The sequence below is a fragment of the Delphinus delphis genome, chromosome 2 (assembly GCF_949987515.2).
Source record: "Delphinus delphis chromosome 2, mDelDel1.2, whole genome shotgun sequence".
NCBI lineage: Eukaryota > Metazoa > Chordata > Mammalia > Artiodactyla > Delphinidae > Delphinus > Delphinus delphis.
The window spans coordinates 172,209,633-172,281,721 of NC_082684.1; positions in this window are offsets into that span (position 1 = coordinate 172,209,633).

Here is a 72,089-nt window from a genome sequence, read left to right on the forward strand (position 1 = left end):
ATTTTCTTCTCTGAGTTGCCTGTTATCAGCTTGATCCTGAATCTATTTATTCTTTGACTCAGACCATTTGGATTAAATAAGTGAGAACTGGAGAAGGTTCAACAGACTCACAGGATCCATTTGAGACCTTTTATTTCACATTAAAGATAGATTTTTTTCCCTCGCCCTCATTATCATTGAGGAAAGAGATGTGTGTCTAGTTTTCACTGAAAGAGAGGTATTGTCAAAGGTGTTTCACTAGCTGGAAAACTCTAGGATGAAAACCAAACAAAATAGAAAACCCCAGCCTTAAAAAGAAATGAAACTGAGTTATTTGTAGTGAGGTGGATGGACCTAGACTGTCATACAGGGTGAAGTAAGTCAGAAAGAGGAAAACAAATACCGTATGCTAACACGTATATATGGAACCTAAAAAAAAGAAAAAAAAAAATGGTACTGATGAACCTAGTTGCAGGGCAGGAATAAAGAGGTAGACATAGAAAATGGACTTGAGGACGTGGGGTGGGAGGGCAAAGCTGGGGCGAAGTGAGAGTAGCATGGACATATATACACTACAGAATGTAAAATGGTTAGCTGGTGGGAAGCAGCCGCATAGCACAGGGAGATTGGCTCAGTGCTTTGCGATGACCTAGAGGGGTGGGATAGGGAGGGTGGGAGGGAGACTCAAGAGGGAGGGGATATGGGGATATATGTATACATATGGCTGATTCGCTTTGTTGTACAAGAGAAACTAACACAGTATTGTGAAGCAATTATACTCCAATAAAGATCTATTAAAAAATAAATTAAAAAACAAAACAAAACAAGAAAACCCCTCTTTCAGCTTTGTCTGCTAACACTGAACAGTGAAACTGAGTCCAGGCGACACTAGTTCCAGGTGAAGAAGTCAGACAAGAAAAATTGGCACCGTGCAGCCTGTGAAAATTGTGGAGTGTGGGGAAGAGCAGTAGAATTTAACTGTCACATTGATAAGATCATCAACTTAAACGACATGAGACAGGAAGGAAGCAAGCTGTAGGTGGAAGTGACCCCTACAATGAAGGAAGTAAGAGAGGAAGGAAAGAGAAACTCTTAGAACATGACGGGAGATTCACCAGGGGGCAAGGGACGTGAAAACTGTATTGGTTTCATTTTTGCTAATGCAAGAAATTACCTGAACTTCGTGGCTTAAAATAACAGAAATGTATGATCTCACAGTTCTGGAGGTCAAAAGTCCAAAATCAATCTCAGTGAGCTACAGTCAAGGTATTGGTAGGGCTATGTTCCTTCTGGAAGCTCTAGAGTAGAACACATATCTTGCTTTTTCCAGCTTCTACGGAATGCTGTTATTCCTTGGCTCATGGGCCATCACTTAACCTCTGCTTCCATGGCCACGTTGTCTTCTTTGATTATAATCTTCCTACATCCCTCTTAAAAGGACACCCTGACTACATTGGACTCAGGTTCTTAATTTAATGCAGATAAATTAATTTATCTGCAGGTTCTTAATATAATCATACCCACAAAGTCCTTTTTACTATATAAGGCACGTATTAATGAGTTTCTGGGATTAGAAAGTGGACATCTCTGGAGGGCACGATCCAGCCTACTGCAGAAGGTGTTCACAAGAATATCGTCAGGAATATTTGTGATCCACCAGTCAGAATGACCATCATGAAAAAGTTACAAACAATAAATGCTGGAGAGGGTGTGTAGAAAAGGGAACCCTCCTACATTGTTGGTGGGAATGTAAATTGGTACAACCACTATGGAGGTTCCTTAAAAAACTAAAAATAGAGCTACTATATGATCCAGTAATCCCACTCCTGGGCATATATCCAGAGAAAACCTTGGTTTGAAAGGATACATTGCAGCACTGTTTACAATAGCCAAGACATGAAAGCAACCTAAATGTCCATCGATAGATGATTGGATAAAGAAGATGTGGTATACACACACACACACACACACACACACACACACACACACACACACTGGAATATTACTCAGCCATTAAAAAGAATGAAATAGTGCCATTTGCAGCAACATGGATGGACCTGGAGATTATCATACTAAGTGAAGTAAGTCAGACAAAGATACCATATAATATCATAAGATATTGCTTGTATGTGGAATCTAAAAAAAGAAATGATGCAAATGAACTTATTTACAAAATAGAAGCAGACTCACAGACTTAGAAAACAAACTTACGGTTACCAAAGGGGAAAGATGGGGGGGAGGGATAAATTGGGAGTTTGGAATTGACAAATACACACTATTATATGTAAAATAGATAACCAGCAAGGACCTACTGTATAGCACAGGGAACTCTGCTCAATATTCTGTAATAACCTAAATGGGGAAAGAATTTATAAAAGAATAGATACATGAATATGTATAACTGAATCACTGTGCTGTAGACCTGAAACTAACACAATATTGTTAATCAACTATACTCCAATATAAAATAAAAATTAAAAAAAAAAAAGAATTCACCAGTGGCTGGGGGGAGAATGTTTGTGATCGTAGTTGAGTGTGTGAATGAACATTTTAGTACCCAAACAACAGCCAGACTAATTATCCTGGAAACCTTCCTAGAGGGTGACTAGCTGATGTCAGTATACATGGTTAGGATGCCTGCTTGTGCCAGGGGCAGTGATAGGGATTTGGAGGGAGAGAGACTTTAGATCGAAGCTATGGGGTACATATGTTGTGCTTTCTCTCATCTCCTTGCCACTTAGCCATTCTCTTTCCTCTCCTGGGAAATGATTTAGGTTTCAGTTCTCTACTTAGTCATTCATTCCCTTCAGGAAGGTCTATATGAGCCACTGCATTCCCCTGTGTGATGGGGCATTCCCCGACCTCACTTCTTTCAGGGGGAGGGAAGAAGGATATCCCTTCCTGAAGCCAAGGGAGGTAGACTCCAGGAGATTCACTTGTAAAGTTGCTGAGTTTCTGAACCGTCCCCTATTCCACTTGGTTGAGTATAATGACTAATTCTGTTGAATTAGTTCAACTAATTCTCTTGAACTAATTCTGTTGTGCAGTAAGAGGGGAAAGAGACAGATGCCAAAGGTGACTACGGAGCAGCATTAAAACAGCCTGCTTTCCCTCTACATCACATGGTAACCTGTGCGATTTTCCAGGGGTCAAGTGGACACTGAGGAATGTGATTTGACCCAACTTGCTGGTACAGCGTTGCAGAGCAGGAAGAACCCAGCAGCTAAAAGCTGTAGGAAAATCCACCTGTGCTGTGAGCTGTGGAGCAGAGGGAGGATGGTGGTTCAACTGGAACTAGGCCTCCCCAGTCAGGAAACTGAGTAGTGGGGGAATTCCTGCAGGAGCGCTACATGGGTGTGGCCATTTACATAACCTGAACATTCCACCCAGAACCACGCCCACCACACAGTGGGCGTCAACAATGTGCCGGCCACACAGAGAACAACCACAATCAGTTTCAGGTGGAGCAGAAGCGGCAGTAAGCTGAGGTCAGTGCAGATTTAAGGGACCTTTTCTGTTTCTTCCCTCTCACAGATCCCCAACAGAGAAGGAACAGGGGTCTAGAAGAGGAAGGCGGGAAGGTGTTTGAGCGCCAGATCACGTGCTTTCTGCCTTCTCTATGGAGAAGAGACAAGGAGAACTTTGAGGCAGACCTGAAACTAAACATTTTTAATAGAACTGAATCTTAAATACTACAATGAGAAGGTTCAGATAACTGCACGTGTCTGAAAAAGTATAAAATTTGGCCATGTGATTAAGGAAGGCTTTCATTTATAATAAACCATCTCATTTTTATGCTCCAAGAAATTGGGTCCATAAACTGGTTACATAAGCTTTTAGATTACAGGATAAGAGCTAATTATTTACTTTCACTCTAAGCTCCTTGAGGGCAGGGGCTACTGCAACAGAGAGAATATTTCATTGCAAGGGGCTTAAACCTGCTCAAATTACTTTGCAAAGAATTTATTAGAAGCCTAGAGACTTCACTGAAATCAAGGAAGAGGGGAAAAAGCCAGCCTTGTCAACAATGTAATTTGGGGTATTTCAACAACTGGGAGTTCAGGGTCATGGACCTTCAAATTAATGCTTCACCAGTAAGGAAACTCAGCTAGCACTTGGCTCAGCCTCTGTACCTTTTACTTTAAATTTGACACAGAAGGAGGGAGGGGAAGCGAGAGAGACAGACAGACAGATAGACAGACTTAGCCAAACCCACGGATTTATCCAGTTGAGGTTGGATGAGGGAACTGCTATGGGTCTAAGTGGCCTGTTCAGGTTATATAGACGTTACTTAATCATTGAACAAATGGAGTTTGTTTGGCTTGAGAGCCTTACAGTTTATGGGCTCACGATCATCACAGTACCTCCATAGCTAGGATGTGAATGTCCCCCACCTCGCTCAAAGGGATGCATTTTGAGTAGAGAAAAATAAGGAAAGCTCCACATCTCATTACTTGTCTCGCTGAACGTTTTCATAATCGATACTTCCTTGGTTTCAGCCTTTTCCTATAACTACAGCAACCAGCTACATTGTCAGGGACTAGTCAGCTTGCCACTGCAATCTTTCCACTCATTCTGGAGATATTTATCCTGAGAAGTCTCTTCCTTTATGACATTTTAAGTACCTTGTGAAAACTCAGTTTGTTGACTTGGCACATCATGTAAAACATTAATAGATTAAGAAAACAGCCCAAGCTGGGTTAGCCGTAAGAGTCCGGGGTAGGAGTGGGAGGTGGAAAAGCCTGTGTCTGAAGAAGCTGCATCAGAAAATGTGAATTTTTCAAATTACCAATCTCCCTGACCCCAGATATTCTGATAAACCCTCAGTGCTATGTAATTCTCTATCACACCTGTTCCCCCTACCCTCACCTCCAGAACGCTTCTTTCATGAGTCATTGTCTATGGTATCGGGACCGAATGAAAGGGAGCACATCTGAGTTGGGTCAGTTATTACCTGTTGATGGTTAAGGGAATGCAAGATGATGGAGAATTGTAATTAGATGAGGAAAGAGACAAATTGAGAAGAGACGTTAATCAGGGTGCCTTTGATAGCAACTGAGAAGAATTCCAGATTCACTCTTACAAGGTTGTTCTTACACGGTTGTTCTAAAGTTAAGTGTTTTGTCTTTCAATCTTATTTCTGGAGGATTTCAAGTTCACATATATTATCTGTGTTTTTAAATCCCCAGAGTTCTACATAAACTTTGATAGAGATGGGAAGAGAGGAAGCTTATGGAAGTGTCCAGGGAAGGTTTTTTCCATCAAGAAGGCAGATACAAACATAGATGTCAGATGGTGATGGAAAAATACAGCCTGCTAAGCCCTTCCTTTTCTGGCAAAGTGTCAGCTTGTGACTCCTTGACTTGATGAGCAAACTCTGATCTTAGAACTTCTGAAAAGTTTCCTGCTTATTCTTTGCCATGCTCCAGATTCAAAATTACCTCATGTTCAGTTGTTCTTTCAAGTGAGCTACAGGAGGTTACTAATGGAACAAGATGCAGGAATGGAGAAGATCAGAAAGTACCATGAAAAAGTCATCAAATATGTATACGTGACATACAGGTTTATACAGAGATCACAGTTAAGTGATAATGATACAAAAGAGCACCTTCAGCTTCTAAGCATAGGGTAAGCAATAAAGCGCATCCCCTTTCCTATTACAGTCTAATGACTCTGCACTGTATGTAGTTCCCTGCACCATTTATGCTCATGCCACCCCAAAGCCTAATACTCACCCCCACTTGTTCCTCAAGGGACTCTTACTCAAGTTTAAACATTCAGTTTCAGTGAAACCCAAGGCACTGACATATAAATTATAAGCAAAGTATCTCTTGTCTTTTTTTGGTTATTGAAGAAGTAAAAGGATGAGATGACTCATGAGGAAATATGACTTTCCTAGAATTATCACCAATATGCCACAGATAAGTTCTCCTCTTATTTGGTGGGAAAGTGGAGTTCTACCATCGTTGTCTTATCTGATGAACTTCTTTGGCAGATAAAATCTTACGTGGAAACATGATGTGTAGCTCAGATCAATGGGGAACAGACCCCCACCCCCACCCCCCAGTATCCCTCTCAGTGTCAAGGCACTTCCTTGGAAACTTCATATTTTATTGAACACATTTGAAATCAAGGTAATTGGAGCATTAGAAGAAGAAAATCTCCTCAGTTCATTCATATATATATATACACACACACACACACACACACACACACACACACACACATCTTGTTTTAATTTATGAGGAAAATGGACTTATATAGGTGTGGATTATCCTGATCTGGCCTATAAAATCTGTATACAATATTGTCATCCTAGTGCATAGTAAAATTAGTAGTATTACATTTTCTCATCTGTGAAATGGGACTAATAGTGCATATCTTGCTGACTTCATAGAGATTACTGAAGGTCATTCAAGAAAATGAATATGAAAGCACATTGCAAACAATTATATATTGAATAAACTCTGTTCTATTTTTGACAATAAAAGCTAAAAAGTGGGGTCTGTGGATTTAATTAAAATGTGACTTTATTTAAATTAGTAAAATGTAACCACAGATACATTTTTCTTCTTTTTGGAAAATTTGGGACAGACTAAAAGAAAGTCTACAAAATTTCTGAAAAAGTCAGTTCAGTGCTTTTTCTCTTCTCCTAGAAGTCACCAAAATCCTAATGGAGACTGAACACAAAATGGTAAAATCCATCTTCAATAATCTTAGGAGACAAATCTAATCAACAGTTGCCAAAACATGTGTGAGAGTTGCCCCAAAACAGCTGAGCTTGGGCACAAGTTGTGCAGGAGAAAATGCTAATTAAACTCAGAGACTGGCAAGAGGGCATGACAGTTGCACCTCAGAAAAAGCACCAGGAAAATACACTTCTTAAAATTAAGGGGCTATCCTAAAGTATAGAAACTATATTCCTCACTTGCAAAAATAAGCGTGGGAATTTGAATGAGAAGAGCTGGTGGTAGAAACCTTCCAGAAGGTGGTTTGGTTCAGAAAAGCAGAGGCAGAGAGAGCTGCAGCAAGAGTCATACAGAGAAACCATTTTAGAAGTAGGCAGCTGCTGAGATGAAGAATCTTTGGAATGAGAACCCTGTCTAGTCGGGAAGACTATCCTGGGCCCTTTCCTTTGCCTATCCTTCTATTCCCTCTCCCAAACTTGTACAAATATCTTGTCCAGAAATATCCATCTCATGCTGGGGTGAGTAAAAAAAAGAGAACTAGACTAGTATCAATAGAAAGACACCATAGGAAAATCAAAGGGGCAAAAAGCCGTATTTTTATGAAAAGAAAATGCATAAAAACATAACCATAGTATAGAAGAAAATTGTGACAAGGTATCTTGCCATAAACTTTTAAAACTTTTATAACCAATTGCTTCTATAAAGGAACATCAAAAGCAGCAATACAAGAACTCAGGGAACCAATAGAAAATGGAATATGAGTCAGCAGAGTACAGGAAAGAAAGAAAAAAATGCCATTTCAAAAGGGAGGAAAATTGGAAGGAACATAAGGGGCAATAGATGCAAAGAAACACAATAAGGAAATAAATCATTAAAATAAAATGAAAATTAAACAAGCTTAGAAAAGGATTAGAGGAGAATGCCAAATAAAGGAGAAAGGCAAAGGAGGCTCAACAGAAGCATAATTGCAACCCCTGAGGAAAATCAAAGTAGTGACCCAAACAATATAATAGAAGAAAAGATTTAAAGGGATAATTTCAAAATCTGCACTAAATAAGAGTTGAGTCTACATTTTGGATGGACATTTTGTATTGTAAAATTGTCTCAGAACTCTCAGCATCACTATATACCATGAGAAAGTTAGTGAACTACAAAGCTAAAGGAAATGTTTTTTATTAAGTACACAAGGGATCAAGTCATTGTAAGCTAGGATGCCATTTAATTTATCACCCACACTAGGGCACTTTTGAAAGTAAAGGAGGACAAGAAAAATGCTAAATACAGTGAGATGCTGAGATATTCATATGGCAAGAAGTCTTGGACAAACTAGTACCTATAATCACCTTACTTTAAGAAAAAACATTAGGCTGATGTCAGGTTTCTGCATAGCAACATTCAATGACTGAAGATAGTAGAGAAACATTCAAGATTTTTAAAGAAAGAAAATTATCAATTTGATATCTAGAAAGTTCTTCCAGTAAATAGACAACATCAAACATGCCCGGAACTCAAAATGCTTCTTGAATAAAGTGCTAGTGGATGACTTCAGCCAAGCAAGGGGTGGTTTGGGAAAGTATGGTGAGAGTACTGTTGATGAGCACAGGAAATATTTAAGTGAAGAACTAGCACTCAACAGATGTGGAGACTGAAAAGAAAAGTAAGGAAATACTGTATGTCCTGAAAATGCAGAAACACCAGAAATGCCAAAAATTGGGAAAGGAAGAGAAAAAAGTGGGAGGTAGAGTGAGTTTACTTATTCCATCATCTTAATGATAGCTGGGAGTTAAAGGATAATATTTAAAGGCAACAAATCAAGTAATCAATTCTATTTAAATAAAAGTGTATTAAGAGTACAAAACTAGGCACTAAATAATGCTAGTGGCTGAAACTAAATTGTGGAAGAGAGAGCAGAGAAAGAGAAGAGAAGGGGTCAAAGATGAAATAATGTTTATGGCAGGAGACCAATGTATATAGTAATATATAAGGTATATAGTAGTGTATAAAATATATAGTAGTATATAAAAGTGTAACTAAATAGGAATCTTTAGAACAAAGTAAAAACCTTACATATAGGAGGAACTAAGCTTCAACAGAGCAAAGGAAAACATAGTGGAACTCTTTTAAAAAACCAAAAATGGATAAGAAAAAACCAACAACTCCATAGAAAAATGAACACAGGACATGAATGGAGTTCAGAGAAAAAGAACTTCTTTCATTCATAAGAGAAATGAAAATTATAACTATTCTGGGATACACTTTTTACCTAACCTATGAGCAAAAATCTAAAAGTTTCATTATATAGTCTATGGAAAGGCTTTGGGGAGACTTGAAAATAGACTTTTTTAGAAAAGTTATAGATTCACAGCAAAACTGAATAGACAGTACAGAGTTTCCACATACTTCCTGCCCGTACATACCCACAGCCTCCTCTACTACGGACCAGAGCGGCACATTTGTAACAATGGCTACACTTACACTGACACATTATTATCACCCAAAGTCCATAGTTTACATTAAGTTTCACTCTTGGTGCTGTACATTCTATGGGCTTTGACAAATGTATAACGACATGTATCTGCCATTATCAGACAGAATAGTTTCACAGCCCTAAAAATCCTCTGTTCTCTGCCTATTCATCCTGCCCTCCCTCCTCCAAACCCCTGGCAACCACTGATCTTTTCCCTGTCTCCATAGTTTTGCCTTTCCCAGAATGTCATGTAATTGAAATCAAACAGTATGTATTCTATTCAGATTGGCTTCTTTTACTTGCTAATATGTATTTAAAATCCCTCTATGTCTTTTTCATGGCTTGATAGTTCATTTCTTCTGGGGAGATATTTAGTGTTGTTACATCACTGAAAAAAAAATTGAGCATACCTGCTAAATTTATAAATGCATTAACCATTTGATCTAGCTTTAATGTTGAGTTCATACTGGGGTGGGAGCCCTGGAGATTTATCAGTATGGAAGTGACATAATTAAATTTGAGGTTTAAAAGAGAGTCAAGTGGTAACAATATGAAGGTTGTTTTGGAGCAAAGAGAAACAGAGTCAGAGCACCTTTATAGGAGATTATTTGGTCAGGCATAAAATAATGAAGGCAAGAGTTAAAAGTGTGATGATGGGAACTGAAAAGAGGTGATTGATAAAAAAAATTGCAAAGTAATAAAGGAATCTGGAAACATTCGGACATCTCAAAGGTTTTTTTATTCATTCATTTACTTAACAAAAATTTGTTAAATATCTACTATGTGCCATACTGTAAAATTCATGCTTGCATATTGGGCTTGGAATTAAAAAGAAAAAGTATAATATGTTGCAAATTTTTGGAGATAAAGGTCTAAAGTTAAGAAGAGAGGTTGTACTTAAGATAAATTTATTTTTGACAGCCATCTTTAAGGAGACAATGGTTGAAGCAATGAGGATGAAGTAGTTTTTTGTTTGTTTGTTTGTTTTACACCTAGGGACAGGATCAGAGGCAGTGGATAGCCAAGAACTGAACTGTGGGGATATTTTTTTACAATTATGGAGTGGAGAAAGCACCAGTTCAGCAAAACAGACACAAACAGGAAGAGACTCAGTTATGTGCATAGCCATGGAAACAAACTGTGGAGAATAGTCAAGAATGAGAAGATGATCAAAAATATCAAAATCCATAGAGAAGCTCCTAAGAAGAGGTCATGTAGTTTGACAAAAAAAAAAAAAAAAATGCCATTGATGAGTTTATAGAGAATAAAAGCAGAATTACAAATACCTGGTAAGCAATGGATGTTGAGAAGATGTAAGTAGTGAAAAGAAATTACGGATTTAAGAATTAAATGCAAGGAGAATCAGAAGAAGGTGAATAGAAGAAGAAAAACCTTCAAAATACTTTGAAGATAAGCAGATCATTGTTCAAGTGTGAAGACACAGTGGAAGGTATCAGTGAAGAGAGAGAGATTTAAGATTCAAAAGGGGGCAGGGTATAACCATGGCACAAACATCCTGGGAGATCAAGTGCATTGTGATGTAAAAATACGTGAGACATCAATACCAAACTCCTTAGGGACAGAATTGGCTTGGGAAATAACGAGAAGAAAAATTTTTAAGTGGACCAGAACTTTACTTATTCAAGAGATTCAGATAAAATGAGAAACAAAGTTGCTAAACAGAAAGTGGCTAGTGTAGGTTCTTTTTTCTTGTGTCCCAAAGGCTCTGGAACATCAAGCAATTTGAACTAAAAGGGACAATATTCATCTAGCTCTACCTGAAATCCTGGAGAAGCATCCCATCAAACCAATACCTCCTCTAATGTAGACATAGATGACTCAAGCAACATTGTGCATTTCACTGATGAGAATGTGAAAAATGTCTAGTATGTGCTACTCATTAGATGAACTACATTAAGAGATATTCCTACACAGAATGACATTATCCAGTCAAGTGTAAATGCTGTTCTATCTAATCACCTTGGTTAAAAACAAAGAAAAAAAGAGTGTCCTTTAATTGTTTCTCTTTTCACGTAAGAGTCAAGTCGTATTAAGGAACTACCTGTGCCTTAACATTCACTGTCAAAGCAATAGTGAACTCAGTCTGATCGTGACTGTGATGGCTGATAATTATTCACTAAGTGCAATCCATCTATTGGTGATAAGAACATGGGCAGTTAGACAGTTTGGAAGTAGGATGATTAGACTTTACATTCTGAAGTGAGCAAAGATAAGTCATGGAAAACTTCATCTCTAATGTCTCCTATTCTTCCAGTCTTGCAATGGGAAAAATGATCCTAAGCTTGAAGTCACTATCATAGTGAAGGGGTAACCTGGCCGGTCAAGAACTCATGAGAACAGAAGGCCTTTCTGGCAGGGTGGGTGGCTGATGGCTACCTATATAAATTCACCCCACTTGTCCAATAACCCACATAATGTCATATTCCATTAGTTTCTTTTTCAGGAGTCCCGAGTGCAAATTTCTATTTTAAATTAGATGCCAGTTCTTTATCCACCGAGTCTTTGATCCCATGGTATTAGGAATTTGTTTATGTTCTAGTGCTTCATTAATTAAAGGTGTTCTGATGTATTTCCAGAGCCTCAAATCAACTTATTTTGTAGGATTATAGTTTACTGTAATTGTAGGGTTAGAGTCTACTATAGTAGTAGGGTTAGAGTTTGTAGCATTATAATTATACTTATAAAGTAATTTTTAATCCCTAATGAATAACTTCAACAAGGTTAAAATATCAATTTTACTAAAAGTTGTCATTATGTATACTGTGAATAGCAACCTTCATAGATAGGGTAAAAATAAAATCAGATAACATTATAAGTTATCTTAAAGATTGCGTTAACACACTGAATTTTACTTCATTAATGCTCCTCCAGGCCTATCTCAAACTTATACACAGTTTCTCCTAGTTTCTACTTTTCACTATTTATAGTTCTATTTTTCAATAAGAAGTCTATGTTGATATAAACAGCTATGACATGTAACACTCCTTCCAACCTAGTTTTAGAGATCGTATGCTAAAACTCTGGAGGCCAGGTATAGTGGTTCTAGATCAGAAAAGTTTTGGACTTGATTTTGGCTATCATTATCATCAGCCAATATTTATTGAGCTCCTGTTATGAGGGGGACATCATGTCAGGCAGTGAGGCTATCATGAGGTATAAAACCCAGTCCTTGGCTTTCAGTATTTTCAATATAGGTGAGGAAACAGAATTAAAAAAAAAAAAAAAAGACAACAATAAAGGGATCATGTGTTATCACATTTTCATCAATAGAGGGGAAATAAATAAAGGGTCCTGAAGGAGGTAAATGCAGAATAAAATCACTTAAACACATGAAGGTGAAACAGCATGGATAAATTCATCTATTCACACTCCTAAATCATTACACATAATCATATGCCAAACCAATTAATTCAAGATCATTAGCAACCTGAAAACAACAAAACACAAAGGAGCATCATCCCTTAGGACAGTAGCATCAATTAAATACATGATTCTTTAAGGAAAGTTACATGTACTGAGTGCCTGATACTGTACACACGCTGTCTCATTCATTCAGTTCCCCGGATAAACCTATGCCGTGAACACAGAGAAGGTCAGCAACTTCTTCTAGGTCCTTCAGCTAGTAAACATCCAAGCCAAAATTCAAATCCGGATACGCTTGATCTCAAAGCCAATGTTCCTTTCACTATTTACTTTTGGCTCTTTTAAAACATAAATCACATAGGATCCCTTTACATCAAGGATTATTCCTTCGTTGAATATACCTGGTCTGCGTCAGATCAATGCTTTCTGAATGTTATTCATTACATTCAGTAAAAGCTGATATAAGTCGCAACTCTGTGAGAAATCTCTTAAAATCATCCATCTCTGACACCAGCATGACTATCTTATAGAGTCTGGGACAAGCTTTCCCTGTTCCTGGAGCTTCTGCCTCTCTTTCCTCAAATTAGCCCAACTTAGTCACACAACGTTCACCACTTTAATTAATCAATGCTTCCACGGGGAAGCCTTTCACAATCCCCCTAGACTAGCCACCTTTCCTCCTTAAACAGCCAGGCCTCTTAAACACTACTATGGTCCTATATCCCTCTTCATCACAGCACTTATTGCACTAATAGATTTACATCTTTTTGAGTGTGAGGATTTGAAGGATGTCTCTCCAAAAACTCCAAGAGGGTAGAGACTATGTTTTTGTTCAATATTGTATCCTTGGATCTTAGCACATCATACCTGGAAAGAGAGCTTAAAAACGTATGCTGAATAAATATATCCACTAACAGTCTTGTACGTAAGAGGTCAGTTAGTAAATGATGTTATCAGTGACCTTTTCTGCAGTCCGGAGTTTCCAGAAGGTGAGACTAAAGTTAACACACATGTGGGCCAGCACTTTACAGCACCGTATGAGATGACTCAGAGGGCGATCTTTGGAATCGCGCAGATGACAGAGGAGTTACAGTCTGTGAGTATATAAGATAGGGTCAACACTCCTTACATCTGTGGGTTTAAATTATCTTATTTACCTAAAGAGGAAGAATAAGAGAATGAAAATGAAGGAGTTACAGAAAAAGCTAAGTCCAACTTTAGACACTGTTGAAAAGTAGAAACTGTGTGTTGTATACACATATAATATATTTATGAAATACTCTGTGGAGCCACTCAATAGACAGTGAATGAATGGATGAATCATATTATCTCTGCCATGTGGAATAAATGAAGGGGCCAAACAAACATAAACTTATGAGGCTTGTGTTAGAAGTCACAGCACAACTGTGTCGATTTTGATAGGAGCTGCTTCTGTGTGAGCTTGTGCATAGAGAGTTCAACGTGCACAGTTTCTAATTTAGTTTTGGGAAGTGGAGAGCAGACATTTAAAAAATTTGAACCAAGACCCACTGGAAATGAGGTCTTTTAAGATGCTGCTGTAATATCTTCTTTCTGTCCTATCAAACCCAGGTAAATAAATGTGGACCAATCTCATGGGATTTTTCACACACAGAACTTATTGGGTTAAGGGGTAGGGTTTGGAACATATTTATTATTGTGGCTAAGTGAAAGAGTGCAAGAAGGGAAGTAGGAACTAAAAGCAAGTTAAGGAAATAGTTACGTACTTAACTTTTTGATGGAGCTAACATCTATAAATATACTTTTCAAAGATTCCCCCAAGGGACTTGAAAACAGGATGTAACCTATGTTGCTTAGAAAAATCCTTATCAAGTTATTTTTAATTAGATTATCTTTTCAATTTTATTTATTTATTTATTTTTTGGGGGGCATAGTTGTTTTACAATGTTGTGTTAGTTTCTACTGCACAGTGAAGTGGGAGCTCGATGTTTTTAAAAGATAAAGTCGCATTATACTTTGTGTATGTAACCCCAATAAATGAACCTTAGATGCCATTCTTATCTTCGTATCCACACTACATGCATGTGATAGGGGCTCAATAACATTTTAAATAAATAAATAAATAAAAGAATTAAGCTGTCTCTGCAATGCTAAGATAATCTAATTAGAAAAACAAATATCGTATATTAACACACACATGTGGAATCTAGAAAACTGGCACAGATGAACCAGTTTGCAAGGCAGAAATAGAGACACAGATGTAGAGAACAAGTGTGTGGACACCAAGGGGGGAAAGGGGGTGGGGTGGGATGAACTGGGAGATCGGGATTGACATATATGCACTAATATGTATAAAATAGATAACTAATGAGAACCTGTACAGGAAACTCCACTTCACTGGTGTGTAGAGTACTGGTAAGATAATGAGTTCAGTTTGGACGTGTCCAGCTTGGAGCATCTACAAGGTATCCAGGAGGAGAAAAATATATAGTTGGCAAGTGGAAATTTAAATGTGAAGTTTAGGGAATTCCCTGGTGGCACAGTGGTTAAGAATCTGGTTCGATCTCTGGTCCAGGAAGATCCCACATGCCATGGAGCAACTAAGCCCTTGTGCCACAACTATTGAGCCTGTGCTCTAGAGCCCGTGTGCCTCAACTACTGAAGCCGGCATGCTGCAACTACTGAAGCCTGCGTGCCTAGAGCCTGTGCTCCGCAACAAGAGAAGCCACTGCAGTGAGAAGCCCGCGCACCTCAGTGAAGAGTAGGCCCCGCTCGCCACAACTAGAGAAAGCCCGCGCGCAGCAACGAAGACACAGCACAGCCAAAAATAAATAAATAAATAAATAAAGGAAATTATTAAATAAATAAATATGAAGTTTAGGTTAAAAGACCATACAACATTAAAGTCATGGGATTGTAGGAGACTGTCGGTAAGAGGGTGGAATTAGACAAGAATAAGACCAAAGAATGAACAATGGAGTACGTTATATTTAACTCCAAGCCGTCAGGAACAGTGACTATTTTGTTCATTACTCTAACCCGACACCATGTGTGGCTCACAGTAAACAACATCTGTCTTAAAGGAATAGATGATGAACAATGAATGAATGAAAGGAAGAGGATAAGGCCGTAAGAAGTCTGAGGGAACAAAAGGACAAAGACGAAAGTAGCTGGAAGTGAGCTGATGAGTACAGTGTGTTGTTGGACCAGAGACAACAAAGTGTTAGGATGGGGGGGTCATCAGTCTATTGAAAGCTCATTTATTTTTTTACTAAATTAGCCACTCTCTGCACACTCATTAGATTAATCTTCCTCAACTTTATTTTTAAAATTATGCCATTACCCTTCTCAAACATCTTCGAGAAAGAAAAAATTCTAACTTCTCCATGTGACAATTAAGAGCCTCTACAATTTGGCACTGACTCCCTTTTTCAGCCATAGGACTCACCGTTTTGAATCCTTCCTCTTTTCACGTTCCTTTCTTCACTCTTTCCTGGACAGGTCAAGTTTCACCTGATTCCAAGACTTTGTCCATCTCCCCTCCTCTGCCCTTTATCATTTACCTTCCGTGGCCCAACTGGAGTCCCATTTCATTCATGAGAGCTCCTTGATGGTTTTATCACACACTCATGGATCCTTTCACCGAATTCATCCTTGCTAGATCATGCCCCACCCCCTCCAACATCAATGTTTTGAGCATTTATAAAGTCAACGAACAACTATGGAATTTATCTTGCTCTAAGTCACAGCCAGAGCCTCTTTCCCTGGGTTTTAGCTGTCTCTACAGGGATGTGTCACGTATGAGCTGCTCATCTGATTTCGAGGCTCCTTTCCACAGTGGTTACGGCTATATAGTGACAGTAGAAACAAAAACAAACAAAAAGAAGATAACTGCATGAAGACCATTATCCTCAAATCTTGTTATATTTGTACTTATCACTCTGGGGGCTAAGAAAACTTGCCATCTATTTTTAAAAAATCCTTCTGTTGACTTATCAGGGGTAGAGCCAGTTGTGCTGAATGATGGGAGAGTGTAGATAGGGGCTTCTGGATGGTGATACTCATCATGGGTGATGTAGATACGGATGCTGCATGGAGATGCTCACGGGAGAATGTAAATACAGGTGTAGAATGGTAATGCAGCAAAAGCTGACTTGGCTGCAGTTGAAATTTTCTCTTCCCATCTCTACGAAGCAGCCCTTTTGGAGCAATTTCTACTTCTTTATTCTTTCCCCCCAAAACTCAATTATTGAGTCCTCTGAGAAATCTTTTCTGATCTGCAGTATAACAATACCATTTAGGTGTTCCTGCCACATATTTTATTGTTCATAACACATTAAATTATAACTGTGTATTTAATTGTTGTTTACTCCACGTGATATTTTGAGGGAACAGGTCATATATATATTTTAAAATATTTTTTCCCAATGCCTAGCATGGAGCTTGAATAGTTGGTGTTGAGAAAATGTTTGCTGCATGAATAAAATGAATATATTTGCTACTTCCTCCATAATTACTGCAGTCATTAATTTAATGGTACAAGCATCCTAGTTTCTGAGAGTATCATACTTGGCTTTTAAGTCTCTAGAAGAATTTTTGTTCAGAAGTTTAAAAAAAATGAAGAGAGAAGACAATAGCAGTAAGGGTCTGAGGCGATGCTCCACATGTATTTAATAGGAAGGATTTGGGGGTAAAGTACAGAGCAGAAAATAGTGATTTTAATGGCCAACTCTTAGATTCCCATTGAAACAACTAACTGAATATAACACAAGGGTATATAAAAGACTAACTTAAAAATCCTTCTTAGGAGAAGGAGAAATCCTACTTATAAGAAAAGATCCAAAGAAAGTAAGTGAGAAGACAATGGCAAATCCCAAAATCACATTAGGCAGATGGATGACGTAAGGAAGAGCAAAGGTGGGTGTACTGGGGCCTCACAGGACTCACTGCAAACATTATGTCAGTTACCACCCTGAGAAGCCACCTACAACTGTGGGTGATGCTCGAATTTGTTCTTGGAGGGATGAGCTATCATAAACTGAATGACAGCACTGTTGGGCAAAGGGGCACTGCCTTTGCCAGGTACTGCTGCAGCTCATACCTGGCATTGGACTAACAGAAACTGGTTATCCTGAAAGCCGAAACCCAGCATGGCAGTTCACTACACAGAGAATAAATGACACCAAGACTCAGATCTCTGCGGGGACTGCCCAGGGTTTCAGCTTCTGCTATATTTCCCTTAGGCTGCTGTATTGTAAATTGGTAATGATAATTTACAGTAGATTTATATTTTCCCTTTCCCTATTGTCTAAATATAAAAGAATTGGGCAGAATTCCACATCCGTCTTTGACAGACCCTATTTCAATGCTGAATTCAGTCAGAAGCCAGTGGATCTCTTGCTGTAAGGATAAGCAAACAGAAACGTTACCAAACCTGCGAGAAAATATTCTAGCCCCGAAGAAGAAGATACTACAAAGAATCAGAACAGATGCCCTCTTCTGTTACAGATGTACCGAAAAAGACAAGAGGAAAATTCCTGATTTATGTTATTTATGTGATTCAAGAGAATATAGTATCCAGAACAAAAGAAAAAAAAATATTTAGATCAAGAGAGACTGTATGGGGTTAAAAATGACTGCAGAATAAAAATCAGACTGGGGGCAGTGTACATCAGCCTGGGTGCTGCAGAAAATCAGAGTGTAAAGCAGAAGATAAAATTTTTAACATTTCCAGAATTCAGGGGTAAAGAATAAAGAATAATGAAAGGCATGGAGTATAGAGCTAGGAGATTTAATGGCGTGTGAGTAATGCTACAAGCGCATCTACACAGCCAAAGCCAAACCTTTCCCCACCACACGTAAACACCTGCATGGAAGTTTTTTCTTTCTTTATTGTGGTAAGAACCCTTACTGTGAGATCTACACCGTTAAGAAATTTTTAAGGGCACGATAGAGTCTTTTTAAACTACAGGCTCTATGCTTACATGAAGGAAAAGTAAGAGAATTTGTAGGCAGCAAAACAACCCTACAGTAATAGCTAAATGAATTTTTTTTTTTTTTTTTTTGCAGGCCTCTCTCTGTTGTGGCCTCTCCCGTTGCGGAGCACAGGCTCCGGACGCGCAGGCCCAGCGGCCATGGGTCACGGGCCCAGCTGCTCTGCGGCATGTGGGATCCTCCCGGACCGGGGCATGAACCTGTGTCCCCTGCATCGGCAGGCGGACTCTCAACCACTGCGCCACCAGGGAAGCCCTAAATGAATTTTTTAAACAAAAAGGAAATGATAAATGAAGGACCATGAAACATCAGGAAGTAAGAAAGAACAAGAGAAAGAGTAAAATATAGTTAAATACAATACAATTTTCCTTTCTTGAGTTTTCTAAAGTGTGTTTGAGTTTTGAACAAAAATTATAGCACTGTCTTGTGTAGTCCTAAATCTATGTAAAGAAAAATTTTTAAACATTTATAAGCAGGAGATAATATTCTACACTACACTCAAACTGGTAAAATGTTAATACCGGCAGATGGTGATGACTATATATATGTGTGTGTATGTATAAGTATGTGTATATATACATATATGTGTGTATATATGTATGTGTGTGTGTGTCTATAATACCTAGAGCAACCACTAAAAAAAACTAAGCAAAGAGTCATACTCAAAAACACTGAAGATAAATCAAAATGAAATTCTAAAAAGTGTTTAAGTAACCCAAAAGAAGGAAAAAATAAACTAAAAAAGGGAACAAAAGGAAACAAGAAATAAAATAAAAAATTTAAGCCTTAACTTTTCCAAGCTCATCAATGAATTTAAGACATTTAAAAAACTTTATCTATAATCGATAACTTTTTTGACCTGTGGAGGGAAGTGAACTAGGTATTTCTTCTTCCTATTCTTGGAAATAAAATGCTTGTGATAATATATTTCTTCCTACAGAGCTGGTTAAACTATATTTTGATTGAACCTGAGACAGTAGCATTGCTTTGACAGGACTTAAGTCAACTAGATGAGACACCCTAATTTAAATATAATTTGGTGTTAGTGCAATTATGACAAAAACAACAAATATTTTTACTGTAAAGGGCTTTGTTTTCTAGGAAAGAAAACAGTTTACCTATAAATGAGATGTAATTTTTCTATCTTGATCAGTGTACAAACGTGGTTGTAAAAATACTTGGCATTTAGAGAAATGAAGAAACATACACATCTTAGATGTCAATGATCATAGTTGGAACTGGTGCATTGATGAGATCATTTTAAAAACTTTCATGGATTCTGAAGCTTATCGGTCTGTTTACCATGACATATGGGTAATTTGTAGATAATCAATGAAATTGTCATTAAATCTCCCCAAAGATACAGTATTATATCCATAAGAGGTCCAGAACCAATTCCCAGGGACACTTACCACAGAAACAAGGCTTTATCACACACAAACTAAGCTAAAAGTGTCCAATAAAGCACGGGCTCAAATATTTTCAAACTGGGAATGTGAAATCATTATTTCTATATTTCTCACAGTCAATAGTAAACAGTTTGATTCCATAAGTACATCTTAACCACAGCACTTGCCCCAAACAATACTGGGAAAACATAATTAACTCTGAACACAGGGGGATGTGGATAAAAGATATTTCTTGCTTTCTGGTTTAGGGGGCAAATTGTAACCCAGGTGAGAATTAGAAGAATTTTTTTTTTAAATTCGAGTATGGTTGCTTTATAATGTTGTGTTAGTTTCTGCTGTACACGAAGTGAATCAGCTATGCGTATACATATATCCCATCCCTCTTGGACCTCCCTCCTGACCCCCATCCTGCCCATCTAGGTCATCACAGAGCACCGAACTGAGCTCCCTGTGCTATACCACAGGTTCCCACTAGCTATCTCTTTTACACGTGGTAGCGTTTATCTGTCAATCCTCATCTCCCAAATCATCCCACGCCCCCTACTGGGATTGTTTTAAGGGAAGAAAAGAAATCAGATTCACATTCATAACGAGAAGAATTTGAAGAGAATAGCAAAATAACTGTTGTGTTTTATGTTCTGATTAAAAAAGCAAAAACTAAGCAAATAATTCTGCGTTTTGGACGACAGCTTTGTTTAATACAAATACATACATGTATGTGTGTGTGTGTATATATATATATTTTCACACACACGTACATATACATATGAAATCAAAGGAAAAATCTAGCTTTCTGCCATTACTAGCATATGTCTTCAGTAAATGTGATATATCCTCTCTAAAATAAAGAACATTTTTATAAAGCTCAATGTGGATGACTTGCACTGAGGAAAAAGAGGTTTTGATTAATGTATGGTGGGTAATTATTGCATTTGCTTTATTTTATATCCATGACACTTAATATGACAAATAAAGATGTAGCGCACAATATTTCCTTTTTCCATGGCTGCTACGAAATAACACTGAAAGCTGATGATACCTCATCTGACTGTTGAAAATTTTTCTTAAAGCTCTTCTGTTGCTTAAGTTTTCCCCTGACCATTGGTTCTAGAACAGCATTAAGTTAAATAGCACAAAAGCTTCTCTTTGTCTTCAGATTTAAGTGTATTTTTTAAACACTTGCACTAAAGCCATCTTAAAAAGAAATGAGACAAAACAAGGTGATTAATCTTACATAAGGCCAGAAAAAAATATGTTTATTATGGATTGGCTAGATATTAGATTTCTTTATATTGGGCTCTAATAAATTTCAACTTGCCGTTATTTTCATTTCTGAAATGGGGACAGAGCAGCGCAGTTCCCCTGTAATGTTTGAATCCCTGGGTCCTCAAACAGTTCTCAATCTGTGAAGGCTGAACCTCTCTAAGGAACTATCAGTAGGTTTGGTCATAAATCACAGAGGCTTCTGTTTACCCATATGACTGATCTCTAAAAACAGGATCAATGCACTTCATTCCTAAAACCTGAAAATAAGTATCTATGAAAGAGAGAGTGTCGAGAAAGAAAAAAAAAATGTTTAAAGGTCAAACCTTAATTCACCTTGGTTCCCAGGAACTGTCCTTACAGCTTTTTGATGAAAACAGTTTCATAGCCCTTGATGATTACATTATAAAGATCTTGTAGTCAGGAACATTAAAGCTAGTTAAATGCTCGTTTTTATTCTAAAAATGTTTAGTTTTGCTAAAGCAACATCTCCCTTTTAAAACTCAGGAACAAACAGAACAACTGACCAATTTTTTTCAATATAGATTCTCATGTAAATACTGACATGAGTGTGTGGTCACACAGTCGCTTCTACCCAAAAGTAATATCATTTCCCAGATGCATGTTGTTGTGCTTAAAACATATGCAGTAAAAGGAAACCCAAAAAAGTGTGTTTTTATTCTATTTCACTGTCTTTCTTGGTGCCTTCCATGACAATTATATTGCAAACATTCTCTTGCAACTCATCTGTGTAAAGTAGCAGTAAAATTATACTTTCAATATGAAATCTGAAGAAAAAACTTTCTATTTTTACTACTTGAAAATGTAAGCCTTATCCTAGAGACCACCATTTTCCAAAACATGCATTTTGAAGAAACCGCATTGACAAGGCCTTACACAAAATACTTTTCTGAATACAAACTTCGAGTGATTTTTCTGGTTCACCTAATTTATTTAAATTACCTTTATTTAATTACACATACAGCTGTTGTGTGCCCTGAACATAGCCCAAGGGACTATTTAAAGTGCTTAAGTCTAAATGTCATGTTTTATCACTGTGTAATACGTAGCAATCCACAAAAATTTCTTTGTTGTTCTTCGCTGGGTCGTACTTCCAAAATCCAGCATTCCTTCTCTTGTTTTTTCTCGGATATGATAATAGTTATAAAGCTACAAGCTAAATGTAAGTAGAACTGAATTTCACCTGAACACCATTCATGCCATAATTCAAGTTATAGCAGTATCCTTGTTTCAGAGAGGTCTCTTCCATTCCAGTGCCTTTAATTACCATCTATAACTAGGGATTCCAAAATCTATATCACCCATCCAGACTTCTATCTGGTTCTCTAGACCTGTACATCCAATGTCAAGTGAACGTCTCCTCTTAAATAGACCACATGCCCGAAGTGGAATTTATCATCTTTCCTTCAACCAGCTTATCTTGCTCTATCCTAACATCACCAAATGGGGCTTCACGTACCAATTGGATTGCTGGTTATTAAATGATTTTGGGGACAAGATGGCTTAGGCCTGACATCACCTCTACGCTTACACAGAATCAACTTCCAGTGTGGCACACTGGAAAGAGCTTGGACTCCGGAATCAGTTACTCTGGGCTTGAATCCCATCCCTCTTGTTATTAACCGAGTGATCTTGGGCAGATGATTTCTGCAAGCCTAGGTTTCCTCATCTACAATAAAAATATCATCACACTCCCCAATGATAACTAGAGAACCCAAAGGGAAAATATATGCGAAAGTGTTGTATCAAGCATGAGGCCATACGTAAATATTAACTTGTATTAGCGTATTCCTAAAAGAATCCAACAGGGGGGAGAGGCCTGCAGACAAAGTAAATCATCTCCGTCTAGGAAACAATACAAGCCACCAGTACTGAACAGCTACGTAATGCAATTTGGTTCTCTGAAACTTCTTGAGAACAAGTCCAATTCTAGTGCCAACTAACCACATGGTTAGTAGAAGGACTCATGAGCTAAGCGAAGACACAGGTTTCAGCAACACTTAACCCATGTACCTGTATCTTTAGAAAAAGAAAGTTGTTTTCCCTAGTGAAACCTCAAACAACAGAGATCTGAAGTGCACAGGTCCACCTATACACAGATCTTTTTCACTAAATACGTACTATAGTACTACACAATTTGGGGTCGGTTGAATCCGTGGATGCAGAATTGTCTATATGGAGGACCCACCGTAAAGTTATACGGGGATTTTCAACTACGCAGAGGGCTGGTGTCCCAACCCCCATGTTATTCAAGGGTCAACTACATATGGATCCTTTTCTTGGGGGGCCACACTGCATGGCTTGTGGGATCTTAGTTCCCCAGCCAGAGATTGAACCTGCGCCCCCTGCAGTGGAAGCACGGCATCCTAACCACTAGACCACCAGAGAATTCCCTGGATCCTTTTAGTTTAGTAGAAATTAACAAACAGTTGACTTGTATTAAAGCAAAAGTGAGAAGAATTGCTTCCCTGATTTATAACTAGGAAATGGTTTAGGAATTTCAGAAAAATCATGGTCAAGATATGACTGTCCTAAAAATTTAACTTTTGTTTCCCAAAACCATCTTCCAGTACAATTACATGTACATGAGAGTCTGTCATAAGTTCTGCTGTATTATTATGACACCAAATCAGCCCAGAAGTTTCACCTCCTCATGCCCTAAGTTGGGGTGGAAACGTATCGACGGCGCTGGTCCCAGAGAGTATGATTTCCTGTCATGACTGTCTTTAACATGGATGATCTGGTGAGTCCCCTGATGACCTAGACTTGGTATGTTTCACCATCCCTGAAACTGTTAAGAAGCCTCTGCATCCACATGGCATTACTCTAATCAGAGCATCATTCCAGTATGCCACGTACAGTCACTGGGTCTTTTCCACTTAGAAAAAGTAACTAATGGCAGTATCTGAGAGGAAAATTTTAATCTTCTTTTCTTCCCAATAAAGCAATCCAAGGTCGCCTGTGCTATGCATTCAAATGCTCATTTCACATACACACCCAAAACACCCGCAATGTCCAATTTTCATTGCAGTGACATTGGACTTGTTTGTACAGCCAGTTTAATCCAAACCTTTATCCCTCCAAACAATTGAGGGCTGACAGTTTTATCTCCTTATCACATTATGTCAGTCCTTTGCAAGCAAGATGTAGGGAGTACCTGAACATTTGGGGGATAATTATTCTTGCAATAATTTGCCACACTAATGGTATTTTCCCAGTTTTTTATGGTGCAAGTGGTTTATGCTTTATTAGTTTTTTTGCACTTAGTCTTTTCTTTAATCTTTTTTCCTCCTGTCTGAGATTTTATAGGTCTACTGCTTGTACTATTCCTAGGAAGAAGGTATTCTTCTCCAAAAGAAGGAAAATGATTAAGGCAATACTGAAAAGGCCACATGTTGGCCTTTATAAGAAAAAAAGAATACTATAAAACTTGGTTTTGTGTCTTTGCTAGAATAGGAGGTTAAATAATAAGTAGAGTGAGGCTAGTTAAGGAGTATGTGCCCCAAGAGTGTACCAACCAAGATGACTGCAGTAGACCAGAGTATCTTTAAGAGACCAGGTCAGGAGATCAAGTCCCCTGAGTACAAAGCTTGGAGATGTCATCCTATGCAGGATCCAAGTTCTCTAGTTTGAGAGAGTAGGTAGAGCAGCCCAACATATCAGTGTAAGATGAAGCTGTTCTAACTGTTTTCTTCCCTTTATAGTTTTGCTCTTTCTAGAATGTCATATAAATGGAATCATACAACATATTGCTTATGGAGTCTGTCTGACTTACTTTACTTAGAAAAATGCACCTAAGATTCATCCATGTTGTTGCATGAAACACAACTGTCTTCCTTTTTACCGTCGAGCAGCATTTCGTTCTATGAGCACGAACGCGCCCCATTTGGTTTTCCATTCATTTGTTAAACGCATCTTGACTGTTTCTAGTTTTTCACAATCATGAATTATACCGCTACAAAAATTTATATATAGGATTTTTGTGAGAACTTAAGTTTTCATTTCGCTTAGGCAAATACCTACAAGCAGGATTGATGGTATGGTAAGTACGTATTTAACCTTATAAGAAACAGCCAAAACGTTTTCCAAACTGGCTGTACCATTTTGCCTTCTAACAGCAATGAATAACAGTGTTTTTTTTTGTTTTTTTTTTTTTTTGCGGTACGCGGGCCTCTCACTGTTGTGGCCTCTCCCGTTGCGGGGCACAGGCTCTGGATGCGCAGGCTCAGCGGCCATGGCTCATGGGCCCAGCCGCTCCTTGGCATGTGGGATCTTCCCGAACCGGGGCATGAACCCGTATCCCCTGCATCGGCAGGCGGAATCTCAACCACTGCGCCACCAGGGAAGCCCTGCATAAGTTTTATTGCTCTGTATTCTCATTAGCATTTGATATTGTCAATTTCTTTTTAAAAATCTAGCCATTCTAGGATAGAGAAATTGTGGTACACACACACACACACACACACACACACACACACACACACACACTGAAATATTATCCAGTCTTAAAACGAAGGAGATCCAGCTATTTGTGAAAACATGTATGAACCTGGAGGGCATTATACTAAGTGAAATAAGCCACACAGAGAAAGAAAAATATTGCACAATCTTACTTATATGTAAAATCTACAAAAGTTAACTACATGGAAGCAGAGAGTAGAACGGTGATTGCCAGGGGTGCGTAGGTGGGGGAAATGGGGAGGTGCTGGTCAAAGAGCACAAAGTTGAATGCGTGAATTCATCCTTTAGATGAGGAAATCTAGAGATTTAATGTACAGCAGGATAACTATAGTTAATAATACTGTAGTATATACTCAAAATTTACTTAGCGAGTGGATTTCAGGTGCCCTAACTACAATCACAAAAAACAGTAACTAAGAAGAAGATGGATCTGTTAATTAGCTTGATTGTAAGTAATCATTTCATTATGCATTTCAAAACATCATGTTATACACTATATATATATATATATATATATGTATTTTATTTGAAAAATTTAGCCATTCCAATACGTATATAGTAGTACCTTATGGAGTTCCTTTGTATTTCTCCAAAGATTTATGATGTTGAGCATCTTTTCACATGCTTCTTTGCCATCAATGTATCTTCCTTGGTAAAGTGTCTGTTCAAATCTTTTGCCATTTATCAGTTGTTTGCTTAGTGTTGAGTTTTAGGGATTCTTTACATATTCTGGATACAAGTCCATTAAAAGTTGTATGAGTTGAAAATATATTCTCCTGTTTGTGACTCTTCATCGTGTTAACAGCGTCTTTCATGAAGTGATAGTTTTTAATTTTGATAGTCTGATTTATCGATTTTTTCATGGCTTATAGTTTTGAAGCAGTGTCTAAATATTCGTTACCAAACCCAAGGTCACGTAGATTTTTATCCCATGCTTTCTTTTATGAGAAAGCCCGCGCACCACAATGAAGAGTAGCCCTCGCTCGCCACAACAGAGAAAGTCTGCGTGCAGCAATGAAGACCCAACACAGCCAAAAATAAATAAACGTATTACAAAAAAAAAAAAAAAGGATTATCCTTTCTCCACTGAGTTGCCTTTGCACTTTTGTCAAAAATTAGTTGGCTATATTTGTGTAGGTTCATTTCTGGACTCTCTATTCTGTTTCATAGACGGCTACGCTTATCTTTTTGCCAAAACTACACTTTTTAAAAGTTATTTATTATTTATTTATTTATTTAAAATGAGAAGCGCGGGCTTCTCACTGCAGTGGCTTCTCTTGTTGTGGAGCACGGGCTCTAGGCGCGCGGGCTTCAGGAGTTGTGGCACGTGGGCTCAGTAGTTGTGGCGCACGGGCTTCGTTGCTCCGCGGCATGTGGGATCTTCCCGGACGAGGGCTTGAACCCATGTCTCCTGCACAGGCAGGCGGATTCTTCACCACTGCACCCGCAGGGAAGTCCCCAAACGACATTGTTTTGATCACTATACTTTATAGTAAGTCTTACAATCAGGGAACAACTGTGGGTCCTGCCTCCAGGCACTGTGAGTCCTCCGACTTTGTTCTTCTTTTTGGAATGATCATGACTATTCTAATTCCTTTGCCTTTCCATGTAAATTTTAGCATCAACTTGCTCTTATCTTCAAAGAAGCTTGTTTGTATTTTGGTTACGACTGAGGGTTGAATCTATAGATCAAACTGGGGAGAAGTGACGTCAGTACTGAATCTTTCAATCCACGCGCATGGGATAGCTCTCTCTTTGCGTACATCTTTCATTTCTTTTATGAGTGTTCTACGGTTTTCAGCACATGAATGCTGCACATACTTGGTTAAATATTTCATCGTTTTGGGTTTTATTGTAAGTGAGATTGTTTTTCAAATTCCAAATATTCATTTCTGGCAGACAGACATGCCAGATTGGCGTTCGTATATTGTCTTTGCGTCTGTGTCATTTCTCAGGTACTTCCTCAGGATTTTCTACAGAGACTATATAATACTGTCTGAAATCCTGTTGTTTGCCTCACGAAAGCATCCTCAAACGCCAAGCTCTACTCCATGGAGAGGAAACTAATTCCTCCAATTACTCACCTACAACTCCTCGCTCACATCTATATTTGCACTTATACTGTAACGTAATTATTTATTTACCTGTTTTTCTCCTTCCTTAGATGGCTGATCTCTGGAGGCAGGAGCTACTATTGTGGCCCTTTCATTCCAAGCGCCTATTAAAGTGTCAGACACTGGAGGAATGAATTAAGTGTTTATTTAGTAAAGGATGGAGAAAAGAAGTCAAGGAAGGAAGCAAGGAGAGAGGAAAAAGCATCTAAGATCAATTTTCAGACTACTAATCGGAGGTGCAAAAACCATACAGCTTTTGTTTTCTAGTATTCATCTATTACTCTTCTTCTAAGCCTCACTCTACCAAGGCTTGAAAGAGGGAAGATGGGCATTAAACTTGCCAATTAAATGCCTCCATCTCTTCTAGTTTAAATCATTTAGTTCAGGCAACTTACTGTGTTCAGGTCAATGTTCAGTCTTTCAGCTGTTTTCCTACCTCCTTCTCTTTCCTAAGACTGTACCTGGGTGACGGCAGAACACACAGGCCCTCGTGCTGGAGGGAGCCTGGGATCTAAGCACTGTGACCTCAGGCTGTTACTGTTCACTTTTGGTCTCTTTTTGGCAACTGCCCTTGGTTGCCTGGTAGTGCTGTTCTTCTGGCATCTACTACTGAAGGCTTGACTGATGTCCGTAATTAACAGTCTAAGTTCTATACTTTCCATTGGCTTGGTCAGGGCCTTGCGTTCTCCTTTGGTTTAATCCCAACTCAAGACTTGCTGGCTCTAAAGACGACTCTAATATTCAACTACATTCTCTCTCTGGGGTCTGGCTTAGGAATTGTGCGCCCCACAATCCCTGCAGAGGTCATGCTATCCCTTGCCTTCACTGCCTTCATGAAAGGTCCAACACTACTCCTCACTTCCCCACAGGCTAAACAGGGGTACATCTGCATCCTTCCCATACTACCCGGGAGCCAACGTGCACTCAGAAGGCTTCCTCTCTGCCTACCCATGGTCTATGGTATATATGGTATAGATCCATCCATCATGGTAGTCTCCTCGTGAGACGGTGTGAGAAGACCACATTTGTACAGTTCCATTTGGGGCCTTTTAATGACATTTTGGAATGAGGAGAACGTATTTCAGAATGAAATGGGTGTGCATCATTCCAAACAGATTGTTTATTTTTCATTTATTTTCTGATATGAACCCCCTCTCTGCCCCCCTCTGGCACAGAGTACAATGAAAATACGATCTGATACAATAAGATCTAGTAGGGCAAGTATCCAACTAATCAAGCAATTGAAAAAAGTAGCTCGGATTCCGCATTGTAATGTGGATGTGTTTGAAGCTATAAATATGGGAGAACTTATTGATAAATGTGTTTTCTCCTTCACTTCTTGCACTGGATTTCAAATTGGCCCACTTTAGCAGTTATATAAAACACCCTACTTTTACCACAGCTTACTATAGCTAACGACTCCACTGTACGGCACGCCAATTTCTAACAGTCAGTGGTCCCCATTCTCAGGGTTAAACTCATAGATTTTTTTCCCCAAACACTATATATATATATATTTTTTTTTCTTTCCATATTCAGGCAGCTCACAGTCATCTCATTCCCTATTACACTGTATGATAAACAATAATGATTCCTGTACTTTCATGTACTCTCTGGATTCTATTACTCCAAACTCAAGACTAATGAAAAATGTCCCCACTTTCACCTCAATCCTTTAGCCCTTAAGGCGCAGTTTTCCAGTCCCTAAACCTCGTGTTTCCTGCCTTATTTTGCTTGAGGTGGTGCTACTCTTGACCAAGAACTCTTTCAAATGGTACGTACCACTCCCTTTAAGTGTAATACTGCATATTAAATTTGTGTTTCTGTGAAATTAATTTTTCTAAACTCCCCTGGTTCTGTTTAACTAGGCCATTACCCTATCCAAGTCAGTGTCAACCCCTTTTCACCAGTTCCCTCCTTTTCCTGAAGATACACAAGTGCCCTTGTTGCGTAAGGGTTGTCATAGGAGATCACAGTCACATTAGGGGAGAGAGTGTGATTTCAGCTGAAAGGCTCCCATGAAATGCTTAAGGGCTGCGTTGGTTTCAACACTGCTAATGAGATTCAGGCCAGAAAGTAATCACCCAACTGGTTCCAGCTGCAAAGAAGTCTTAATATGATTGTTGGGGAAAGATTACTGATGAGAAGGTAGCTGACTTGGCCCATTTTAGATCACGTAATTTTAAAGCTGAAAAGGGCCACCTGCATCCTCTAAACTGTAGCACTTCTAAAAGTGTAGGGTGTAGGCTGTCTTTAGTTTATGAGGTAGTTTTAGGTGGTCCAGAATCAAATATCTTTTTATATTTGTATTTATTCACCACTGCATAATCACCCTGAGTGGCACAGAAACTAGGAAGGGGGGGCATAAAAAGAAAAAGATGAGAGAGAGAGAGGAAAGTAAAAGGAAAGAAAAGGTGAGCCAGAGGAAGAAGAAAGAGAGGCTGGGAAACCCATCTAGAACTCAGGCAGAGGTGTTTGACTCCTGGGACACTGGTGGTTGTGAGTAAAATGGTGGGGAGGGGGAGGGGGAGGGGAGGGGAGGGGGAGGGGGAGGGGAGGGGGAGGGGGAGGGGGGAGGGGAGGGGAGGGGAGGGGGAGGGGGGAGGGGAGGGGAGGGGAGGGGGAGGGGGAGGGGAGGGGAGGGGAGGGGAGGGGGAGGGGGAGGGGGAGGGGAGGGGGAGGGGGAGGGGGAGGGGAGGGGGAGGGGGAGGGGGGAGGGGAGGGGAGGGGAGGGGAGGGGAGGGGAGGGGGAGGGGAGGGGGAGGGGAGGGGGGAGGGGAGGGGGAGGGGAGGGGGAGGGGAGGGGAGGGGAGGGGGAGGGGGAGGGGGGAGGGGAGGGGGAGGGGGAGGGGGGAGGGGAGGGGGAGGGGGAGGGGGGAGGGGAGGGGGAGGGGGAGGGGGAGGGGAGGGGAGGGGGAGGGGGAGGGGAGGGGGAGGGGAGGGGGAGGGGGGAGGGGAGGGGGAGGGGGAGGGGGGAGGGGAGGGGGAGGGGGAGGGGGAGGGGAGGGGAGGGGGAGGGGGAGGGGAGGGGGAGGGGGAGGGGGAGGGGAGGGGAGGGGGAGGGGGAGGGGAGGGGGAGGGGAGGGGAGGGGGGAGGGGGAGGGGAGGGGGGAGGGGGAGGGGGAGGGGAGGGGAGGGGAGGGGAGGGGAGGGGGAGGGGAGAATGAGAACATGTCCAGGGATGTGGGCTGATGGACAAAGAACCGAAGAGGGCCATGAGCTCTACTGATTCACACTGACTTCTCAGTCCTTCCATGACACTCCAAGGACTCTGGCTGTAGAATTCAGTGCCCAAGGAAAGGAGCCACACCCCACAGATAACAGAAGAGAAGAATGTTTGAGAAGGCATGTGGGATAGGAAATGGGAAAGCAGGCAGAAACGGAAATGAGCATTATAGCCTTCAGAGGCAGAGAAATAGGAAATGCAACTAAGCGTGGAGGTAAATAGAGACCTGGTAAATAGAGACCCTGATGGGGAGCCAGCAGAATGATCAACTGCTAATGACATGAGAAAGGATTCCCAAGGATGTGGTGAACAGAACTCTGGACTGGAAACTGGAGCACTGAAATTGTCTTCCCAATGTACAATGAAACCACTCTGAAATCTGGGCCAAATCCATCTCGTTCTCCTCTGCTATAATTAGATTTATTATTCCTTCTGTGTTATTATTTTTAAATTAACAATCTTACATTGTATCATTTTAATGTGTAATCTTCTGTCTGTGTTGATGACATTGGATTTCCATTTACGATTGGGACACAAGGTTTCTTTGAAGTAAATTTATTAAAATAAAAAAGGAAAAACTTTATTGATGAGAACTGATATCAAGAAAAAGTTTCAATAAATTGCATTACAATGCAGTGAATAACCATATAAATCCTGAAACTGGCCTGTCTGGATTGAAATCCAGGTTCTGCCTTTACTGGCAGTGAAACCTTGGTTCTGCATCTGTAATGAGGATCATGAGGCTACCTACATCACCGTAAAAATTAAATAAGCTAATATATCTAAAGTTCTTAGAAAAGTGTCTTGCATATCTATGTGTGTTGTTTTTATATTTGAACATGAAAATGACAAAAATGATTTAAAGGTTACTAGAATGGAAAACACTTTTCCTAATATCCTAATTCCATAGAGATTTAGAAGTTATGCAGAACCATAGAAGTTTATGCAGAACCAACTTCTTGGTTCCAGAACTTGGATTAGAATTAATTTTCTTGAGTCCTGCTCTAATTTTATTTACCTATTTGTTTTTCATCAGTGTTTTTACATTGCCACTGCCACCTGAACAGGCCAAATAAAGCACTGCTCCGATATGAACTTCAAAGTACGAAAGGGAGAGTGCCCTGTTAGCAGAAATATATCGTCACAGAAGGAAAAGTTGTAAAAATAGCCATTTTATCCAAGAATCTCTGATCTTTTCTATTATGTTAAACATACTGATGATTATTTCTGTTCCTGGTTTTTGGAGGAAGTGAGAAAGCAAATGGGTAGCTGGTCGGTAAGTGATAAAGACAGCACTTCTCCCAGCTGTGGATAACTTTGCAGTATGGATAACCTACAATCCTCAGCAACCTGACAGAGTCGCTGAAAAGTTCCCACAATTCTTAACTCTTCATTTTCCATATTAACCACAGAACCACAGAATCATCCTTTAACCACTCATTTTTTACTGATTACATCAATTAATAAGTTGCATTTCATTAGTTTATTCATTTTCATGAGTGCCCTTTTGGCTAACACACACAAAAGCAGGAAGCTACACAAGCATGTAATTTAATCTTTCTTTAGAATATCTCCTAATCATTCACTTTTTAAAAAGGTGATCAGAATATGAACCTCTGTCTTGTGGAGCTGGGTGTTTCCTTAAATGAGTACAGTAATTGTGCCCCTGTTAGGAGCTTCTTAAAAGTTTTCAAGAAAATACAATTTGAGATAAATAATGCTGATTAGACACCCTCCCATGAAAGAAATAATAGAAAGAGATCAGGTGATAAATGAAGTGGATGTTGCTCTATGAAAGCAGATGGTGATAAATGGAGGACTGGCGCGGTGGCTCACACTAGCACTTCTGGAAGCAGCCTCACGATTTCTAATTGTGTTTTAGTTTTGCAGACCAGTCATTTATACTAACAGTAACATTAAAGTGATAAATGAGGAAGAAGCAGGTTGTCTAATCAGCAGAGAAGCAGTGATGCAGCTCAGATCAAAAGAAGAGTCATTCTGTTTCTTTTCCACGTTAATAAGTAAGGCATGGAAGGATCATTTGGTTTGAAGGGAATTTTACCAAATATGCAACCACTCATATAAGTAAATTATTCTCATATAGCCTTTCCTTTCTCTTCAAAAGAAGTTTGCTTTTTATTTTAGTCCCCTTCAAGTAAGCTTTTATTTTAAGCACCTAAAAGAAAGAATTGTGGTAAGTCAGTGCTATAAAAAAGGTCATTTCTTGTACCTTAACTATTAGCTCTTTCAAAAATTTAATATTAACTACAGACCACCCTGCTGTGACTTGTGATTTTGCAAGGAAAGCACAGCCAGCAATTCTGTACTATCTGTTGGATTTTGATGCACCAACTATTAAGTGTATTCTTAATTAAGGTTATACATATCTCATAAGTGATGGAAAAGATTTTTAAGAAAGTGTATGAGCATCTTAGTGTTAAAAATGTACACTTACTAATAAAAAATGAATATTCACTAATTAAACTACCTACCATTGACACTAATTCCATTTTATGTATTTTTACAAAATAACTCTATTAATGAATAAATGTTAAAGTTTATTCAGGCAGTAAAACTGCTTTTTGGTAACTCCTTGGTATCCTGAAGTGATGTTTTTTCTGGTTCAGAAAATAACTTTCCTTTCCCTCAAGATTAATAAACTTACTTTCCACTTTGGGGATTCTCATGTGCTCTTATTTCCAGCCAGATTTCAATAATACGTACTATTAAGTTTTTAATTCATTTTTCCATTTGTGTCTATATTCTGGGATCATGATATCAAACGGTTCCAAATGTCACTGGTTCCACCTTGCACATGTACTTAATCTCTCTTTTGAAGGTGTTTTAAAATGTGTTATTATTCTTTTTTTACTCTAAATTTGAATTTATGTATTTATTACTTACTTGGCTTCAAAAATACTAGAAAGGCATCACGGTTACATAAAAAACCAAATAACATAATACAAGAGAGAAAAAAAAGAACAAGGAGAAGATTAAATAAGGAAAGTAGGAAAAAGTAAGAAAAGTAAAGAAATTTAATAAAATCACGAGTGTGACTTTGCTACAAAGGCATGCTGTAAAGAAGGCAAGCAAACTACAGTACATGGGCTAAATCTAACCTACTCTTTTTTTTTTCTTTTGGTGGTAAGAACACATTAGACGTACCCTCAACAAATTTTTAAGTGCACAATAGGGTACAAGCACAATGTCGTATAGTAGATCTCTTGAACTTACTCACCTTATATGACTAAAACTTTATATCCATTAAGCATCAACTCTATTTTCCCCACCCCAAATACTGGCAACCATTAATACTCTGCTTCTGTTTCTCTGTTTGATTATCTTATATACCTCATGTAAGCGGAATCATGCAGTATTTGCTTTCTGTGTTTATTTCATGTAGCATAATGTTCTTCAGGTTCATCCATGTTGTTGCATATGGCAGGAATTCCTTCCATTTTTAAGGCTGAATAGCATTTCACTGTGTGTAAATACCACATTTTCTTTTTTCTTTTATAAATTTATTTATTTTATTTATTTATTATTTTTGGCTGCGTTGGGTCTTCGTTGCTACTCTACGTTGCGCTGCATGGGATTCTCACTGCAGTGCCTTCTCTTGTTGCGGAGCATGGGCTCTAGGCCCACGGGCTTCAGTAGTTGTGGCACGCTGGCTCAGTAGTTGTGGAGCCCAGGCTTAGTTGCTCCACGGCATGTGGGATATTACCGGACCGCGGCTCGAACCTGTGTCCCCTGCACTGGCAGGAGGATTCTTAACCACTGAGCCACCAGGGAAGCCCTATACCACATTATCTTTATCCATTCATCTACTGATGGACACTTGGGGTTTTCCATACCTTGGTTATTGTGAATAATGCTGCAATGAACATGAGTGCAGATATTTCTTCAATATCCTGATTTCCATTCTTTTGTTCTGTTCCAGAAGTGGCCTTGCAGAAACATACGAAAATTCTATTTTTAATATTTTGAGGAATCTCCATGCTGTTGTCCATAGTGACCGAACCATTTTATATCCTCAACAACAGTGGAAGCATTCTGATTTCTCTACATCCTTGCCAACACTTATCTTTTAAAAAATAATGACCATTCTAACAGGTGTGAGGTGATAGCCATAGCTTTGATCTGTATTTCTTTGATTATTTGTGAGTGAGAACATTTTAATATACCTGTTGGCCATTTGTATGTCTTCTTTGGAGAAATGTCTATTCAAGTCATTCACCCAATAAAAGACTGTTAGAAAAATCATACATCAACAAACTGGATAACCAATAAGAAATGAACAAATTCTCAGAACATACAACCTACCAAGACTGAATCATGAAGAAACAGAAAATCTGAACAGATCAATTACTAGTAAGGATGTTTAATGGGTAATCAAATACCTTCCAACAAACAAAAGTCCAGGACCAGATGGCTTCACTGGTGAATTCTACCAAACGTTTAAAGAATTAATACCAATCCTACTCAAACTCTTCCAAAAAATAGAAGAGAAGGGAACATTTCCAAACCATGTTTATGAATCCAGCATTACCCTAATTCTAAGGCCAAACAAGGATACTATAAGAAAACTATAGGCCTATGTTCCCAATAAACACAGATGCAAAAATCCTGAACAAAATACTAGCAAACTGAATTCAACAGCACATTAAAAGAATCATACACCATGATTGGGATTTATTCCTAGGACACAAGGTAGTTCCAACATATGAAAATCAATTAATGTGATACACTGCATTCACAGAATGAAGGATAAAATTCATATGCTCAACGCCATAGATGCAGAAAAAGCACTTGACAACGTTAAGTACACTTTCGTGATAAAAACTCTCAACAAACTAGGCATAGAAGGAATGTACCTCAACACAGTGAAGGTCATACGTGAAATGACCACAGCTAACATCATATTCAACTGTCAAAAACTGAAAACTCTTCTCTAAGACCAAGAATAAGACAAGGATTCTCCCTCTTGTCACTTACATGCAGTACAGTACTAGAAGTTCTAGTCAGAGAAATTAGGGGTGCTAATGTATAGAAGAGAGTTCATCTGTTTACTTTGGTTTGTATAAGTTAAGTGCTAGCATTTTAAGTCTACTTAAGGACATATAAAGAGAATGTAAAAAATTAGAGAAAAAAATAACAAAAGAAACCAACAATTTGGATATAATTATTGCTCTGAATGCCTTAGTCCTGTCTGCTTTTGGTTTTCCATAACTCATTACTTTCTAGTTGTCTTCCAGTTTTCAGTTTAAAAGCCACTTTCCCCCCATACATTCCTAGACTCCTCAAAAATGAACTGGGTACCCCACAAGTTTACCCAAACAGCACCCTGTCAAATCCCTTGTCGTAGCACTGGAAACATTCCCCGTAAAGGCCTATTTGCTTGTCTATTTCCCCAGCAGAACATCACTGCTATGATCTAAACGTGTCATGCCAACATGTATATGTTGAAATCCTAACCCCCAAGGTGATAGTATTAGGAGGTGGGTCTGTGGGCGTCATTAGGTCCTGAGGGTGGAGTCCTCATGAATTGGAGTAGGATCCTTTTAAGAGGTCCCAGAGAACTTTCTACCCCCGTCCACCATGTGAGAATACAAGAAAGTGCTATTTATGGGCCAGGAGATGGGCCCTCACCAGCCACCAAACCGAACCTGCTGGCACTATGATCTTGCCCTTCCCAGCCTCCTGAAGGATAAGAATAAATGTCTGTTGTTTACAAGTCACCCAGTCTCTGGTATTTTGTTATAGCCGTTCAAACGGACTAAGGCAATCACCTTGAAGGCAAGAAGAGAGCTAAGTGTACTTTTGTAGACCCAACAATGGGCTCAGTATTTGCTATAGCGTAAACGCTTACATGGTAATGCTTTGTGACTGACTGAAATGGCAGTAGTTTTGTGGAAACTGTAATGACACCGTAGTATGAAAAGTGGAGGTCCTACTGATTATCCCCCTTGAAAACTACTGATTTGGAAGACCATAAATAATACACTCTTAAGAGACTAAAAGTGTTCATTTCTCTTGTCCATTTCTGCTTTTATAAGAGTCAAGAATAAAGGTCTAACTTCTTCTATATGGGACTTAGCAAGGCCTGAACAATGAAGTATTATTGCAATGGTTATTGTTGTATTTTAGATGGTAGAGGATTTCAATGAGTTTTTTCCTTTAACATGTAAAATTTTCTTCTTAGAAGTTCCTCTTCTATCAAAGGACAAGAATAGAATCACACATTATATTTTCTCATTTATTTGCATTTGTGAACTGCTTTCGGTGACAGGAAGTAGGAAATTTCAGCCAAGGTGATGATTTTTACCTGTCTTCTTTCCCAAAGTTTATATTTAACTTGTTCAGCATCCAGGTCGTAGCAGAGGAACGTGCCTGATGATGACTACATTGGGAAATGATTCACTTCTTTGCTCCTGCTTTTGCAAACAAGCAAACAAAGAATAGCTTGAACCAATATTAATATAAATGGGTACCTCATTTGGTTTTCTGATTTTTTTCTTTTGGGAAATAAGAAAAAATGCTTCTACACTGGACCCACTCTTCCTGTGACACGAACAATCTATGGATGACACCTGAACTTTTTTCCTTGTGCACATCCTTCCCACCAAAAACCTACATAATGACTTGAACTGGCAGCTGCTATGTTCTCGATAGGCAATTTGCACTTTTCATAAACTTATAGTTTTCTACTTATATGTTGAACAAAGATTTAGTGGATGCATCCTACAGTAAAACACAGTTCCAGTAATCGAAAGAACTTACCGTTATGTTTGTTATTCTAAGCGTTATGTGGTTGTTACTAAGATTTTTAAAACAGGCTAACAGTGTGACAGGAAGGTTCTGAGTTAGGTATAAAGAAAAGGAGGCTCAAAAATTGGAAAGGCTCAAACTCTGCATTTCATATTGGTGAGGATATGGTTTTTCCTCAAGCCCAGGAGTCAAAAGAAAAGGTTAAATCTAGGATTTTTTTTTAAGATCGTACTAAAATATACATGTATAAACCTAGAGGGTAAGTCTTGTTTGGAGATTGACAGTGTTCTAAAGCCAGACATTGGTTCACTGGTTCTTCTTTCTTCTCTACCTAATTAAGAAGACTAAGTGTATTTCTTAACAGTTAGCAATGAATATCGAACTTACTGAAACCTTCCCTTTCTTTGCTCAGCTCCAGCTTCTTTGGTAGTGGAGCCGCTACCCTGGCTACACACGAAAAAATGATGGGAGCTGAAATACAGGGCCACCCAATATGACAATAGAACCTTTTCCAAGGGCAACAAACAGGCTTTACTTAGCATTCAGTGTTTGGAAGCATGCTCATTATTTTAGCTAGATTAAAAATATACAAGAACCCAAAAATATAATTAAGCAAAGCCTAGAGCAAAGCATTTACAAATGTGGTGGATGAAAACAATGAGATGATTTTGAGACACCTGATCTAGTTGATTTCTCTTTCTCTCCAAACAAAGTATTAATTTAAAAAAAGGCAGACTTCACATGATGAACTATTTAACTTTCTACAGCATACCCACAATTCCAATAACATTAAGCACTTGGGATATTCAGCATCTGAATAATGCAGTCTTTTATTATACAAAGTTTCCTTGATAAGGGGCAAAAATTACATTTCAGATTCTGCTCTATCTCTTGCATCTTTGCTATAAATTGTCCCTAGATTAGTGTCATTAATCATATTTTGTAGACAAAGAAATGAGATACACAGTGAAGAGTGATTTTTTTAAGATATTAAAAGTTTGGAAGATAAAAAAGATTTTACTTTACCAGCTTCTAGTTCATACTAATCTTTTTAAAATATCCATTCCATAATTTACAAACAATTTGTATAAAAACAACAGTAAAAATCTGAAAATGGTGTCATTCTCTGTGAGCTTTTCTTTATTAATAGTGAGATTGCCAAAATAATTTATCATTATCTACTACTATTGACTCTAATACTTTATTATAAAAGCATTTTTATTTTAATGAGCAAGTTATATACAAGCTTACTTGAAGACCGAGTCAAACAATTTGGTTGCAGAAAAATAATAGCTCTACAATTATATCTCATATTCAGTTCTGCAAAGCAAACATCTTCCACTATGGAGACTTTACCCCAAACCATATTCTACTCTTCAGTATGGAAGGCATAAGCAGAATTCTTCTTAACCACAAGCAGCCTACTTCTCCTTCATCCTTGAGGATCAACTATTGGGGCAGAAAAGAAGTTTTGAGCCCTAACTTTCTACTAACCCGCAATTATAAGTGATGTGGGTGGGATTATTGGTTTGTAACAGACATTCGTCCTGCCGCACTACCTAGAAATATTAGCTTAAAGATAGATAGAAGTGGTCTTGCAAAATAGAAAGTTCTTTAGGTCAAATAAATAAAGAGGGAATAATAAATCAAAAAAGTAAAATCGCAAACTGATGGTGAGTAATGAGCTCCTTGCTTATCTGGAGGCTGAATTTATACTGCCTGTATGCTTGGGAGCAAAAGCTGAAAATATTAATAACTGGTCCCAAGTGGAAAAACAAGAGCACACTAAACCTAAAGCCAGAAGAAGGAAGGAAACAATAAACATTAGAGCAAAATTTAATGAATTAGATAATGGAAGCACAATTGAGAAAACCAGTGAGCCAAAGTTATGTGAAAGATCAACAAAATTGTGAAACTCTAGCTAGACAGATCAGCAAAAAAGAGAGAAGACTAAAATATCTAAAATAAGGAATGAAAAAGGGGACATTACTACCAACCTTACAGAAATAAAAAGGATTACAAGCGAATACTATGAACTACACACCAACAAATTTAGATAACTTAGATAAACTGAACAAAATCTTAGAAAAACATAAACTACCGATACTGACTCTCAAAGAAACAGATAATCTGAATAGCCGTATAACAGGTAAACAGGTTGAATTAGTAATGTAACAACTTCCCACAAAAAAAGTTCGGGCCCAAATGGCTTTACTGGTGAATTCCACCAAACAGTTAAAGAATAATTAATACCAATTATGCATAAACTATTGCAAAAATAGAAAAGCAGTAAATACTTCCCAACTCATTCTATAAAGCCAGTATTACCCTGATACCAAAGCCAAAGACCTCGTAACAACAGAGAACTAGAGACCAATATCTCTTATGAATATAGATGCAAAAATCCTTGACAAAATACTAACACACAGAATCCAACAACATGTAACAAGTATATATTATACACCATTATAAATTGGGATTTACCCTGGGAATTCAAGGTTGTCTTACCATCAGAAAATTGATTAATGTAATAACTCATTAATACAATGAAGGACAAAACCACATGATGATCACCCAAGAAAAGCATTTGATAAAATCCAATATCCTTTATTATAACAATGCTCAAGAAACTAGGAGTACAAGGAAATTTCCTCAACCTGTTAAAGGGCACCTATGAGAAGTTCACAGCTAACATCATACTTGGTATTGAAAAACTAAATTCTTTTCCCCTAAGATCGGGAACAATACAAGGATGTCCACTCATGTAACTTCTATTCAACATTCCACTAAAGGGTCTATCCAGGACAATTAAGCAATAAAGTGAAATAAAGGCATTCAGATTGGAAAGAAGTAGAACTATCTCTATTTGCAGATGAAAGAAACTTGTATATAGAAAATCCTATGGAATATCACGAAAAGATTACTAGAAATAATAAATTAGTTCACCAAAGTTGCAAGATCCACATCAACACAAAATATATAAAAATCAGTAGCATTTCTATACTAGTGATGAACAATCCAAAAAAAAGAAAATTAAGAAAACAGTTACAGGGACTTCCCTGGTGGCGCAGTGGTTAAGAACCCACCTGCCAATGCAGGGGACACGCGTTCAAGCCCTGGTCCGGGAAGATCCCACATGCCGCAGAGCAACTAAGCTTGTGCACCACAACTACTGAGCCTGCGCTCTGGAGCTCGCGAGCCACAACTACTGAGCCTGTGTGCCACAACTACTGAAGCCCACTCGCCTAGAGCCTGTGCTTCCCATCAAGAGAAGCCGCCGCAGTGAGAAGCCCGCACACCTCAACAGAGAGTAGCGCCCACTCGCTGCAACTAGAGAAAGCCTGCACACAGCAACAAAGACCCAACACAGCCAAAAATAAACAAATAAATTTATAAAAAAAGAAAACAATTACATTCACAGTGACATCAAGAGAACAAATATGAACAAATTTAACAAAATAAATGTAAAATATATCTCTGAAAACTACAAAACATTGTTGAAAGAAATTAAAGATGACCTAAATAAACAAAAAGACATCACGTTTATGGATAAGATGACTTAATATTGTTAAGATGGCAATATCTTCAAACTGATCTATGTTTTTAATCAACAAAATACTTACTGAAATACCAGCTGGCTTTTTGTAATTGACAAGCTGATTCTAAACTCCAAAGGGAAATTCAAGGGACCAAAAATAACTAAAACAATCTTGAAAAAGAAGAACAGAGTTGGAGGATTTACGCTTTCTGATTTCAAAGCTTACTATAGAGCTACAGCAATCAAGACAGTGTAGTATTTGCATAAGGATCAACATATACATCAATGGAACAGAACTGAGAGCACAGAAACAATTCTTCACATTTCTAGTCAATCTATTTTCCACAAAAGATCAAATACAATTTGATGGGGGAAAGAATAGTCTCTTCAACAATGATGATTTACATTCTTCACAAAAGTCTATGGAATATTTCTCCAAAATTATTATATGCTGGACCAAAAATAAATAGTAGGTGACTTGAAAGTTTAAACATCTTTTTATTTTTAATGGCACCTACCAGCTATTCAAAATGGCAGGTGATAGGTTGGACTGAGGGTATTATGAGATGTTATTAAAAGGTTGTAGGGGTAATTCACAAATTTAAAACCTGATCGATCTTATCTTGAGAAGAATAGAGATGACTGAAAACAGAAATTCTGCCACTGCCAGGATATTCTCACCATTTCTTGTGTTTCACACCAGTTCCCTCTATTTGGCAGTGGTCACAGCTGATAGTGGTTCTGGACTAATACACCTTCAAATTCATTACCAGGGAGAAGAGAAGCTTCTCTAGCCCAGCCACAGGGGGAACATTCTTATTGTCTTGGGTTGGGAATGCATCCCCCTGGATGGACCAATTACTAAGGCAAAAAATGTTGATGGGTATTAGATAAAATAATCTAAACAATATGTTTGATGCCTCTTATCTTCTTTGCTTCCACTTTGTACTACAGTGATCTCCATCCAACCTGAAAAAATAAAACTTGCTTCTAACCTAATCCTGAATGCTCTGGGGGATTGGAGATGCCCCAGAAAATGTTCAGTAATCCCTTTCTACTGTATGCTTGGCTGTACTGTGAATATGAATTCAATAAGACTTTCCTAAGAACTAGGATAAGGGGATTCTCTCTAATTATACCCATGCCACCTCCTTTTCTGGTTTTAAAGCCAAACACAAGCATAATAAACCTATGTAGCCTCACAGGGAAACATCACCTACCATTGATTTGTTTCTTCATCTTTCCTTCACCTTCTCACCTGCATCAGACATTTTGCCTTAATTACTATAATGATGAGGATATGCCCCTTTTGCCACAGAGGACAATCAAAGCAGGGGTAGACAGTAGGCTTCATGTTATACAGTACTTTGTGCAAAAACAATGAACCACAACCAATGAGAAAGGTAAAACGCTAAGACATGGAAGCAACCTAAATGTCCATTGACAGATGAATGTATAAAGAAGATGTGGTACATATATACAATGGAATATTAGCCATTAAAAAGAATGAAATAATGCCATGTGCAGCAACATGGATGGGCCTAGAGATTATCATACTAAGTGAAGTAAGTCAGACAGAGAAGGGCAAATATGATATGATATCGCTTATAAGCGGAATCTAAAAAAATGGTACAAATAAACTTATTTACAAAACAGAAACAGACTCACAGACTTAGAGAATGAACTTATGGTTACCAGGGGGGAAGGACTGGGGGGAGGGATAGATTGGGAGTTTGGGATTGACATGTACACACTGCTATATGTAAAATAGATAACCAGCAAGGACCTACTGTACAGCACAGGGAGCTCTGCTCAATACTCTGTAACAACCTAAATGGGAAAAGAATTTGAAAAAGAATAGACACATGTATACGTATAACTGAATCACTTTGCCAGTACACCTGAAACTAACGCAACATTGTTAATCACTATACTCCGATATAAAATAAAACTTTAAAAAAAAGAAAAGGTAAAAAGTACTGGATACTTAATACATGCTTGACACTTTGCATGATCATCTCTTTTAATTTTAACCACAAACGTATGAGAAGGTACCATTTTATAGAGGAGGGTCCAGCAATGGTTAAGATGATATGCACAAGGTCACCAGGTCCTTAGTAGCAGTAAAAAGCAAGCACCTGTGTCCATGCTCGTTACCAGCGTATTATACTCCCTTCCTGAGTTTTAGCAAAGAAGAAGCTTTCAGCATTTAAGAGAAATGACATATCATGTAGGAGTTTAATATTTTTTAAGTAAGTTATTTGTTATGCAAATATAGGTCTTTTCACATATGATCCCATGATCTTTTGGGTAATTTAAATGCCCTGTTCAACTTATCTCCTCCATTTGGGTGATTTATTCAAAATATTTGTTTTGATTTTATGAAATGGGAAAGTTCCTTTGAGACTCCTTCATAAAGAGAGGAGGGCAGGAGGATGCTAAGAGTGGACGAGAGTATTATTGGTAATTTCTGGGGTCTGACCTCTCCAACATGCAGAGACTTCCTCTTTTGAGCTGTGTCTGCCACTGCCTTTGAGACAAATAAGTCATAGGGAGTCTGGTCAGTTGAGAACTGCTATATCATTCCATCGCTTTAATGAGGGGCAAGAATGGTTTACTACAGAACATCATTTAGACACGATTCCCATTTAATCAATTTATAAATTATATATATGAATTCATATTCCAATAAAAAATACCATTCACGGATTTATCATGTTGGTATGCACTGTGTGATTCCTTTTGGAGTCCCACGGAGCCAAGTGTTATGGTAGCAAACCTGAAACGTTTTATGAATTCCTGTCCACCTGCTCCAGGAATAAACTAAAGTTTTCATTATTAGAGTTACTATATTTTCTTCTCAAACCAGAAGGATACTGTTCTGCTCAGCTGGGTCATCAGTGAAAGGTATATAACATCCATCTTGTAACCAACTTTAGTCAGACCCTTTAATTAATGGCTGAGGAATCTGCTTTATCTTTTAAAAGGATAAAATCTAATTGTGGTTCAAATTAAACAGTCTAATGGAAGTGACCACAAAGCAATTGATCAAAACTAATGGGTGAGTAGTTTTGCTTTCATTAAATAAAACTCCTGTTTGTTTAGCATAAACACCTTGCTGGACTTAACTCTGGTTATCGATGTATCAGAACCCCTGGAGGAAGAATAGCCAATTATTTTGGGGGCTATTTTTAAAAAGGAGAATTGAGTTTAAAAAAATTAAAAGTATGTCTTCTAACTTTCCTGTTCAAAAAACATCTCTAATATTTCTAACATATACTATAGTTAGGGATAAAAATAAGTAATACAGCCCATGACAATAGAAGACAGAAAACTGAAAATGAGTGCAGTGAATTTTGCCATCTTGAAATTAATATTTTTTTAATATTTTTATTTTTTACTTTTCTTGCAGTTTTATTGAGATATAACTGACATATGGGACTGTGTAAGTTTAAGGTGTGCAGCATAATGATTTGACTTACATACATCATGAAATGATGACCACAGTAAGTCTAGTGAACATCTGTCATCTCATATAGATACAAAACCAAAGAAATAGAGAAAAAATATCGTTCCTTATGATAAGAACGCTTGGGACGTACTCTTTTAACAACTTTCATATATAACGTACAGCAGTGTTAAATATACTTACCATGATGTGCATTACATCCCTAGTACTTATTTATCTTATAACTGGAGGTTTGTTCTTTTTGACCACCTTCATCCAATTCCTACACCCACATCCAACCTCTGGTAACCACAAAACTGATCTCTTTTTCTATGAGTTTCATTATTTGTTTTTGAACTATAATTGACCTACAACACTAGGTTAGTTCCCAGTGCACAACACAGTGGTTCAATAGTTCTATACATTCAAAGTGATCACCACAATAAGTCTAGTGATTACTGGCTATACTCCCCACACTGTACATTTCATACCATAACTGGAAGTTTGTACCTCTTAATTTCCCTCACCTATTTCTCTCAATCCCCCACTCCCTCCCCTCTGGCAACCACCTGTTTGTTCTCTGTATCTATGACTCTGTTTCTGTTTTGTTGTTTGTTCATTTGTTCTGTTTTTCAGATTCCTTATATAAGTGAAATCATACAGTGTTTGTCTTTCTCTGACTTATTTAACGTAGCATAATACCCTTTAGGTTCATCCAAGGCATCCCAAATGGCAATATTTCATTCTTTTTTATGGTTGAGTAATATTTCATTATATATATATATACACACACACACACATACACACACACATATACATACATACATATACATATATCTCACATCTTTATCCATTCATATATTGATGGGCACTTAGGCTGTTTCCATATTTGGCTATTGTAAATATTTCTGCAATTAACAAAGGTGCACATAGCTTTTGGAAAAGCACTTTCGTTTTCTTCAGATAAATACAAGGAAATAAAATTTCTGGGTCATATGGTAGTCCTATTTAGTATTTTGACAAACTTCCATACTGTTTTCCACAGTGACTGCACCAGTTTCCATCTCCACCAGCAGGGTATGAGAGTTTCCTTTTCTCCACATCCTTGCCGACATTTGTTGTTTGTGTTCTTTTCGATGATAGCCATTCTAACAGGTAGAAGGTGATATCTCCCTGTGGTTTTAATATGCGTTTCTCTGATGATTAATGATGCTGAGCATCTTTTCATATGCCTGTTGGCCATCTGCATATCTGCTTTGGAAAAATGTCTATTCAGGTCCTCTGCCCACTTTTTAATCAGGTTGTTTCTTTGATGTTCAGTTGTATGAGTTCTTTGTATATTTTGGATATTAACCCCTTATTGGATATATCATTTGCAAATATCTTCTCCCATTCAGTAGGTGGCCTTTGCATTTTGTTGATAATTTCCTTCGTGTGCAGAATTTTTAGTTTGATGTAGTCCCTTTTGTTTATTTTGGCTTTTGTTTCCTTTGCCTGAGGAGCCATATCCAAAAACTTACTGCTAAGACTGATGTCAAAGAGTGTGCTGTCCATGCTTTCTTCCGGACATTTTATGGTTTCAGTTCTTACATTTAAGTCTTTAATCCATTTTGAGTTTATTTTTGTGCACAGCATGAGAGAGTAGTCCAGTTTTCCCAACACTGTTTACTGAAAAGGCTGTCTTTTTCCCATTATATATTTTTGCCTCCTTTCTTGTAAGTTAATTGTCCATATAAGTGTGAGTTTATTTCTGCACTCTCTCTTCTGTTCCATGGATCTATGTGTCTGTTTTTGTGCCAGTACTATACTGTTTTTATTACTGTAGCTGTGTAGTACAGTTTGAAATTAAGAGGCGCAATACCACCAGCTTTGTTCTTTCTCAAGATAGTTTTGGCTATTCACAGTCTTTTGTGTTTCCTATGGTCATTTTAACAATATTAATTCTTCTGATCCATGAGCACGGGATATCTTTCCATCTGTTTGAGTCATCTTCAGTTTCTTCCATCAGTATCTTATAGCTTTCCAAGTACAGGTTTTTTACCTCCTTAGATTTATTCCTAGGTATTTTATTCTTTTTGATGCAAATGTAAATGGGATTGTTTTCTTATTCTCTCTGACAGTACATTGTTAGTGTATAGAAATGCAACAGATCTTTACGTTTAAATTTTGTGTCATCTAACTTTACTGAATTCATTGATAAATTCTAGTAGTTTTCTGGTGGCACTTTCAGGATTTTCTATGTATAGTATCATGCCACCTACAAACAGTGTTGATTTTACTTCTTCTTATCCAATTTGGATTCATTTTATTTCTTTTCCTTGTCTGACTGTTGTGGCTAGGACTTCCAAAACCATGTCGAATAAAAGTGGTGAGAATGGGCATCCTTGTCTTGTTCCTGATCTTAGAGGAAATGCTTTTAGCTTTTTCCTTTCGAGTGTGATATTGGCCGTGGGCTTGTCATATAGGGCATTTTGTTGAGGTGTGTTCCTTCTATACCAACTTTGTTTAGATTTTTCTATCATAAACGAAAGTTGAATTTTGTCAAAAGCCTTTTCTTCATCTATTGAGAGGATCATATGACTTTTATTCTTCAATTTGTCGATGCAGTGCATCACATTGATTGACTCGCAGATAGTGAACTATTTTGTACCCCCTGGGTAAATCACAATGGATCATGGTGTATTATCCTTTTAATATATTGTTGAATTTAGTTTGTTTATATTTTGTTGAGGATTTTTGCATCTATGTTCATCAGTGATATTGGCCTGTAATTTTATTTTTGTGGTATCTGTGTCTGGTTTTGGCATCAGTGTGGTGGCCTCAAAGAATGAATGTGGAAGCATTCCTTCTTCAGCAATTTTTGGAATAGTTTGAGAAGAATAGGTGCTAACTCTTCTTTAAATGGTAAAATTTGGTAAAATTCACCTGTGAAGTCATCTGGTCCTGGATTTTGTTTGTTGGGAGTTTTCTTTTTTTCTTACTGGTTCAATTTCACTACTAGTGCTCAGTCTGTTCATATTTCTATTTCTTCATGATTCAGTCTTAGAAGACTGTACATTTCTAGGAATTTGTCTCTCATTCTATGAGGCCAGCATTGCCATGTTATCAAAGCCAAGAACAGTACAAGAAACCTCCACACCAATATCCCTTGTGAATATTGATATAAAATCCTCAACAAGATTCTAGTACAGAATTTAGCAGATAGGTCAACATATGAAAATCAATTATTATAATATACCACATTAATAAAGTCATAAAACTGCATAATTATCCAAATTATTGAAAAGCATTTAAAAAACTTCAACACAATTTCATGACAAAAAAAAACAACAACACACAAACTAAAACAATAAACCACCAACCATGTATAGAAAGAAACCCCCTAAACATAATAAGAGCCATTTGGAAAAACCCACAGTTAACATCATATTCAGTGGTGAAAGACGTAATGCTTCCCTTCTAAGATGAAGAAACAAAACAGGATGTCCACTTTTGCCACATCTATTCAACATAGTATAGGAAATTCTGGTCAGAGCAATTAGGCTAAATACATAAATAAAACTTTTTAAAAAAATTAAAAGAACCCAAATTAGAAAGAAAGAAATTATCCTTGTTTATAAATAGCATGAAATTATCTTTGTTAAAAAATGACATGATCTTATATGTAGGAATCCCTAAAGATACCACAAATAAACTGTTAGAACCAATAAAGAAATTCAGCAAATTGCAGAACATAAAGTCAACAGAGAAAAATCAGTTCTGTTTCTACACAGTAGCAACTAACAATTCTAGAAGGAAATTAAGAGAACAATTCCTTTTACTTTATACCATTAAGAAGAATAACATACTTTGGAATAAATTCACCCAAGGAGGCAAAAGACTAGTACACTTAAAACTATAAAACACTGCTAAAAGAAATCAAAGAAGACAAATAAAAGGAAAGATATTCTGTGTTCATGGATTAAAAGACTTAATATTGTTAAGATGACAATACTGCCCCCAAATATCTACAGATTCAATACAATATCTACCAAGATTCCAGTGGCATTTCTTTTTTTTGCAGAAATTGAAAACTTATCCAAAACTCACATGGCATCTCAAGGGACCCCAAATGACGAAAACAATTTGAAAAAGAAGAACAAAGTTGGAACGCCAATGTACCCTGATTTTAAAACTTGCTACAAAGCTACAATAATTAAAATAGTACGGTACTAGAAGACAGACATAGAGGAATGGAAACAGAGAGTCCAGAAATGAATCCTCAAATAGTGAATTGATTTTTAACAAGGGTGCCAAGACAATTCAATGGGGAAAATATTTTCAACAAATGGTGCTGAGAAAACCAGATATCCATATAAAACAGAATGAAGGTGAACTCTTACTTTACACCACATACAAAAAGAAAAGCTCAAAATGAATCACAGGCCTAAATTCAGGAACTAAAACTATAAAACTCTTAGAAGAAACATAGGGGTAAATCTTCATGACTCTGGATTTGGCAATAATTTACTAGACATGCCATCAAGAGCACAGACAGCAAAAGCAAAAAAAAAAAAAAAAGATAAATTGGATTTTATCAAAATTAGAAACTTTTGTGTATAAAGGGATAATAATAAGAAAGTAAAAAAATAGCTCACAGAATGGGAGAAAATATTTCAAATCATCTATCTAATAAGGGATTCATATCCAGAATATATATATATATATATATATATATATATATATATACACACACAAATATATATATAAAACTCCTACAACTCAGAAAAAATTTAATTCAAAAATGAGCAAAGGGCTTATATAGACATTTCTTCAAAGTGGTATACAAAATGGCCAATAAGCACATAAAAAGATGTTCTGCATCACTAGATATTGGAGAAATAATAATCAAATCCACAATGAGATACCACTTCACATCCATCAGACATTACCAAACTAACAGAAATTAACAGGTGTTATTGAGGATGTGGAGAGACTGGAAGTCTCATACATTGCTGGTGAGAATGTAAAATAGTGCAGCCAGTGTGGAAATATTTGATGTTTTGTCAAAAAATTAAACATAGAATTACCATATGATTCAGCAGTTTCACCCACAGGTAGATACCCAATTGGACAGAAAATGAACTCATATACTTGTACACCAGTGTTCACTGTAGCATTATTCATCATAGGCATAAGGTGGAAACAAACAAAATGTCATGAACACATGAGTGCACAAACAAAATGTATACACTTAAAATGGAGTATTACTTTGAAAAGGAATGAAATCCTGATACATGGTATAACACAAATAAACCTCAAAAGCTTTATGCTAAGTGAAGTAAGAGGGATACAAAAGAACAGATATTGTTATGATTCCATTTATATGAGATACCTAGAATAGGCAAATTCACAGAGATAGAAAATAGAATAAAGGTTGCCAGGGGCTGAGGGAGGGAAGAATGGGGAGTTATTGTCTAACGGGTGTAGAGTTTCCTTTTGGGATGATGAAAAAGTTTGGAAATGGACAGTGGTGATAGTTGCACAACACTGTGAATATACTTAATGACACTGAATTGTATATCTAAAAATGGTTAAAATGGCAAATGTTATGTTTTATACATTTTGCCACAAAAATAAACAAATAATCTTAAAAAATAGAGAGAAGGGGGGTGGCCACCTGTAACAAATATTCTCATTGCTCAAGAACAATGAGGGCTCAGAACTGGCTATTTTAGCAACATAGAGGTAATAATTAGTAACTTTGATGTGAGTGAATTGGAGGGCTTTAAGAGGAACTGGAAGGATAGAAATTGGGAACAGTGAGGCACTAACTCTTTTGACATTCTATTGCAAAGAGGGGCAAAAAAATAGGGAAGTAAGTGGTAGTGAAAGAGGGATCAAGAAAATGATTTAAAAGTAACTTCAGAGAAATAATGATATATTTGCATGCTGATGGCAATAGTCCTGTCTAGCACAAAAAGTTGATGATGAAGGGGAGAGGGAATTGCTGGAGCAACGTTTTCAAGTAGGTGAGGTGGGATGGAATCTAGCACTCAGGCAAAGGACTAACTTTAGATAGGCACATGCACAGTCCAACTATGGGACAAACATCAAGGCAGAATACTATGTGGGTGTGACATGGTGATGGAAGTTTACAGAAAATCTCTTCCAAGTACTTGAATATTTCTCAAGTATGAAGTGTGAGGAAAGGGGAGGAGGTATTGAAGGTTTAAGGAGAGAGGTAAAGTTGTGAAATAGTGGTTCAGGAGAATGAGAGACTGAATGAACTGGAAAAGTACAGCACGATTGTCTAGCAACATTAAAAATCCATTTAAACATGGTCTTGAATTTAAAGTAATATCCATCAAGGTAATTATGAGTTTTTCTCAAGTGATGTTCAGCTACATTGGTGCTGGTGTAGAACTGGTGGGAAGTTATAATTAATGAAGGTTGAGGTTTTCCTAATTGAGTATGAAAAAGTAAGAGTGATGCAAAAGAAATATGTGTGTATGTAACAGTGTTTATAAAGACCAAGGAATTTGATGAAGAATGAGAGGAAGGGAGAAAGAACACCAAGTTGGATTAAGGACAATACAAGTTTTTAGCATCAAGGAATCGGTGGTCTCAATCGTTACAAAGAATTATTGGAATTGAAATAATATGCAGGGAGAGCCGTAATAACAGGGAGTGGTGGTCATGGAATGGAAGTGAGATTTTGGATGGGTTCTAGATACTGGTCACATGAAGGCCTAGAATGTGTGATCCCAAGAGTGATAGGCTGAGGTTGAACAGAGAATAAAATTATTGCCAGAGAGGAATTCATGGAACTGGAAGACTAGAGGATTGGAAGGATCATCTCTCTGTGGACTGAAATTTTAAAATAATATTGGAAAGGGTTACCACAATAAAGGAGCTAAAACTGTAGAGAAATAAAGAAGCTCATAGATGACATCAAAAGAAGTGATAGATGATAAAATCTTACAATATGGGATATGATTCAAAGTTGGAGAGGCACAGGTGTAACAAAGCAGGACCCTATGGGGCCTTCCTGAGACAGATACCCCAAGTCCTCTGCCTGCCTCTTGTTTATAGAAAACCTTTAGTCAAAGAATAAATTTAGTTTTCTGCAGCCAAGTGGCTTTCCCAGTGGTCTGTCTGTGCTCTTTTTCTGGATACAAGCTGTGTGGATGAAAGGCTTTTGGTGCTCCAGCCAGGAGTCAGTGCTGTGCCTCTGAGGCAGGAGAGCCAACTTCAGGACACTGGTCCACAAGAGACCTTCCAGCTCCATGTAATATCAAATGGCAAAAATCTCCCAGAGATCTCCATCTCAACACCAAGACTCAGCTTCACTCAATAACCAGCAAGCTACAGTGCTGGACACCCTATGCCAAACAACTAGCAAGAGAGGAACACAACACCACTCATTAGCAGAGAGGCTGCTTAAAATCATAATAAGGCCATAGACACCCCAAAACACACCACCAGACATGGACGTGCCCACCAGAAAGACAAGATCCAGCCTCATCCACCAGAACACAGGCACTAGTCCCCACCACCACGAAGCCTACACAACCCACTGAACCAACTTTAGTCACTGGGGACAGACACCAAAAACAATGGGAACTACAAACCTGCAGCCTGCAAAAAGGAGACCCCAAACACAGTAAGATAAGCAAAATGAGAAGACAGAAAAACACACAGCAGTTGAAGGAGCAAGGTAAAAACCCACCAGACCAAACAAATGAAGAGGAAATAGGCAGTCTACCTGAAAAAGAATTCAGAATAATGATAGTAAAGATGATCCAAAATCTTGGAAATAGAATAGACAAAATGCAAGAAACATTTAACAAGGACCTAGAAGAACTAAAGAGGAAACAAGCAATGATGAACAACCAATAAATGAAATTAAAAATACTCTAGAAGGGATCAATAGCAGAATAACTGAGGCAGAAGAACGGATAAGTAACCTGGAAGATAAAATAGTGGAAATAACTACTGCAGAGTAGAATAAAGAAAAAACAATGAAAAGAACTGAGGACAGTCTCAGAGACCTCTGGGACAACATTAAACGCACAAACATTCAAATTATAGGGGTCCCAGAAGAAGAAGAGAAAAAGAAAGGGACTCAGAAACTATTTGAAGAGATTATAGTTGAAAACTTCCCTAATATGGGAAAGGAAATAGTTAATCAAGTCCAGGAAGCACAGAGAGTCCCATACAGGATAAATTCAAGGAGAAACATGCCAAGACACATATTAATCAAACTATCAACAATTAAATACAAAGAAAACATATTAAAAGCAGCAAGGGAAAAACGACAGATAACACACAAGGGAATCCCCATAAGGTTAATAGCTGATCTTTCAGCAGAAACTCTGCAAGCCAGAAGAGAGTGGCAGGACATATTTAAAGTGATGAAGGAGAAAAACCTACAACCAAGATTACTCTACCCAGCAAGGATCTCATTCAGATTTGATGGAGAAATTAAAACCTTTACAGACAAGCAAAAGCTGAGAGAGTTCAGCACCACCAAACCAGGTTTACAACAAATGGCAAAGGAACTTCTCTAGGCAAGAAACACAAGAGAAGGAAAAGACCTACAATAACAAACCCAAAACAATTAAGAAAATGGGAATAGGAACATACATATCGATAATTACCTTTAATGTAAATGTATTAAATGCTCCCACCAAAAGACACAGACTGGCTGAATGAATACAAAAACAAGACCCATATATATACTGTCTACAAGAGAACCACTTCAGACCTAGGGACACATACAGACTGAAAGTGTGGGGATGGAAAAAGATATTCCATGCAAAAGGAAATGAAAAGAAAGCTGGAGTAGCAAGTCTCATATCAGACAAAATAGACTTTAAAATAAAGACTATTACAAGAGACAAAGAAGGACACTACCTAATGATCAAGGGATCAATCCAAGAAGAGGATATAACAATTGTAACTATTTATGCACCCGACATAAGAACACCTCAATACATAAGGCAAATACTAACAGCCATAAAAGGGGAAATCAACAGTAACACAATCATAGTAGGGGACTTTAACACCCCACTTTCACCAATGGACAGATCATCCAAAATGAAAAAAAATAAGGAAACACAAGCTTTAAATGATACAGTAAACAAGATGTACTTAATTGATATTTACAGGACATTCCATCCAAAAACAACAGAATACATATTTTTCTCAAGTGCTCATTGAACATTGTCCAGGATAGATCATATCTTGGGTCACAAATCAAGCCTTGGTAAATTTAAGAAAACTGAAATCGTGTCAAGTATCTTTTTTGACCACAACGCTATGAGACTAGATATCAATTACAGGAAAAGACCTGTAAAAAATACAAACAAATGGAGGGTAAACAATACACTACTTAATAATGAAGTGATCACTGAAGAAATTAAAGAGGAAATCAAAAATCCCTAGAAACAAATGACAATGAATACACGATGACCCAAAACCTATGGGATGCAGCAAAAGAGTTCTAAGAGGGAAATTTATAACAATACAATACTACCTTAAGAAACAGAAAACATCTCAAATAAATAACCTAACCTTGCACCTTGCATGATACAAATAGATGGAGAGATATACCATGTTCTTGGATTGGAAGAATCAACATTGTGAAAATGACTCTACTACCCAAAGCAATCTAAAGCAATTAGAGAAAGAAGAACAAAAAACCCCCAAAGTTAGCAGGAGGAAAGAACTCATAAAGATCAGATCAGAAATAAATGAAAAAGAAATGAAGGAAACGATAGCAAAGATCAATAAAACTAAAAGCTGGTTCTTTGAGAAGATAAACAAAATTGATAAACCATTAGGCCAGACTCTTCAAGAAAAAAAGGGAGAAGACTCAAATCAATAGAATTAGAAATGAAAAAGGAGAAGTAACAACTGACACTGCAAAAATACAAAGGATCACGAGAGATTACTACAAGCAACTCTATGCCAATAAAATGGACAACCTGGAAGAAATGGACAAATTCTTAGAAATGCACAACCTGCCAAGACTGAACCAGGAAGAAATAGAAAATATAAACAGACCAATCACAAGCACTGAAATTGAAACCGTGATTAAAAATCTTCCAACAAACAAAAGTCCAGGACCAGATGTCTTCACAGGCGAATTCTATCAAACATTTAGAGAAGAGTTAACACCTATCCTTCTCAAACTCTTCCAAAATATAGCAGAGGGAGGAACACTCCCAAACTCATTCTACGAGGGCACCATCACCCTGACACCAAAACCAGACAAAGATGTCACAAAGAAAGAAAACTACAGGCCAATATCACTGATGAACATAGATGCAAAAATCCTCAACAAAACACTAGGAAACAGAATCCAACAGCACATTAAAAGGATCATACACCATGATCAAGTGCGGTTTATTCCAGGAATGCAAGGATTCTCCAATATATGCAAATCAATCAACGTGATACACCACATTAACAAATTGAAGGAGAAAAACCATATGATCACCTCAATAGATGCAGAGAAAGCTTTCGACAAAATTCAACACCCAATTATGATAAAAGCCCTGCAGAAAGCAGGCATAGAAGGAACTTTCCTCAACATAATAAAGGCCATATATAACAAACCCACAGCCAACATCGTCCTCAATGGTGAAAAACTGAAACCATTTCCACTAACATCAGCAACAAGACAAGGTTGCCCACTCTCACCACTATTATTCAACATAGTTTTGGAAGTTTTAGCCACAGCCATCAGAGAAGATAAAGAAATAAAAAGAATCCAAATCGGAAAAGAAGAAGTAAAGCCGTCACTGTTTGCAGATGACATGATACTATACATAGAGAACGCTAAAGATGCTACCAGAAAACTACCAGAGCTAATCAACGAATCTGGTAAAGTAGCAGGATACAAAATTAATGCACAGAAATCTCTTGCATTCCTATACAGTAATGATGAAAAATCTGAAAGTGAAATTAAGAAAATACTCCCATTTACCATTGCAACAAAAAGAATAAAATATCTAGGAACAAACCTACCTAAGAAGACAAAAGACCTGTATGCAGAAAATTATAAGACACTGATCAAAGAAATTAAAGATGATACAAATAGACGGAGAGATATACAATGTTCTGGGATTGGAAGAATCAACATTGTGAAAATGACTCTACTACCTAAAGCAATCTACAGATTCAATGCAATCCCTATCAAACTACCACTGGCATTTTTCACAGAACTAGAACAAAAATTTCACAATTTGTATGGAAAACACAAAAGACTCCAAATAGCCAAAGCAATCTTGAGAACGAAAAATGGAGCTGGAGGAATCAGGCTCCCTGACTTCAGACTATACTACAAAGCTACAGTAATCAAGACAGTATGGTACTGGCACTAAAACAGAAATATAGATCAATGGAATAGGATAGAAAGCCCAGAGATAAACCCACATATGGCCACCTTATCTTTGATAAAGGAGGCAAGAATATACAGTGGAGAAAAGACAGCCTCTTCAATAAGTGGTGCTGGGAAAACTGGACAGGTACATGTAAATTTATAAGATTAGAATACTCCCTAACACCATACACAAAAATAAGCTCAAAATGGATTAAAGACCTAAATGTAAGGCCAGAAACTATCAAACTCTTAGAGGAAAACATAGGCAGAACACTCTATGACATAAATCACAGCAAGATCCTTTTTGACCCACCTCCTAGAGAAATGGAAATAAAAACAAAAATAAACAAATGGGACCTAATGAAACATAAAAGCTTTTGCACAGCAAAGGAAACCATAAACAAGACCAAAAGACAGCCCTCAGAATGGGAGAAAATATTTGCAAATGAAGCAACTGACAAAGGATTAATCTCCAAAATTTACAAGCAGCTCATGCAGCTCAATAACAAAAAAACAAACAACCCAATCCATAAATGGGCAAAAGAGCTAAATAGACATTTCTCCAAAGAAGGTACACCAACATTGCCAACAAAGAAGAAGATTGCCAACAAACAAATGAAAGAATGCTCAGCATCATGAATCAGTAGAGAAATGCAAATCAAAACTACAATGAGATATCATCTCACACCAGTCAGAATGGCCATCATCAAAAAATCTAGAAACAATAAATGCTGGAGAGGGTGTGGAGAAAAGGGAACACTCTTGCACTGCTGGTGGGAATGTGAATTGGTACAGCCACTATGGAGAACAGTATGGAGGTTCCTTAAAAAACTACAAATAGAACTACCATACGACCCAGCAATCCCACTACTGGGCATATACCCTGAGAAAACCAAAATTCAAAAAGAGTCATGTACCAAAATGTTCATTGCAGCTCTATTTACAATAGCCAGGACATGGAAGCAACCTAAGTGTCCATCAACAGATGAATGGATAAAGAAGATGTGGCACATATATACAATGGAATATTACTCAGCCATAAAAAGAAACGAAATTGAGTTATTTGTAGTGAGGTGGATGGACCTAGAGTCTGTCATACAGAGTGAAGTAAGTAGAAAGAGAAAAACAAGTACCATATGCTAACACATATATATGGAATCTAAGGGGAAAAAAAGGTCATGAAGAACCTAGGGGTAAGACGGGAATAAAGACACAGACCTACTAGAGAATGGACTTGAGGATATGGGGAGGGGGGAGGGTAAGCTGTGACAAAGTGAGAGAGTGGCATGGACATATATACACTACCCAACATAAAATAGATAGCCAGTGTGAAGCAGCCACATAGCACAGGGAGATCAGCTCGGTGCTTTGTGACCACCTAGAGGGGTGGTATATGGAGGGTGGGAGGGAGGGAGACGCAAGAGGGAAGAGATATGGGAACATACGTATCTGTATAACTGATTCACTTTGTTATAAAGCAGAAACTAACACACCATTGTAAAGCAATTATACTCCAATAAAGATGTTAAAAATAGAAAAGATTAAATTTAATTAGAGAAATGAGAAAATGCAGAAGCAAAAGAAAATAGTCAAACAAGACAAAAATCATAATAGTTTAGCTATTAAACAAAGTCAAGGACCTTTAGCTCCTCCTCAAGGGCTATAGATAATATTCTGAGCCATATCCTGTGAGCAGTCTTGAACATACTGAAACCCTCACCAGGTGGAAGAAGTTAACTACATGATGACCAGACAGTAGCCATGACAATAAGCCACTTCATCGTACACAATTCTGAGAACTTGCCTCAAGGAAATGGGAAAAAAACTGATCCTGGAATTGAAGATTAACTGTACTTGAAACAATCAATATGACACTGATGAGACCACTGCATGACCAATTTCAAGATGACTGTTGGAGCTAACTGTGCTGTTCAGCATGTACCCCCCTGTCCCCCGCTGCCTATAAACCCTTGAAACTCCCCTTTCAAAGCTCTTGCCCCCTGATCAGCAATGGAGAGTTGGCTTTTGGGCATGAGTCTGCCTTCTCCCCAGGTTGCTAGCCTCTTGGATAAAGCAAGCTTTCCTTTCCTACCAACTCTTGTCTCTGGAGTTCTGGCTGTCAAGCGGCAAGCAGCTGAACGCAAGTTCAGTAACACAAGGGAAGAAGAATGATTTGGATGCTGCATTATAGAGCAAGGACACAGTTCGCTTTCAGGTCTAGTAATCTCAGGGTTGTGGCAGTAAAACGGAGCCACAACTTCAGAGCCAAGCTTCCATCAGAATAAGAAGGAAAAAAGAACAGGCAGAGAAGAGACTGCGGATAAAGGGGATTTTGCTAAAAATGGGCTATGAATTCAGAGCACACATAAGCAGGGTTTCAGGAGCTGTGTGGAGGTGCCAAAAGGGCACAGAATAGAGGATGTGAAAAGGCTTTGGGAGGTTAAGTGTGGAAGAGGGAGATCTGGGAGTCTGGAGGTTTTGTGGTGATAGATATGTAAAGATATAAAAGGCATAATGTAACTGGTCCTGGCAAATTTAAGACAGATTATGGTGGTAAGAATGAGGCTGGGAATGTTTGTGGAGTCAGATATTGGTTTGAGGGCTCTCTACTGTCCCCAGATAATTAGGATAAAAGGTCTAGGAAGGCACGGACTTGGTCTCAGTATACAAGTTTATGCTTGATTCTCCAACGATGTAAGAATATGTGCTCAGCATGAGTGCCTATCTTGATCCCAAATGAAGGAGTTGGACTTCTGGTGACTCCAGGGATTACCAAGTATAAGGCCCCCTTTTCATCTCTGACTTGTTTTGTCTAATGCAGTCAATATGGGTAAAACTAGAAGTCTTCCTGTTCCCATCCAACTTTGAATTGTTATGTTTCCATGTTTTTATGATTTTATTAAATCTAGGCTCTCAGGTGTGCACCATATATGACACAAGATAGACAATTTCTCCCAAGACAGCTTGTCTTCCTTAAATACTTACTTTTGTTTATTTTGGGGGAGTTAAGGATAGCTTACATTTCTTTCTAGTGCTACAGAGTAAATTATATTTAAAAAAAAACAACTATGGTCAGAGAAGTAGCAAAATATATATAGTCTATGTATTCAATATATAATTTTTTCCCTTCATTTATTCTATTTTTAAAAATCCCTATTAAAAAAATCTAATGCTAGCCCTACAGATTTTTTCTTAATTTAATATTGTTCCTTGGTTTAATTTTGCAAAGCACCATGCAAAACATAGAGTAAGTTCTTTAGTTTAGCCATGCTCATCAAATCCAGTAGATCCTCTTTTCTACTCAGTTTCAACTTGATTGTTAAAAGCATTTACTGGGAAGCCAATATCGTTGTGCAAACTTGAGTTTCAAAAACTAATCACATAATCCATAAGGTATTAGCGAATTTGTCAAAGATTATGAGATCGTTTTTGCACGTCTTTCTCTTTCCCACACAAATGTTAGCAAAAAGCATGAATTTAATGCCCATAAGCAACTGCCAACTGACATTTAGGGTTCGTTTCTCCAAGTATCTTCCAAATTACCATATGCCACAGATGTTTCTGTGCATTAATCCCAATTATGTGATAATATCTATTCCTATTGTTCAACAAGCAGTCCTGTGGTATGAGTAGCCACATTTTGTAAACAAATTGGCTGCAGAAACAACTGTTTACAGAAAAATAGTAAAAAGTCAAAATGTGCAATAATTTTGTGAGTTAGGGAACTTTGAAACTTTGTGATGGGAATCACAGCTTTCCAGCAAATCATGTTTCTACGGTTTTAACTTCCAAGGGTCTACCCTTTGGAAGGTCATGAGTAATAGTAACAGGAGTGAAACAGCATCGATTCACTCTAAGATAGAGGAAAATTAATATCCAACCTATGGGCCTGTCTTCACTAATGAGGAACTGTTAGTAAGGACGACATCGATTTTTCAAGTGTGTATGCAATAAATGCCTTATTTATATTACTGCATAAAGTTCAGAAAGGCAGTGGACATCAGTAGGGAATGAATTTTTTTTTTCTGGCACACAATTTCAGTCTCTAAATTATGAGACCCCCAAATAAAACTAATGAATCAGCATCACAAGAAATGAAGTGGGAGTGGGAGACCATCCTTTCCTCAGTAAAAGTGGTAAAATTCTGCAGGAGCACTAGATTGACAAACTGAGCTTTGTGTTTTTTCCTGGAAATACACCTGTCACACTCATCTCCATTTTAAGAAATTTCTGAAAGTGATGCTCATTTGTCTGTCTTGTTGGGTATCTGCTCTTGAGGTGAGGATAGTGATTAAGATGCATAACCTTTCAGCCATTTCTTTGTAAAGTGATTCTTTGCTTCCAATCTGGCAGGGTTTTATTGTGCTACTCTGCTGGGTATCAAGGACACTTCGGTTAGTCTGTCACCTCCATGCTCAATATTCTCACTTCCATCTTCTAAATTTCTTACATTATTTCCCCTCCTCTCCCTAATGTACTCCCAGCTCTAGTCTTTGAAATCAGATATCTAATTCCCTTTCTCATCCAATTAAATATTTTTGCTTCCTTTCCTCTAATATAGTTCCTTTTATGATACATAACTGTCACATTATTAGATGTCATTTTAAAGTTTTTTTAATTCTCATCATCTACATTTTTCATACCAATAATGGTCATTTTAGTTTTTAATTTTCTAGAGAGTACTTTGCCTAATTAACATGACAAGGGTTCTTTAAACAGCTGGATTCCAAATTCGTATTGTTTTGGTGATCTTGATAAAAGAATACTGTGAACCTTGGGGTGGTGTGAATTTTAGAATGGTTTTTGATGAAAAATAGCTGAAGAAGGGCAGTTACTTTAAAATTGTTTTTTGTCCCAAGGAAAAATTAATTGCATGGATGGGACAATCACTTTAATTATATATCAGTTAGGATTGCAACTGCAACTAACTGAAACCCCAATAAATAGTATTTTAAAGAAAGAGGGATATACTTAATTTCCTCATATAACAAAAAAGTCCAGAGGTAGGCAATTGAGGCTGATGCAACAACATAACAGTGTCACTGATCCAAGCTCTTTCCATCTTTCTACTCCTTGATGTGAGGACCTTCATACTCATGATCATCAGCTATGGACCTCACTGTCATACTCTAGGCAAAAAAAATAAATAAATAAAAAATGGTGGAAGAAGAAAGGGACAAAAGAGCTTTCTCCTTAGGGCACAGGGACTTTAGGTTACATCTCATGATCCAAAAATGTATCACTCATCATGCTTCAGATGAATTTGGGCTGGAAAAGTTAGTATTTTACATTTCCAGACTCCTCAGTCAATAAAGATGTCATACACACACACACACACACACACACACACACACACACACACACACACACAGGAATATTACTCAGCCATAAAAAAGAATGAAATAATGCCATTTTCAGTGACATGGATGGACTTAGAGATTATTATACTGAGTGAAGGAAGTCAAAGACAAATATCGTATCATATCACTTATATGTGGAATCTAAAAAAATGGTACAAATGAACCTATTTACAAAACAGAAATAGAGTCACAGACGTAGAAAACAAACTTATGGTTACCAAGGGGGAAAGGGTGGGGTAGTGATAAATTGGGAAATTGGGACTGACATATGCACACTACTCTATATAAAATAGGTAACTAATAAGGACCTACTGCATAGCACGGGGAATTCTATTCAGTACTCTGTAATGACCTATATGGGAATGGAATCTAAAAAAGAGGGGATACTTGTATATGTATAACTGATTCATTTTGCTGTACAGCAGAAACTAACACAACATTGTATATCAACTATACTCCAATAAAAACTAATTAAAAAAATAAGGAAGTGGCTTGCTCGTGATTTCTGACTAGCCAACTCATAGTTCCCTTCTGTTTATGGCAGGGCCACCAAAAACTAATATTCCCTTCCATTGGTAGGGCTGTTACGGGGAAATTGCTTCCCAGATAGAAAATACATACTGTTGCTCACTCCTCCACTGCTCACTGCATTCAGGAGTGGCCAAATGTCTAGTTTCATTTCCAGTTTAACAAAATGCAAGTGGAAGTGTTGAGTGTCACTTCCAGTCCAGTGCTTTGGAGAATAATGGATTTATTTTCTATACCTGTTGTTATAGGCTGAATATTTGTGCCCCCTCCAAACTGATATGTTGAAAACTAACTGTTAATATGATTGTATTTGGAAGTGGAGACTTTGGGAGGTGATTAGGTCATGAGGGTGGGGCCTCATGAATGAGATTCATGCCCTTATTATAAAAGAGACCCCTGAGAGCTCTCTTGCCCTATTTGCCATCTGAGGACACAGAGAAAAGATGACTCTATAAACCAAGGAGTGGATCCTCACTGGACACTGAATCTTCCAGCACTTTGATCTTGTATTTCCCAGCCCCTAGAACTGGGGGGAATAAATTTCAGTTGTTTATAAGCCACCCAGTCTATAGTGTTTTGTTATAGGAGCCTTAATGGACTAAGACACTTGTCCTTCAACTGCCAGTGGGATGTAGAGAATTCCATGACTCAAGGCAGTGGTGGAGCCACAGGATGAAAGAACCGTGCGTTCCTAAATCTCTATGTGTAAGAGAATTATCATTGACTAGTAACACTTACATATGAATATTTTATGAGTCAGAAATAGTCATATATTGTATTAAGCCATTGAAAGGTGAGGATTCTGCTAGTTTTTACTTAATAAACTGCTATAACTCAGAACATGCTCCAGATTACATTTTTTTATTTCATGTGCAATGTTTACACTGAAAGAAAATTTTGCAATCCTATTACCAGTAGGAGTTTCTCTTCCCAACTGTCTTTTCCAACAGGAAATGCAGGACATATTGGCAAAGTGCTCTACTCTTCCTTGGTGTCCTGTTTCTGTTTCATGATTATCAGGCCAGGATAAGAAATCACCTCCTTTTATTTTCTTGGGAAACTTAAACAACATTTTGGGACAACACATTTACAAATGGTTATCCTAATACCTGTATAATATTCATCAAAGAGTTTCAATTGTATTGTACATTCTCTCCATTTTTTCACTGTTAAAATAGACTTTCTAAAACGACCATACATATTGCTTTTGTCATAACCATTCTAATTCATGCATTTGTGTTCAAACACAGAGAAAAGTACACCACTTTTGCCTTTTACCTCTTACTAGAAGTAATATAACCTGTTATAATGATAGATTCTATGGAAAACATAAATATGATGTGCCTCACCAAAGATTTATCTACAAATCTGAATAATGCTGAGCACTGAATGACAACAGGGTAGGAGTCATTGGGTAAAGCAAAGACTAAAAGTACAGGAGGCCAAGAAAATCACCAAACCTGGACTGAAAAAGCAACGATCAAAATGATATCAATGTATTTAAAAGAATAATATATGAATTTTTTGTTTGGCATGACTTGGTGTGCCGTACTTGTTGACACCCAAATGCCAATATCAAATCTGTAAAGATAGTCTAAAATTTTTTTAAATGATTAACTGATGTTAAAAATACATACATATATATATATAATATATATAATATACATATATATAATATATATAGCCACAGAAATAAAAAGGATCGCAAGAGATTACCATAAGTTTACATAAACACAAAGCGACTTTTTGGAGTACTACAAATATTGTCTACCCTATTTATGGCATTGATTCCATGACTGTATATGTTCAACCAAACTGCTCAAACTGGACATACAAAAAGGATGAATTTGAGTGTATTTAAATCACAATTTAAAAAATTGTTCTTAAAAACCCATGTATTATAGAAAGCAACTCCCAGCAAAATGGGAATGGAAGGATTTTTTTTTTAATTTGCTGAAGTACTTTTATAAAAACCTATAGCTAACATTAAACTTAATGGTGGAAGACTCAATAGTTTTCCCCTAAATTTGGGAAAAAATAAAGGATCTCTCTTTCACCATGTCTGTTCAACACTAATGGGATTCTTGCTAATGTTAACAAGGCAGTATAGAGAACTATAAAGTGCAAAAATTGGAAGAAAAGAAGTAAAACTGTATTTATTCTGAAATGATGATACGGTACATACAAAATCCTAACAAAACTACTGAAACACTTAAAGAATAAATAAGCCATTTAGCAAGATCATACAAAAAAAGGTAAATAAAAAAACCTTTATTTATATAAACTGGCAGTAAGCAAATGGGAAAAGAAATTTAAAAACCACATCGTTTACAACAGGACCCAAAGTAAAATACTTAGAAATGAATTATCCACCAAGTACCAGCAAGCCTTGAACACAGAACACTTTAAAAATAGAGAGAAACACTATATTCATGGATCAATACTGTCAAGATGTTAATTATTCACAAATCGATTAGCTAATTGCAAATTTTACATAGAAATGAAGATTTCTTTGAGTGGTGAAAACAGTATTGTACAAGAAAAAAAAAGTCGGAGAACTTATACTAACGGTTATGCAGAGTGTGTATTAATGGTAGAAAGAGAGAAAACAATGGAATGTAACAGATTACCTAAAAATAACTCATTCATATGTAATCAATTTATTTTCAACAAAAGTGCCACAGCAATTCAACTGGAAAAGGAATATTTTTAAAGTACTTATTCCAGAGTAACTGGATATCCACATGGAAAAAAATGAACTTCTACCTCTATTTCACAGTTCACACAAAAAATTAATTTGAGATGGATCATACACTAAATGTGAAAGCTGAAAGTATCAGGCTTTTAGAAGAAAATCATAGGAAGCTATTTTCATGATCTTAAAGAAAGACTTTTTTTTAGGTTAGGTTAGATGTAAAAAGCACAAACTAAAATATAGAATAAATTGATAAATCCATAATTGATAAATTTAACACCAACAAAATTAAAAGTTGTGCTCATCAAAAGACACCATTAAGAAAATGAATAGTAGAGCTACAGATTGGGGATAACAATTCTTAACACATCTAACTGGCAAAGGTCTTGTATCCACACCTCCTACAACTTGATAAAAAAGACAAACTATTTCTTTTAAATAAGAAAAAGATTTGATAAGATACTTTGCAAAGAAAGATATATAAATAGTTATTAAGCAGAAGAAAAAGCACTCAAGATTATGAGATATTAAGGATGTGCAAATTATGACCAAAAGGAGCTGTCACTCTTTACTCACTGGAATGAGTAAACTGGAAACAACCGAAATGTCCCTCGACAGAAAAATTAATTAAAAATTTTAGTATCCATACAATGGAATACTATTCAGCAGTGAACATGAGTGACCAATTATTATATGCAACATATAGATGCATCTCAGAAACATTATACAGAATGAAAGAAGCAAAGAAATTCATAGTATGATTCCACTTACACGAAGTTCCAGAACGGACAAACCTAATCCATGGTGGTCAAAATAAGAAAGGCAGTTGCTCAGAGGTGGGGAATTGAGGAAAGGAACATGAGAGAACTTTCTGAGATGATGAAAATATTGTTGGTCTTAAAAGTAGGGTGGGTTATAGAAGTTCATGTATTTGTACACTTAGGCTCTGTTCATTTCATGATACATAATTAAACCTTAAAGAAACTATAGGTGAAGAACTATAATGAAAAATATCTTTACTCAATTAGATTGACAAAACTCCGAAACTTTGGCAATATATTCTTCAGTCAAGACTGTGGGGAATACTCTTATATATTGGTAATGAGCATATCAGTGCAAATTGGTATAATTCCCTATGGTGGGGAACTTGGAAATATATGAATGCATTCACATGTATTTACCCTTTGACACAGTATTCCTACCTCTTTGACTCTATACCAAAGATACATTTGCAAGAACAAAAAATGACCAAGAAATAGTTTATTCACTGTGCATTATTTTAATAGTAAAAAATAGCAATAGCTTAAATCTTCACTCATAAACTTTTGTAAATCACAATGGACTTACACAGGATTACAATGTACACTTCTCTTAGCCTTTTCTAAAGAAAATGAGGAGCCATTAATCTGAATAACAGTATAAAGGGAAGGGAAATAACCAAACTTTGGTGGTGGATGGGAAGAGATTAATGGATAATTAACCACTGATGAAACAAAAAGACAACTTACTGAATGGGAGAAGATATTTGCAAATGATATGACAAATAAGGGGTTAATATCCAACATACACGACAGCACATACAACTCAATATCAGAAAAATGAACAACTCAGTATCAAAAAAATGAACAACTCAATTAAGAAATGTGCAGAAGAACTGAATAGAAATTTTTCTAAAGAGGAGATGCAGATGGCTGACAGACACATGAAAAGATGCTCAACATTGCTAATCATCAGGGAAATGCAAATCAAAACTACAATGAGATATCACCTCACACCTGTCAGAATGGCTATCATCAAAAAGAACATGAATAACAAATATTGGCGTGGATGTGGAGAAAAGAAAACACTCCTACACTGTTGGTGGGAATGTAAATTGGTGCAGCCACTGTGGAAAACAGTATGGAGGTTTCTCCAAAAACTAAAAATAAAAGTACCATATGATCAGCAATCCCACTCCTGGGTATATATCCAAAAAACACTAAAAACACTAATTCGAAAAGATACATGCACCTAAATGTTCATAGCAGCATTATTTACAATTGCCAAGGTATAGAAGCAACCTATATATCCATCAACAGATGAATGAATGAAGAATATGTGGCATTTTATATATATATATAAAATATATACACACACACACAATAGAATACTAATCAGCCATAAAAAAAAGAAAGAATGAAATTTTGCCATTCATGGCAACATGGATGGACTTGGAGGGCATTATGCTAAGTGAAATAAGTCAGACAGAGAAAGACAAATACTGTATGTGTGGAATCTAAAAAATACAACAAACTAGTGAATAAAACAAAAAAGAAGCAGACTCACAGATACAGAGAACACACTAGTGGTTACCAGTGGGGAGAGAGAAGTGGGGAGGGGCAAAATAGGGGTAGGAGGGAAAATAAAAGGATTATTATGGGACTACAGGAAATCATGTGTGTGAAACTTTTGAAAATTGTAAAGCACTATAGAATTTAAAGAATATGTTATTCAATAAAAAATAAAATTTAAAAAAGTTTTCATTATTAAACATAAATGAACTAAAGGGGAAATTCATGATCTAAGGAAGAAGACAACAGCCAACATTATATTATGAGAAGCAAATAATAAATACAATGGCACAACTAGAGAAAACAGCCATTGTGATAAATAAATGTAGGGGCTACATCTTAAAAATATTAGAGATACATCTAATGCAAATCTAAAATAGAGCAAATGCAAACAGACTGAGAGAACAAATATGGAGGGAATTAAAATCATAACAGTGCTTGATGTTTTTGAAAATCTTGATAACTTACTTGGTTTTCAAGAAAAAATAAGATGACCAAAATTTTATTCAAGAAATAAAAACTTGAGTACATTTTAAAATTTGTCAAAGAACATCCTCTAAAACACAGTCTTTTCAACTAGTGTAATGAATGATCTCTTGCAAATTAAACGTGTAGTTTTAAGGAACAGAATGCAGAATTCTTTAAGGAAAGAATAAGATGGAGCTCTTCCTGACTCAACCTAACAGAGAAAAGAAACTATACTAATCTAATTTATGAATGTGGCTGTTAAAATCCTAAATAATACAAGAAACTGAAATCCAACCACAATGTGTATTAAAGAATAATCCAGCATGATCAAACAGTGTTTATCCCAGAATAGCAAGTGTAACTTTTTTATTTTTCTATTTTCTCCCATGTTCCTCAAACTATCCCTGTGGAATATATTGTAGAGAGAAACACTTGAAGTTTTAAAAATCACTCTCCAGGCTGATTTCTGTAGGCCATGAATTCTGGTAGGAAGGATTGCAACTGTAGTGGATAGGGATGCATCTTTGGAGCAGCTCAGCCTAGAGGCAGACCCCAAACAAAGAAACAAAGTAGGTATGGACAGATCAATAGGCAATAGAACAGGTATAGTCATCATATCTTTAAGAAGTATTCAAACTGCAGACATCTCTAGTTATGCATAAATAATCACAGGGTCCATAGAAATACAATCAATAAGAAACTCATGAAGGAGTTATTTGGTATGTAACACAAAATTTCTCAAAGATATTTAATCAAGGCCTAACTTGAACTACTTGTCTAGTCATGATCCTTTGGCCTATCCCCCGACCTGGTTCATTTCACAAATGCAGAGCCCCTTGAAAATCAGAAACTTCAGTATAGATCACGAAAGATTCTGAATACAGTACAAGAGTATACTATGAACATTCTTCCTAGCCTTTCCTAAAGGGATGTAGAGCCCTTAACCTTCATACTAGTACATGGAGAAAGTGAATAACCAAAGGTCAGTGATGAATGGGGGGAGATTAGTGGATGCCTACACTAATTTCACAAAAACCATTTTCTTTGGATTTACAAATGCATGACAGTCAAGTCCATAACTGTGGACAGTATCAGAATAGGAATAAATGGAGTTTCAGGTGATAAATGGAGCTTTAATTAAGACTATTTTTAGGAGGCCTATGTACCCAAAGTTATGCAATGAATACTGTCCAAGTTCTTGCATAAATAGATGGGACTACATATCCTGAACTGAAAGAGTCCCCACATTGACTGCCTGACTCATGGAATAGGAATACTGTGGTACAAAGGACAGTGGATCTCTTCTTACCAGTCTTACATTTCTACTTCTAAATAGGGTTTAGTAAACTTTAGCAGGACAACACAAAGCTAACAACTAGAAAAATGAGTATATGTAAAAAATAATATTTATAAAGATATCATAGGGCTTCCCTGGTGGTGCAGTGGTTGAGAGTCTGCCTGCCGATGCAGGAGACACGGGTTCATGCCCCGGTCCGGGAAGATCCCACATGTCATGGAGCAGCTGGGCCTGTGAGCCATGGCCGCTGAGCCTGCACATCCGGAGCCTGTGCTCCGCAATGGGAGAGGCCACAACAATGAGAGGCCCGTGTACCGAAAAAAAAAAAAAGATATCACATAAGTCATGAAAATTCAGTTAACTAAAATTCTACAAAGAAACATCCCTTCTTATCTGGGTTGATAATCACTAGCCATTTACTGCCCTGGAGGCATTTACTGATTCTAAGGACAGATGAGAATCTACATGGCTTAGGTTAAAGGCACCCAAATAGGGAAAAGAGAATCCAGTAGAGTTTTGACCATGTTATCAAATGGAAACTGAAAGATTCCCAAACAAATGAGTTTGCTTCATGAGGTGTTAGCTAAGTTCTGGGATCCTGCAAGACACTGAGGATAAGCCAAGAGATTTATAGATGGCAGAGTAACATCTCCTGTGGTGCACAAGAAACAAGCCTTGCTGGAAGTTGGAAACCTGACAAAAACACGTAGTGTTTCTCTTGACATTTGTCAGATTTTGAAGCTGTGTAGCATAGGAGCTAAAGCACTAAACTCAAAATCTACAAATAACAGAAGTGATTCTTGTAAATTTTACAGATGAGGAGATGAGACTAACCTCAATTCAATCAAAACCCAAGGAAAGCCAAGGAACAGGCATGAACTAAAGATAGACTAAATTTTACTAAACACAGCAGAAGAAAGGGTGACTGAACATGAGGATAAGTTAATGAAAATGTCCAAAACACAAAAGAGATAAGATGTAGATTAAAAGAAAATATCTCAAAGCACAAAGAGAAAAAAATGATAAAGAACAAAACAGAGATCAACATACATATAATTGGAATTTTAGAACAAAAGTAGATAAAGATAAGACAGAAACAATTTGAGGAGAGAATTGTTTTTTTAAAAAAAAAAAATCTGAAACTGATGAAAGACATCAACACACAAATTCAAAAAGCTCAGGGAACCAAGAGCTTTCTTTTCAATACAAAGAAAACCAAAGCAAGGTCAAAACTAAATAGAAGTCTGAAACAGCCAGAGAATAGAAGACATGTCTTCAAGGTATTTGACTGCTTTTACAACAGAGACTATGTAAGCCAGAAGACAATAGGATAATATCTTTAGAGCAGAAGAAAATGCTGACCTAGAATTCTATACCCATTGAAATATACTCCTCAAAATGTAACAAAGATGTTCCAACACAAGCAAGAGTAGAGAGTCTTTCTGGCAGACCCTCACTATAAGAAGTACTTAAGGAAATTCTTGAAGTTAGAAGAAAATAGTCCCAGATGGTAGCATAAACTGCAGAATCCAGAGGGTGAGCACAACATTTGGCGCTCCTTTTTCTTTATAAAACATTTGTTGATTCAAAACCAACAGCTGAGAGGCTGAAAAGCTTAGAAGAAAGCTATACTTGGATTAGATAAATGGCCATAATTAACAGTGGCCATGGTAAAAAGAAAACCTCAGGCTTTCAAGTGGGGCCCTAAAAACGCAACACCTAAGCCTAAGTGTAAAGATAAACTTGAAATAGATCTACTCCCAGAAAGACTGAAAGCCAATTTTTGGAAATAAGTGAATCCCTGTTTTCTTTAACGTGATCTGCCTATATCCTTGATGCCTGCTAGAAACTAAGTCCTTGCTGAAGAAAAATATCATTATTCAAAGTCTCAAAATTTCCTTAATAATCTCTGGGATTCAGAGAAAGACAACTAGACAAACAAAAAGATGAAAATTGATGATCAGAAGAAAAAACAGTGACTTGAAATAGATTCAGAGGAAATAAAAATATTAGAGCAATAAATAATAATAGTAATTTAAAATAGCTATGAATTTTGTCAGGATTGGAAACTATAAAAAAGAATATAATGAAAATGCTGAAACAGAATACTATAACAAATTATGAACTAAATAGGTGGATTTAACAGCAGGTTAGGCATAGCCAGCACAATTTTGGTGACTTTTATTATAGATAAGAAGAAAATATCCAAACTAAAACAGAGACAAAAGGTTAAAAATTTTTTTAAATAACATAGAAGATATATAGTATATGGTTAAAAAATTTTAATGTACATGAAATCAGAGTCCTAGAAATGAGGACAGAAGGGATAGGAAAGAATCAATATTTGAAGAGATAATGGTCTAGGAATATTACAAAACTGACAACTAGGTATCTACAGGTTCAAGGACCACTACAAAGCACAGGTGGACTAAAACAGAAAAATCATACCTACACATATCACATTGAAATGTTGGAAACAAAAAACAGAGAGAGAAAATTCAAAATTGCCAGGAGAAAAATACATGATACCTTCAAAGGATAAACAAGATAGACAGCTGACTTCTCAATAGAAGATTGCATTAGTTTGCTAGGGCTGCCATAAAAAAGTATCACAGACTGGGTGGCTTCAACAGAAATTTATTTTCCCACAGTTTTGAAGGATAGAAATCAAAGATAAAGGTGTCAACAGGGTCAGTTCCTTCTAAGGCCTCTCTCCTTGGCTTTTAGTTGGCTGTCTTCTCTCTGGGTCTTTTTGTGTTCCTCCCTCTATGTCTGTCCAAATTTCCTCCTCTTACAAGGACACCAGTCATATTAGATTAGGGCCCATCCCAATGATCTCATTTTTACTTAATTACTTCTTTAAATACCGTATTTCCAAATACAGTCACACTCGGAGGCACTGGGGGTTAGGACTTCAATACATAAATTTTTAAGGGACATAATTCAGCCCATAATAAATACAGAAGAAAACAACTACCCATCTAGAATTATAATTCACTCCCAAAAATATTCTTCAAAAATCAAGGTAAAAACAGACATTTTCAGAACAAAATTGAAAAAAGTAAACAGCAGATCTGTGATAAAGAAAATTCTAAAGGAGATCCTCTGACAAAAGCAAAATACTCTTAGATAAAAGTACAAAGAAGTAGGGAGAAATGAAGAGCAAAGAAAGGGTAAACAATTAAGTGAAACTGTTAAGTGGAAAACTTAACAATTTAATTAAGTGAAATTAAGTGGAAAATTAAGTGAATATTGACTGTAAAAAATGATAATCTTGACTTCTAGCATTCATATTTTATA